A 61957-nucleotide genomic window follows, 5' to 3' on the forward strand; every position below is an offset into this window, starting at 1 on the left:
AGTCATACGATTAAGACTGAATCACGAACTAGCATTTTGTAATATCTATGGTAATCACATTTACTTTGAAAACTGACAACCAAAATTGAAAACTACTTTTTGTGTTTTTCATATATTGGTTTTTTATTTTACAAAAAATAAAAAACTGGAATGGGCCATAAGAAATACGTGCATTGCATGAGATTAAAGATATGAACACCTTGTTTCAGCTTTTCAGGGAAGAAACGGGTAAATTTTGTAGTGTTGTAAAGAAGTGATCCGACCCAAAAAATCGACCGAAACCAACCGACATTCGAACCGAATATATATGAGAAATAGTCAGACCAAAGCCGACCCGAACCGATCCGTTGTTGACCCGAAGTTTGATTTAACCCGTGAATTGAATATCCGGACTAGAACAGTTAGCAACCCGGAAGACCCAACCCGATTTGCTTCTGATAAATTTAGTCGAACTGAACCCGCATCCGATTCGATATCAATCCGAAAACCGATTTTACTCGTTAACAACCGCATTCAACCTGACTCGATTCAACCCGATATCCGATTTAAACCGAACCGGGTCTATCCGAATCCGAATTCAACCGAATTGTTGCCAATCCGATCCGTTAAACGAAAGTTCGGCCTAGCTAAAAAAATAATTACATGATTTAACTCGAATTCTAATCAATTACTCGTCATTGATCTAGAATAAGTTAACCGAATTGAAATATCATCTATATATGTAAATTCAACTCGATACATGAACATTAATTCTATGTTCTATTAATATTAAATAATTTAGTAATAAAAGTCTAAAAAATCTTTATTTGACATGAAGTAATAGAATAATAAAGTAATTTGACTTTCTTGCAAACTCGAGTGTCACTCGATTAATAGAATACAAGATTACAAACTAACCTCTATCTAAACTCGAACCTCAAACCCTATCGGTAATTGACCCGAATTCGAGATACGTCTTATCCGAACTTGACCTGAATCCGAGATTTAGGCGACCCGGGCGTGACCCGTACATGAAGTAAACCGATCAAATATTACCCGAATCCTACACTCGAAACGAACTCAATCCGAACCAAATGGAACTGATAAAAAGACCATTATAAACAACCGAACCCGAGAATGATCGAGCCGAAGTTACCCGATCCGAAACCGAGTTCTATCCGAAATCGTTTATCACCCATTATCACCCGAATCAATCCGAATCGACCCGAATAGAAATAATGACACGACATTAACCGATATCAAAGTTACCCGAACCGTTTTTAACCGATCCGATAACCCGATTTGACCGCCCTAAAATTTTAGATAAATGGGTCCGCGATGAATTAATTTGTAGGCCATTAAACCAAGCCCACACCACCTAGCCCTTTGCCCCTCTTGCGAAAAAGAAATCCAAAAATAACGAAGAATCGAAAAGGTAAAACGAAAAAGGAAAATACAGGAAATTGAGAAATAGAAAAAAAAGAAGGAAGAAACGAAAAGAGAAGAACCCTAATTTTCGTAGCGAAATTGGCTCTCATCGATTATTCATTTATTTGACGATGCAGAGTTTTTCCAAGCAGTAGTTCCAGTGAGGGATTCATTCAATCGCTCCCCCCATTTCACATTTTCTCTCTCCTCTATCTCTCACTCAGGTAATACTTTATCACTTTGCCGCTTAAACCCTAATTTTTAATTTGGATTATGTATATTTTCGGTTGATTTGTTGTTTAATTATTGATTTAGTGTGTTAATTTCAAATGTTTTGTTGGTTATGTGAAAATCTGAAGCTCAATTTCATTTTCTTTGCTTAATTGTAAGTAAATGTGCGGATATCGGTTTAGTAAGCTGATATTTTTTACGTTATGCGATTGCATTATTACTACTTTTCAGCTGAAAGAAATCGTCCGTGTACTTGTATTAGTAATTAGTATCGTGAAGTGCTGTAGCAAAGAATATGATAATTTTTGATGTCATGGAAACTCTGTTAGTTAGAAATGTACTTAATGTTTGCGGCGATTGATGTGAAATTTGCAATGTAGGACTTTGGTATCTTGTTGTACTTTGAGCCGGGGGATGGAAGGGGACAGAAAGGGTGTTCTTAAAGGACGACAAGGCACCCCGTTCAAGAGAAGGGGTGCAAATAAGAAAGGGAAATGGAATAATTCTAGGCCTGAACATCATGAGAACACTCAGGTTCCTAACCCTACCGACACTGTTTACCGGATTCTCTGCCCAGCTAAAAAAATTGGTAGTGTTATTGGCAAAGGGGGTGGTATAATTAAAGTCTTGAGGGAAGAGACTAAGTCGAAGATTACTGTTTCCGACACAATTCCTGGATCAGATGAGCGGGTAATAATGATTTATAGTCCTCCTGACAAAAGCTCGAAGAAAGAGGTAGATGAGGGGAATGAGATCTCCATGCCATCACATTGTCCTGCTCAAGAAGCTCTCATGAGAGTTCATGATAGGATTATTGAGGAAGACTTGTTGGGTGGAAAGGAAGATGCTGAAAATGAAAACTGCATGGTCATTGCTCGTCTTCTCGTTCCGAATAATATGGTGGGATGCCTTCTTGGTAAAGGGGGAGATGTTATTCAGAAATTGAGGAGTGAGACTGGGGCCAGCATTCGGGTGCTTCCAGCTGAGCATCTTCCGTCATGTGCCCTACCTACCGATGAACTTGTGCAGGTATTACCTTTTTATTGTTAACCTCTAGGCTATCCCATATATTAAATGTCCCCGAGTTTGCTCATTGTTCCTTTTGAAATTTCCCTATAATTTTTATATACATTTCATAAACGGGTGTAAAAATAATATATTGACATTTGAGTTTGAGGAAAAGAAAGTGAAGATAGCCCATTTTTTCTAGTTTTCTGATTTCTTAGCAGGAATGTGAATCATTTGAAGACAGACTGAGAGCGTTTGATTATTTTTTTAAATTTGATTTCTTCTGAAGATAGGGTTGGTCCCTGTGTCTGTTTTTGTGCAATAAATTAGCTACAATGAAATCACGCGCCTGATTAAGTCATTGAGGATTTGAGGGTATTTAATGTTTGCTTGTGCGGCAGATTTATTTGACATTAGCCTTTCCCTTGCCTTATCTATAATAATAATATATAAAAAGCGTTGATAAGCAAGTCTACGTGCCATGTGGCACTGACAATAATATTACTCCAACGTTCCATGTCATACACATTTATTTAACAATGATAAATATGTGTTGTACAAGTCTCGAACCCGTGACCTTTAATTTGCAAACCAAATAATTTACCACTAAACCAAATCAAATTATATGTCATCTTTTCATAACAAAATATAATAAATGACAATTTAATAAATCTTGAATTTATTTGAAATTGCTATTCATGTATTATCCGGGGCATCGTCGGTCCCGAATACTAGTTTTCAGCTATTTTCTGTATCTTAATCCTCAGTTAGAGTTATTACTATGAATGATTTTGGAACTCGGAAATTGGAAGTGCCTCTTTTTCTGGCTTCTAAAATTTTGGAGTCTTGAAGCAAAACGCCTCCTGAATTCTCATGTCTATTAAAATTACATTGTAACCTTCAATGACATTAGGGAAGACCATTCATAGATCTGATCTCTTTCCAAGAATTTATCTTGTGGGGTGTTGAGAATATTGTATGACATCTGATTATATATTTGTATGAGATGTATGCAGGCAGTTTCCTATTCTTTTCTCTTAATTTGTAGTTTAATGCCGTGGCTATGTATGGCTTCTGGTGTACAGCAGGCTCTTTCTTGAATTGATAACTTGATCGTTTTCAGAATAATTTTAATGGTTTGGATTAACACATAATTGCATAAAAGGATCTTGTAAATTTCTTGAAGTCAAGTTGGTATTTTGAGCATAGGGGGAAATGGCTTTCTGTAATCAATTAGGAGTTCTAGAATACACATTCGTGCAAGCAACACAATTGTTTACGATTTATAATAACAGGTTTTAATTTGGCTTACTTCAATGGACCATTTTATGCTTGCTCTTAAAATCTCCCAATATTTGGGTTGCGTTCTAACTGAGAAGTTGCGGCATTTCTATGCTGACATCTGTGTCCTTTCCTTATGTATGACTATATGAAGTGTGGTTTTGGGTTTTTTTGAATTCAATAATTGGGAGTTTGTTAATTGAAGGACAGGCGGAAAATCATTTAGTGAATTTCTGGATTCCACAAATACTCATGGTCTGAGTGTTCACCTCTTCTCCAGTGTCCCTTAATACTTAAGTGTTATTGCGAGTACAGCAGGAATATGGTACAAGTATAGATTTTGGTTGTGACCTCATGTCATTTTTGTTTATGGATGTTTCCATACATTCTTTTGATTGGTGAATGAATTCTGAATATGGGAAGGTCCTGCTTTCAATTTGAGGGATCTATTTCTCCATATTGCTCCATTTGCATTATCTTTCATAAGTGATTAAGGGTTACTTTGGAGACAAATTACATACACTTTGTGACTTTTCTGTCAACTTTTCCAACATCATCAGATTCACCACTCAAAAGCCAAACTCTGCCTAACTGCAAAACTTGCAATTTCTTAGGCCACTCTGCATCGTATTTCCTCCTGCATCATATTTCCTCCTGTGAAGGGAAGCTAGTAATGAAATAAAGTATTACGAAACTAAATAGAGGGCCTTTTATTTCCAAGTGTTGATTTCCTTGTCTAATTAGCATGAACAAGTTGGAAGATAAATTTTTAGACATAGATTTATAATGGGCCCTGCTCTTTCCGTCCCCAAAAAAAGAATCTATAATGGGCTACCAAGTTGGTTTCGCAACTAAACATAAGTTCAGATAAGGGGTTTTTAGGTGAAAAGAACATGCCTTAATGTCATTCAACCTCCCAGCAATAGAACTCAGGGGGTGATTGGTGAACAGTATTTTTGTGTGTGAATTTTTGTTTTGGTCTACAGAGATGCTTTGTTGTTATTGCACGATTTTATTTTGTCAGCAATAAAATTAAGGGTGTTCATGTTTTCTTTTCTGGTGGCAATATGTTTCTATGCTAGATGTCTTTCTGCATATGAATTTGCTTCTGAGGAGGTCAATAAGTTATCAATTTATCATGCGCTGTTCATGCTCTTGATTTATGCTTTTCTTGACCTAAATAGATGCAAGGAAAACCTTCGATTCTGAAGAGAGCACTCTATGATGTTTCAACGTTGCTGCATCAGAATCCACGCAAGGAGAAAGCTTTAAATTTCCCCATGCCTTCCCGAGGCCCAGGTTTTCATGCTGCGGGTCCTCATTTGACAAATTTGCCTCCACCGCGTGGAGGTGACCCTATGTGGTCTCCACGAGATCCGTCTCGACACATGCCACCACCACCATGGATGGAGGACTATGGGCGCCATCCTGGACATAACCCAGGCGCTTTTGATGATGATCTGACCAGGCCTGGTCTTGAACCTTCTGGTGAATTTTCCTTAAAAATTTTATGTTTAGTCAGCAAGATTGGGGGGGTGATTGGCAAAGGAGGCATCAATGTGAGGCAGTTACAGCAGGAAACTGGTACAAGTATACATGTTGAAGATGCATCTACCCAGCCAGAGGAGCGTGTTATTCGTGTTTCTGCTTTTGAGGTAAGTTCCATTCTTATCTCTGCTGCTTTGCAATGAATAACTTGTAAGCTACACCACTTCTACCATTTGATCATCCTTAACATGGATGTGATTATGTGAATCATTTCTATCATTGTAGTTTTTGTTGAAGCTGTAAAACTTAGCTACTATTTTATTCCATTGATTGCTGTATTTTTGCTTTGTTTCAGACGTTACGAAACCAGAGATCACAGACCATTGATGCGATTCTTATGCTTCAAAATAAAGTTAGTGATGTTTCTGAGAAGGGCATAATCACTACAAGATTGCTGGTTCCCTCTAATAAGGTTGGATGCCTCCTCGGTCAAGGAGGCACAGTTATCAATGAAATGAGAAGGAGAACACAGGCAGACATACGCGTTTATTCTAAGGAAGAAAAGCCCGAGTGTGCTTCAGAAGATGAAGAGCTTGTGCAGGTAATAAGATATATGAACATATTATGTTAATTTTTCTCTGTTTAATTTATGCAGTTCACTTGTATTGCGATCATTAACTGGTAATATTGGAAGGTGCTCATGTCAACTGTAAAATCATCTTTCAGGTGTCTGGAAGTTTTGCAGTAGCCAAAGATGCTCTGGCAGAGGTAGCATCAAGGCTAAGGGCAAGATGCTTGAGGGATGCTGGTGCTGCTGCAGAACCAGCCCCACCTCCTTCAAGGCCTGTCCATGGATATGGTACAACTGGAGGTTTTCCACGAGGAGAACCCCAGGGTCCTGGTCCAGTTGGAATGGGATCCACTGGTAGCTACAGTGCTGTCAAGGTAAATTCCCTCCTAATATAAATTTGCTTGTTATGAATACTTTTATTGGTTTTTCTCTAGTGGTCTGCGCTATGCTGTAACGGAGACTAGCCAGTTTTCTCATGGTGTTAGGCCTAGAAAAGAACGATTTATCAAAGATTTGCATGTTAGAATAAATTTGCGTGTTCTTCTGTTATCTACTTATAAATGAAGAGGAATGATTTGTTTTACTACTATTCCTATTTCTTAGGCTTTCCACAACAATCTGACTCACTTATCTTTGCCTTTATATTACTTTATAAACTGATACCGAATGGATTATTGAGGGTAAGGCGGTGATTATATTGTTTATTCTGTTTTTTTTTTTTTTTACATATGCTCCATAAGTAGTCTTTTAGTCCGTTGTATGTTCTTATCCAGGTCACTTCAAATCAATTAAATTTCTAAAGGAGACGTTTACAGAAGTTAAGTCTATCATAGTTTTGTTGAAAATCTCTGTTGAGGCTGTCAATGGTGTCTTTTCCACAATGCTATTCCCGGCAGCGACTTATGTGGCATGTTTGTGCTACCACTTAAACTACTATGTGAAGTTCACCTCTGACATGACTTTTGCCCAATTAAATCTAAATAACTTCAAACGGTTCTGCAAAACACTGAAGAACACATTAACAAACAGTTCTCACCAAATAATAGTCGTACTAATTGCAACATCTTTTCATGATCTCCTACATCCTCTCTTCACACTCTGGCCTGACTGCCAAGGCTGCAGTGACTACGAATGAGCTTGCTAGTGGTTAGTAAACACATTGAATGTTCAATGGCTCATGTGGTTGCAGCAGCACATAAAGTAGTTATTTTTAACCTACCTTTCTTCTCGCCTTTTTATCTCTCCCAATCCTACTCCACAAGAAGGATCACAACCCCATCCCTCACCTCCTTCTGTAAAATATCTTTGAAGTTCCTAGCTTCTTCTTGCTCAATGTAGAGATGGCTTGCATCTGGAATCATGATAGTTCTGTTAGTTAAATGGTGACAAGTATAGAAATCTTAGTTTTATGAGAAAGAGAGAGAATTAACTTTGCACTGGAAACCTATATCATCTGAAACCTATCGATTTTGCATTGTTCTGATGTTGTCATGCATGCAATTTTTGATCAAATAGTTTAGGATGCTTGTAGGGTTTATTGCCTATAAAGTAAACTATAGGATACAACGACGACGTTGAAGGTGGTCTGGAGGGTGTGTGTGTGTGTGTGTGGGGGGGGGGGGGGGGGAGTAGGTGGGAGCTATGTTGCTCAGATTCTTATTCGGGTGTCGTGTTAGACAAGGTATCGGTCTGACACTCTAGATGTAATAAATTTCATACAAGACCACTATATACTTGGGATGTCATGTGGTGTCGAAAGATAGGAGGATCTGACACCCTCCGTCAACCAGAGTGTCGAAGTAACATAGGATGGAAGTCAAAATAAATGAGTAAGCATATGAATAAATGCAATGGAGTACCTAGGCCGCCTCAAGGTTCATTTGATGATTACCTCTTAGGCAACTTAAGGCCCTACAGATAAAGAGCCACAGCCACAGATTAGGAGCCTATTTCGTTAATGATCACTTGGATGTCAAGAAAATGATCAGGATTGTTATTAAATGTTAACAAGATGCCTTATTATTAACAACTTGGTTGTTTGGGCTAATTCATAAGTATCTATTTTTAATTGTTATTATTAGTCATGTGATGGACTAAATCAAAATGGCTCTTAATACCTCTTCATTTGCTCTAAATCAAAAGATTCATTTGTTCTTTTGGCTGTGGGATGTGATGGACTAAATCAAAATGGCTCTTAATACCTCTTCGCTTCCTTTCCATGAAGTAGAAGATGGTCGTCCCGTTGTTGTTCCGTTATCGCTTTTGGGTCAATTGGAAACAACCTCTCTGCAATTGCAGGGGTAAGGTTGCGTACGTCCGACCCTCCCTTACCCCGCTTCTTGCGGGAGCCTCTTTGAGGCAATGGGGTAATGATAATGATGATAATGATGATTATTAGTCATGTTATCAACTTTTGCACCGTTGCACTTCACCCTAATTCACCATGTGCCTCTAGGACCTTGTAGGCTAATTGTGCTCCGGTTTATAGAGACCGGAGAGTAGGTTTTATTTACTTTCTGGACCAATTTTCTTTTGGAAAAATTGATTAGAATAATCCTTACTTTGGGCTGTTAGCTTTAATAATCCCAACAATGAGTTGTTTTTAATAATCCCAACTTTTGTACCCACCTGCTTTTAGCAAGCCCACATGACCGGTAACCAGATGGAATTGACAATATTTCCAGTTATTGACTTGGGAAAGTTGGTTTCCCTCTTAAAATTTGTCCACACCAATTTTTCTAAAAAAATAAATAAATAAAATTCACGTCATGAGTCTTCACCATATCCATCTCAAATTAAACCATGCTCCTCTGTCACTTGCCCTCTCTCACCTTCTATCTCCTTGCCATTACACCACATCAAACCTTCACCCAAAATTGTACTCAATTCGTGATGGGTTGACAACATGTTTAGTTCATCAATTATCACAAATTAACCTACATAATTGTTAAAATTTTGAATTTTTTAATTGTACCAATTGAAATGAGTAATTGGGTATTTTTTGGCTTTTTGTAACTTATTATCAGTAACAACCTGTCATCTTAGGAAAATAAACTATTCTTATGTGTTTCAAGTTTTAATTCTTTTGTACAAAGCAAGGAGAATAACTTTTCCTTGGTGGTTAATGTAAACACATGCCTGAAATTTCCACGAAATCTAACCCTTCTCTCAATTTTCCCTAGGGTGGAATGCACAACTATGAGCCTCCTAGTTACTCAGTCCAGCCAAATGCATCTAGGTACTGTTAAATATGACTTGTACTTGTATGAAACTATTCGATTTTTGTATTTTCCCCTCATAGTTTTTGTGTGAGGCTTGTGTAGGTACTCGAATCCTAATAGTTCTATGGAGTCTCACTACCCAAATAGTTCTATGGAGTCTCACTACCGAAATAGTTCTACGGAGTCTCACTACCCAAATAGTGGGATAAGTTCAGCTCCTGGGGCAGGAGGATATGCAAATCATCCCGAGGTATGTTTCTGCTACATGCTTCATTATGTAGAATAGATTTGTATTTCTGGTTTAGGGCTAAATAGTTCTATTGGTGACTTGGTATAAGTGAGACCTAGGCTCCGTTTGGTAGGGCGTAAAACGTTTTCATGGAAAACAATTTTCCCCTTTTCAATCATTTTACGTTGTTTGGTTGGGTAAGGTATGTAAAACAATTTTCCATGACTCCCTCAAAGGTGGAAAACCCTTTTCCATTTGAAAGGGAGGGAAACCACTTTTCCTTCTTTTCTCCTTACCTCCCTCCCCTTTCTTCCCCTCAATCTTCACCATCTTCTCCCATTTTCCTTTAAGTTACCAAACAAAGGAAAACTAGTTTAGAATTGTGTTTTCCCTTGAAAAATGTTTTCCATGGAAAATCATTTTACAATGAAAACGTTTTACGCCTTACCAAATGAAGCCTTATAATTTGGGCTGGTTGTAAAGTACTTACAAAGCCAGCAAGCAGATATGAAGAACACAGCAGTTAAGAGAAGTGGAGAGCTTTGATTAATCGAAACACTCAAGAAAGTCAGTTACAAAATGGAGTAGCTTTAGGCTACCAGTCTCAATGGACTAAATAGTAAAGGTTATAATAGGTTAGATTTGAGGTGTTGTGGATTAGGTTAAATTGAGGCGTAGGTTGTGTGGTGCTCAACCCCAGTCCTAAACTTTTGAAGTCGGGCAAATCCAACTTTTTTGTTGGCTCTTGATTTTTAACCCATATCACCATGAATTTTGGCTCAGTGTTGTTGGTTCAAACTAGTTTTTAGTTGAGAAATATATATCTCTACTAAATATTTTTAAGCATGAACTTTGAATCCCCTTATGCCACGTGTCACACTATTAACTTTCCTTTTTATTTTCATTTAAGTTAAAAGCATATCTTTATGAAAATTCTAGTTACCTCTTCCCCTTCTCTTTTGCTATTCAATTTGAACTATACCCCACTTGGATTTTGAGCAAGCAAGCCACTCATCACATAAACAAACAAACAAACCAATCATCTCATAAACAAACAAGCTCTTGGATACTAATTTATTTGCAATTTGCAACATCACTTACTTTTCTCACAGGGCCACACAATCATTTTCTTAATATTTATGTTTTCCTAATTTTTATTTATACTGTCACAATAAAATATCTCATGCGCTGCAAAGCTATTTAGGTTCAAACCCAAAAAATTGTGACAGAGTTTGAGCCAAATCACTTTTTGACTAGTCTAAAATTTGGTCAGAAGTCAAGTATTTGGTTTATAAAAAAATGAAAAAGAAAACAATAGGTTAATTAATATTTTCCTAGAACTATACAGCAATACTCCATGGAAAGGTATGAAACAATCTTTCTACTATTGGTTAAGAACTCAAATATCTGGTTCATAAAAATGAAATGAAAAGTAAAAACATTAGTTGACAAATTGATTTCCTAGAACTAAACTCCATGGAATGTATGGAACAATCTTTCTACTAGTTTAAACCATTCAGGGTTAATTCTTGAAAATTTTAGACTCAGGTTATACCTTATGGTGTTGAGATCGGCTGGAGATGAGTGAGACTATTTTGCAGCTTGCAACTTTTCAGATGTCACACAATGTGCTTATCTAGACATTTTCTTTACACTCCGGAGTAGTAAATTACAATTTTTTTGCAAGAAACTGGACTTTCAAATAACATTTAGATTATGTGTTTGGTTCACTTCTTGCATTGTCAACTTCACTATTTGTAATTTTGTATTGGCGAGATATCAGGGTGATTCTTTTTGAGAGATCTGTGGAGAACAATGTTGAAAAAGAAAGAAAAATGATGAGAGTGCTAACAAGCAGAAATAGTTGAATTATTTTCATCAAGGGGTGGTTAAAGAGGGTTTATATTGGCGGGTACATACTGCACTAAATCAATGATTGACTTCTTTGCATACTATTAAGTCACAACCAGCCTAGTCTCACATTCTCACATAATGACTCACTTTCAGCTCTCAGGGGTAACTAAATCTGGATTAGATAAGGGTACTTCTGGTTAGTTTTGGCTTCAGGCCCGTTCTAGCTCGCACATTGAACTCTTGGACCATTTTGTGATTTAAGTAAAATTTGTGGTATCTGCTATTGACTACTGTGTTAGTGTAAAAACAACAGGGCTTAGCGAAACGAAAGGGCTTCCATTGATACTGGAATGGTCTAGTGTTTCTTTGGTTTGGCTGTTACTCCTTCAGTTGGCATAGAGCCATAGGGATGCGAAAGAAAAAACTCTATATCCCATATTTAATATTGTTCTTTTTCTAATTCAGGCTCCTGGAATGAGAATGAAGCTTCATGATCCTTACCTCAGTGCCTCAGATTCTCGGGTTGACATCCATGGTGGCTCTGATCGTTATCCTGCTGCCCCCCCAGTTAATTACAATAATTATAGTGGGCCCAACAACACTCATCAGGGTTCCTACCCAGATCCTAAAGGACAAAGCTCTTATCACAGCATGGCTCCACAACAAACTGCTTATCAAAGTCCTTATCAGAATCATCAAGTTCCTTATCAACAGAACAATGCTCAACAGAGCCCCTATAGAAACATGAATGCCCAGCATGGTGCTTATCAGAGTGTTCCAGCGCACAATTCCTACCAATACTAACTTCCCCTTTATGAGCATTTTTGTATCATATAGCTGAAATTAATTAGTTTTGGTGATATTATCAATGGCAAGTTAGAAATGCAACCATGGTGATTTAGAGTTGTTCTTTCATTTTTCTACTCTTTTTCCTGTAACGTTAGTTCTCTATCATTTTGCTGGGTCTGTTTTCTTGCATTGATCCGTTTGTGCTGGTTTCGTTGAAGGAAGCTGTAAGCATATTGTAATATTAGGTTCCCAAAATTAATGGTTTGCATACTTAGTTCAATTCTTTTATTTTGACCGATAATTAGAGATTTTTTTAGTACCAAGTCTAAAAGAAGTCTGATAAATGATAATAGCTTAATTTATTTAGGATTAATCCAACCTGAAATACGTACTTCCTCCGTCCATTAATACTCGCATCGGTTTGACAGGTGCGGAGTTTAAGACATTTGAATTGACTTATTAATTTAATGGGTGTTAGTTGATAGTGAGGTATTTTTTAATATAGTTAGTGGGAAATGTGTAAGAGGTGGAGAGTGGTGAGTGGGGGTGTGAATTTTTAAATGTTTTTTGTAGGGAATATGGGTGTAGGTGGGGTTAATAAGTAAGTGTGAGAAATAATATAATATTGGTATAAATTTCCATTTATAGAAGCGGTGCAAGTATTAAGGGACGATCCGAAAAGGAAAACGGTGCAAGTATTAAGGGGCGGATGGAGTAGTAGTTTGTAGAGCTGATGAATCCCAGCTACGGGCAGAGACGAGGATTTTACAAGATGGGACGTCAACTATAATTCCTTACATTTGGCGTGTTTTCTCATGAAAGTCCTTAAACTTCAAAACCGGTTTAACACGGTAAAGGGTTGAGATATCAAGCTCTAATTGATTATTTACTAGATTTTAGCCCGTGCGATGCACGAATTCTATTAAATTGTTAAGTTAAAATAAAACTCCTATATATACCAACTGCTATATTTATATATTAGAGTAGATTATTTTTGATTGTGGACTGAATTTCATTTTAGAATTATTTTTTAATTATTAGAGGTTTGATTTTGGATGAAATTGTATATGCGTAATATTAATAATTAATTAATAAAAATATCTACGTGACGCCTAATTATTTATCTATGTGGCACTCGACTTTTTTAATTCAAAAATAATTTCAAAATATTATTTTCATTGGCCGAAAGCATTAGATTTTCTACGTGTTGCTCTAATATTGGATTAGTGTTTGATTTTAGATTGAATTTTTTTAGATTAGGGTTTGATTTTGGATAAATTTTATTTTAGATTGGTGTTTGATTTTGGATGAATGTAATTTTAGATTTATTTTTTAATTGTTAAAGTGTTTGATTTTGGATGGAGTTGTATAAATTAGTAATTATTTAATTAAAATATGCACGTGGCACCTAATTAATTATATACATGGCACTTGATTTTTTTTTAATTCAAAAATAAATTAGAGATCTTATTTTTCATTGGCCGAAACCAATAGTAATCCTAGGTGGCTCTCTAATATGCTTCCTATATATATATATATATATATATATATATATAAAAATATATATATATATAGAGGAGGCTCTCGTGAGAACACTTTCCTACGGTGAGAACACTTCCTTACGGTGAGAACACTTTCTATAATGGCATTTTCGTGATTTTTATAAACAAATAAACCAATATAATTATTTTTTCACGTTTTTCTTTTCAATATTTTTGATTTTCACGTTCTCTCTCTTCAACTCCCCTCTCTCTTCAACTCCCCTCTCTCTCCTATTCGAACACCACCACCAATCGCCGCCGCCGCTAGCCACTGCCGCTACTTACCTCTCGCCGCCGATTGTGCTCTCCTCTCGCCGCCGCTTCTTCTCTCCTCTCGCCGCCGTTTCTTTCTCCTCTGGCCGCCGCTTTTTCTCTCCTCTACGCCGCCGCTTCTTCTCTCCTCTCGCTGCCGCTTCTACTCTCCTCACGCCGCTCGCCGCTGCTCGCGGAAATTTGTCACCGGTCGCGGTGGTTGTGGTTCGCGAATCGGAGTTCGAACTCTCAGGTTTCTTTGATTCTTCGATTTAGGTTTCTTTGATTCTTCGATTTCGATTTCGATTTTAAATCAATCGATTTCGTTTTTCTGAGATTCTAAATCAATTGCTTTCTTTGATTCTAATATCAGTCAATTTATCCGAATTCATGTTCTAAATTAATCCGAAATTTATCCAGTTTCATGTTCTAAATTGATTTCTTTGATTCTAATATCAGTCAATTGATTGTTAGGAGGTTTCAAAATCGAATTTTAATCGACATTCTCAATCGATTTTCGAAATCTAAATTCAACAATTAAAATTGATTTCAATTGATTTCTCAATTCCAAAAATTAAAATCGAGTTCAATTTGGTGGCTTCGAAATATAAATTTAGAACATGTTTGAATAAACTTAGAACATGCTTGAATAAATTTAGAACATGGTTGAACAAATTTAGAACATGCTTGAATAAGTTTAGAACATGCTTGAATAAATTTAGAACATGCTTGAATAAATTTAGAACATGAGCTTAAAAATTTAGAACATGATTGAATAATTTTAGAACATGAGCTTACAAATTTAGAACATGGTTGAACAAATTTAGAACATGGTTGAACAAACTTAGAACATCGTTGAATAAATTTAGAACATGATTGAATAAATTTAGAACATGCTTGAATAAATTTAGAACATGCTTGAATAAATTTAGAACATGAGCTTACAAATTTAGAACATGGTTGAACAAATTTAGGACATTGTTGAACAAATTTAGAACATCGTTGAATAAATTTAGAACATGCTTGAATAAATTTAGAACATGCTTGAATAAATTTAGAACATGAGCTTACAAATTTAGAACATGGTTGAATAATTTTAGAATATGCTTGAATTAATCTAGAACATGAGGGTAAATATTTAGAACATGGTTGAATAAAATTAAAACATGATTGAATAAATTTAGAACATGGCTGAACCAATTTAGAACATGGTTAAATAAGTCTAGAACATGGTTGAATAAATTTAGAACATGAGTTTGAAAATTTAGAACATCGTTGAATAAATTTAGAACATGTTTGAATAAAATTTAGAACATGCTTGAATAAATTTAGAACATGCTTAAATAAATTTAGAACATGAGCTTACAAATTTAGAACATGCTTGAATAAAATTAAACGTGTTTGAATAAATTTAGAATATGGCTGAACCAATTTAGAATATGGTTAAATAAGTTTAGAATATATATATATATATATATATATATATATATATATATATATATATATATATATATATATATATATATATATATATATATATATATATATATTAGATTATTAGAGGAATTCTTTTTTGTATTCTGAAGTTTTTATTTTTTTTATTTTTCTCTTTGGTAAAATGAAAACAATAATTTTCTCTATGATCGCCTTAAGTTTCTATACATAATTAAACAATAGCATTAGTGATTGTTTTATCTTATTTTTTGGTCAAAAAGTATATTATTAGACTAATTGTAGTTAACTACCAAGTAACATAATACCTTTAAAACTAGTATTTAGTCCTAGAGGAAAAAAGTATTTTTATCCAAATCATTTCCTCTTAACAACCGCTAAACCTTAGCACCCACCTCATTATTATGCAACCAACTTACAGTATCATAAATGTTACACTTGTAATGTTTTTAAATAATCATCTTCAGTTTCCAGGATTTCATTCGGATAATACATCTATAGATTTACAATGGTTTTTGTTTGAAACGCTTTAAACTAATGAGAATCAAATGCTAACAAAGTCAATCAAAGTACAAAAAATTAGTGGGAAGCCGAGATAGAATCAAGGCCCCCACTTCTCTAGCTATAGCAGCACGAGCCCCAATGTCTTGAGTCTTAGAGATCTTCTGAACCCAACAACGTAACAACATCCTTATCCAGTTGCACAGAGAAGAAAAAGAAAAAGGAAGAAAACCATAACCAATTGCCCGACGAAGAAAACCATAACCAATTGCCCGACAACTTGCTTCGTAATTGACCCGCTTTCGATTAGCGTATCAGTCACAACCCGTCTCGGAACAAAGCCAGACCACCCAGATTGTGTCAAAGGAGAAGATCATGTCAATTCAACATACACATCACGACCTTGATCCCATGAATAGAGTAACACGTCCGCGGGTTGGAGAGATTCGTCGTTCCCTTTAGACAGTTCAATATCAACCCCGACAATTCCCTCTTTTCTAAAATAACCTTTTTATATAAAACGTAGAGAATTATCAAGGCATTATCGCCCGTGTGAAAACGTATCGGCTTATTCAGAATTTTGCAGTGGAAAACATAATAACTAACTTTAATAATTTAAATAGGTCAACTACGGAATAAAATCTAAAACCAACCGACAAAAAAAGTCAACGTAATTAATTAAAACAAAGTTCGAGTCTCTTTAAAACAGGCCAAACAAATTCAACATCAAACTTAAAACAAAACAATTTAATAACTACACAGCTCTTCAATCCCGAACCCCATGATGCATCACCTTCAAACCTGTAATGGACGATGCTTATTGATCCCTAGAGACTGCTCACCAAGATTGGGTCATCACAGGATCAATAAGGCATAGCCATGATCAACATGCACAAACAAAGCACGTAATCAGCAAAGCTGAGTACTACATACTAAAACAATAATAATCCTAACATGATACTATTAACGAACAACCCTAACATGATACTAATGAACATAAACAAGGGTAGACAAAACATGATAATTTGACGACCATACTTAACTAGACTAGGCTAGACTGGACTTTAATAACAATAATATTATTTTAGTTGAAATAGACAATGGACCGAGTTTTCTAGCTAGAGGCTTCACTAAGGAAGACGAGGTACGGGCGCGACTCCGTAACCTCAGTGACCTGCGATATCGAGGAACGTTTGAATAAAAATAGGACACGGTGATCAATCCGGTCCGAATTAAAGGCCATGGGCTACCACCATGAACCCCAACTCCTGTTTGTCCGTCACTTTAGACGTGCACAGTCTAAAGCTATTGCTACTCAGTTTCACTTTACATGATTTACAAATTGACACCCTGTTATGACTCAACAATCACATAAGGCATACAATCCACATTTATTTACAACTGTTTTTATCTTGGAATTAAGTAAGTGATCACAAAGGCATCAAACAAGACTCATTCCAATTAACTCCAATCCTTCCTTTAATACTGATCAACCCTGTATATGGGTATAAGGTTTCAACTTACTAAATGAGGTCCTCGGCCCTCATAAAGTAGTGAAAAGCTAAAAGGGAACAACAATCCACTGATCTGAATTATATACAAAGTAATCTAGTGTTCCCAATCAAACATGTTTGTATCAATCATCCATACTAACATGCTATAATCCTCAAAATGCAATATAGGTTCAATATGTCTAACCAACAGTATTAAACATGCAATATTCAACCTGACTAAATTCATCAACGATATCAACATAACCAAGTTCATCAACAATTCAACATGGTTTCAACAATTAGCACACATTCCAAGCACACAGGTATGTACGTACCTTGTGTAAACAAACTGATAGGCCACTTTAACACTTTCAAAAGTCGCCTAAAGAGAATTCTCCGCCTAAACAATCCAACAAGTAATCTCAATCAATTTCTAATCATTGACAACCACAATAAAGCATTCTAAATGCATCCTAAACATATTTAGAACTTTCCTAAATATCAAAACTTGAACATTTGCTTTCCTAGCATCATAATTATTGAACTAGTGGTTGAAATTCGTTGAAAACTTTTTGCAATCATCGTATTTTAAATTTTCAGCAATATAAACTCATTTGAAAACTTCACCAAGGTCCATCTACGTTCCTAGTACCTCAAAACAATGAATTTAATAATCCATACTCAACCTACCATGATTTACAATCATAAAAACCTTGAATTTCATACTTTAAACAATCAAAATTCATATTTCAAAGTAATTTGATAATCTGAAAATTAGTAACTTTATTATATAATTTGCATAATCTGAAATTTATAATTTAAATTACAAAAATCATCACTTTAATTCAAGAAACATAGTTCAAATTAATGAAACATAATTCAAATTAATAAATCATAAATAAGCCCCAACTTATAATTCAATCAATCAAAACTTGAAATTAATTCGTTTATAAACTCAACCAACATCTGAAAATCATGTTCAAACCATAAAAATTATGAATTTAATATCAAGAACATAATTTAAATTAACAATTATAATTAATTAAAATAATTAGTTACTTAGGGTTTAAGAAATAACCAAAGAGAGAGGAAGAGGAAGTGCTGGCCGGCGGCAAACAACACACGGCAACGGGCCTGGCGGCGGCAGGGCTGGGCGACGCGGTGGTCGGCAATGGTGGTTGCGTGTTCGAGCAAGAAACACAGAAGAGAGGCAAGGCTGCTTGCGTGCGTGGAGGAGAAGGAGGGAGGCCGACTGGGCAGGGCAGCAGCGGCTATGCGGGTGGTGCGGCGCAGCGTGCAGGGGAACGACGAAGGTGGCTGATGGTCCTCGGTGGTGGCTGTGCGAAAATAGAAGACCCGATTAAGGAGAGAGGAGGAGTGATAAACGGAAAGGGAACGAAGGAGAAGAGAAGGTTGGCTTACCAGACGAACGGTGGAGGAACAGGGATGCCGACGGCGGCGACTCGAGCTCGACGGCTACGGCGCAACAAGAACTTAGTGAGAGGTTTTGGGGTTCTGAGGGTGAGAGTTTCACGAGAGGAGTTTCATGAGAGGAGTGAGTTATGGGTATGAGAGTTTTTTTGTTTTTTTTTTGTTTTACGTGAAAAGCAATGAGAGGGAAGTATGGGTTTATTTATTTGGGCTTCACCAATTTGGGCCAAGATTAGGATTTAGTTTAGTACTTGAATCTAAAATCGATTAAGATTGCTTTCAAATTTCAAACGTGTTTTTGTAATTCAAATTCTTTTCAACATAAATTCTAAAATTATTTTTGATTGCCCAAACCGTTAAAATATTTAGAATATATTTAAATAGAATTAAATATGCATTAAATATATAAATATAATAACGTTCAAAAATCGTTTAATATTTAGAACGTACTTAAAATAAAATAAATATACGTTAATTATATATTTATTACTAAAATTCATAAATTCTATTTAATTATAGATAATATACGTTAAAATATATTAATAAAATTTATAAATTTACGGGGGATTACACTTATATTAGATAGACCTATACATGATCTAGATAGATCGGTTATGATCTAGACATATAAGTTCTGATCTGGATATGATATGTACAGATCGGTTCTGATCTATACATGATTTGTACATATAAGTTATGAACTGGACATGATCAGTTCTAATCTGGACATGATCTGTACAGATTAGTTCTGATCTGTACATGATATGTGCAGTTTAGTTATGATCTGGACATGATTTGTACAAATCAGTTCTGATCTGGACATGATATGTACAGTTCACTTCTGATCTAGACATGATATGTACAGATCAGTTCTGATCTGGACATGATCTGTACAGATCAGTTCTGATCAGGACATGATATGTACAGTACAGTTATGATCTAGACATGATTTGGACATGATCTGTATAGATCATTTCTGACTAGGACATGATCTGTACAGATCAGTTCTGACTAGGACATGATCTGTACAGATCAGTTCTGATCTGGTCATGATCTGTACAGATTAGTTCTGATCTGGTCATGATCTGTACAGATCAGTTCTGATCGGGTCATGATCTCTACAGACTAGTTTTGATCTGGAATGATCTTTGCAGATCAATTCCGATCTGAACATAATCTGTATAGAGTCGATATCTAGACAAGTTATAATTTGGACATATCGATTTTGATCTGGACATGATCTGTACAAATCGGTTTTGATCTGAACATATTGGTTCTGTAAGGATCTGTTCTGATGTAGATAAGATCTTTGCAGATTTGAACATGATCTGTACAGATCAGTTATGGTATGGATATTATCTGATCCTATCAGTTCTAGTCTGGATATATAATGGTTATGATCTATAAAAATCAGTTCAGATATGGACATGACCTGATCATATCGTTTCTAACCTGGACTTAATGGTTTTAATTTGGACATGATCAATTTGAATGTTTTGTTAATGTTTTTTTATGCCTTAAATGATAGATTTTAATTGCACCAACAACAACATTATTTTTTATTAAAGCAATAATAGTAATAAAATATTAAATATAATAACAATGATATAAACAAATACCAATAATAATAATAATAATAATAATAATAATAATAATAATAATAATAAAATAATAAAAATAATAATAATAACAATAATAATAATAATAATAATAATAATAATAATAATAATAATAATAATAATAATAATAATAATAATAATAATAATAAACAGAGGCGATTAGGGCACGATGGTGTTCTTCGCCATCTTCACCGGCGACGTGTAGGGGTACCCGGCGTATCCAGTGGTGGTTCCACGGCGGTTCAGTGCTACCACGAAGGTAATCGGCGGTTATAGGTGCAGTTCCTAGGAGAATTATCAGCGGTTTTTGGGTGCAGTTTCACGGTGCAATTCTCAGCGGTTATAGGTGCAGTTTCAGCGTTTAGGCTGTCCATTTCCGGCGACATCGATACCATATCGGCGAGTTCGAAGGCAGTTCAGGAGTTTGTTGTGCAGTTTATTGTTGAGTGTGAAATTGCGACTTGGTTGCGGTTTGAAATAAGCGACGGTGTTGTGGCTATAGGTGCAGTTTATTGTTGTGGTTCGACGACAGTTTCCGGCAGCAGTGAACCTTGTTCCGGTGTAGTTGGGATTTTCAGTTTGAATTAATACGGTGGTGTTGTTCGTTCGGTTGCGGTGGTTTATTCGTTCTCTGTGTGGTATTGTTCTGTTTCGATCGACGGGTGTTTCAGTGTTTGTTGTGTTGGTGTGCGGTTGTCTTGCGGTTACAGTTGCTGTGTTGGTGCAGAGTGGTTGTTGTGTTGGTGGAGGTTGCATTTTTGGGTAGCCCGATTGTTGTGGCGCAGCCAACCTCAGGGTCTCATTGGTTGTGCATTGTCGTTGTGTGGTCCTTGCTAGTTTGGGCATACCGAATTGCCAATTTGGTGTGTTCTTCAGCCATCACCACGGCATACCCGTGGTAAAATTAAAGAAACAAAGTGGTTTGTGTTGCGAAGTGACGGTGGTTTTGTGGCGAAATCAGTTTCAGTTTTGGGCGTTGAGTTTCTTGCAGTTTGGTGCTGTCGATTTCAGTTTCGGTGTTCAGATTTTGGTAATTCGGTGTGTTCAGTTTCAGTTTCCGGTGCAGTGACGTTGGAGTTACTTTTTGGTTGAAGGGCTTTGATATGGCGGCTTCCGTGGAGAAGTTTCATTGCCCTTTTGTGGGTCTTAGCGGGTGCCAGGATGGTGGTGGGCGTGGTTTGGTGAGGAGTTCTCTGCTCACTCACTTACGGGATCGTCATTGTTGCTTTGGTGTGCGGGATGTTACCCGTCATTCCCTTACTACCAATTTGCAGGTTTTTACTTCGGCTGAAGTGACCTTTCGTCGTATGGGAATTTGGCTATGTGGAGATTGTTTCAAGACTCATACTCATCGTACTAGGTGTCGACATGGCAGTGGTTCTAGTACTGTTTTTGTGGACCCTCCTGATTCTGGGGATGGTATTCTTCGTTTTATTCTCTATGGTATTCAAAAACCCCTAGCTCCTACTTCCGAGCTGCCTTCTACTGATGCGCCTCGGGAACATCATTTTTATTTTGATGTTGCTCTTCTAGACTCTTTGTTGTCTAAGCGGTTGCGTTCTGTGAAATCCATCCCTCCCAAATGTCGTTTGGGTTTTTCGCGAGTTCTGAAAGGGGCGCTTGATAAGGTGATTTGCAGATCAGATGACATCGCTTGTTGGGTTCAGTTGCTCGTGTTACCTCTTTGTGTCCTCACGACTTTTTCTCCGCGGAGTAATCGTGAGTGTTCATCCGGTGTTAGGCGTCGTCGTCAGGAAGAGAGTATCACCGCTGCTATTCGTTCTTGGGGTGTGCCTGGTGGTTCTGAGCAGCTTGTTATGGACACATTGGCTAGCGTGTCTCCCCCTCTATTGGATGTTGACGACGACCATGATTTGGCGGAGCGTAATATTAAGCAATGCAAGAGAAAAATTTATGACGGTCACTACACGGCTGCCGTTAGAGTTCTTTCGTCCTCAGGTCTTGCCCCTTACAATGATGCTACTCTTGCAGATTTGCAAGCAAAGCACCCTTCAGTTCCGGAACCTACCTTACCGGATATCCCAGTTGATCATCACCTTACTGCTTCCTCCGTTGTTGTGTTGGAGCAGATTAGGGGCTTTCCGCGTGGTACTTCGTGCGGTAGAGATGGCTTGCGTGCTCAACACCTTTTGGATTGCTTGGGTGGTGCTGCTGCAGCTGTTTCTGATGAGTTGGTGGACTCTATCACTCAGGTAGTTAATCTCTTTCTTGCTGGAAAGTGTCCTGCTGAGCTTGGTGGATATATTGCTAGTGCTCCTCTTACGCCACTTGTTAAGCCGGGTGGTGGTATTCGGCCTATTGCTGTGGGCACTATTTGGAGGCGTCTTGTTTCTAAGGTTGGGGCTGCTATGATTGGTCCGCGTTTAGGAAACTACTTTGGGGGGCTTCAGTTTGGGGTTGGGGTTCCAGCAGGTGGTGAGGCTATTCTCCATGCTGTCAATCGTTTGGTTGAGGCTCGTGGGGCCGATGTTGGCCTCTCTATGTTATTGGTGGATTTTCAGAATGCATTCAATTTGGTTGATCGTTCGGCTTTGTTGCGTGAGGTTCGGCTACATTGTCCTGCTCTTTCGCGTTGGGTTGAATTCTGCTACTCTTCTCCAGCACGGTTGTATTATGGGGAGCATACCTTGTGGTCTTGTCAAGGTGTGCAGCAAGGGGATCCTCTCGGCCCTTTGCTATTTTCTTTGGTTCTACATCCATTGGTGTGTCGAATCAGGGACTCTTTTGATCTATCTCTGCAGGCGTGGTACTTGGATGATGGCACTATCGTTGGTGACACTTTGGTGGTTGGAAAGGTCTTGGAGTTGATTTTGGAGGAGGGTCCTCATTTAGGTCTCCATGTTAATGTTTAGAAGACAGAGGTTTTCTGGCCTTCGGAGGACCCACGCAGTCGTCTAGAGGGTGTCTTTCCTACGGATATTGCTCGTCCTGCGCTTGGTGTTAAGTTGCTTGGTGGTCCAGTCAGTACGGATTCCTCTTTTTGTAAGGAGTTGGTTTCGCGGCGGGTGTCGAAGACTGTTGTGTTGATGGATGCTGTAGCTATGATTAATGATCCCCAGTGTGAGTTGTTGCTTCTTCGTGCGTGCACTGGAGTTTCTAAACTCTACTTTGCTATGCGCACTTGTCCACCTCATCTTTTTGAAGCGGCCCAAGTATCTTTTGATGTGGCTCTTCGGGCTTCTTTAGAGCGCATCGTGACTGCTTCGGGACCTGGGTTCGGTGACTGGCAATGGCGTCTTGCTACCTTGCCTTATTCGTATGGAGGATTGGGTGTTTATTCAGCTGGTGATGTTCGGCATTATGCTTTTCTTGCATCCCGTTTGCAGTCTTCTGGTTTGCAGGATTCGCTTCTTCGGCTTTCAGGTGTTGATGGTCCGGGGTCGGCCTTTGATGATGCTCTTGGTCTTTTCAATAGGACCGTGGAGAGCGACCTTATGAGTAGCCCTAGTGAAATCGCTGCCCCCACTCTCATGAAGAAATTGGCAGACATATATTTCACGAAGGTTACTGCTGATGCGGTATCCGCCTACTCCTTATCTTCGCGTCATGTTGCCCTTTGGAAATCCCAGCAGGGGGATCACTCCTCAGCTTGGTTGCGGGCAGTCCCCATCTCGGGTTTAGGCCAGACTATGAACGGTAAGACTTATCGTTCGGTTCTTTGCTATCGGTTGGGTATTCCGTTGTTCTCTGATTCGATGCCGTGTTCTGCTTGCTCTCGGGTTTTCGATGGGGATATTTATGGGGATCATGCCGTGTCTTGTGCTGGGATCGTGGGTATCAAACATCGACATAATGTTGTTCGTGATACCCTTTTGGATATTTGCTATCGGTCGGGGATTTCTGCTCGTAAGGAGGTTGATGTTGGGCTGACTAGTGAGAGTGATGGAGCTCTTCGTCCTGCAGATATATTGCTTTATTCTTGGGATGGCGGTGTAGATGTGTGTGTTGACTTGACTGGGTCCTCACCTATGACGCAATCTGGGTTGTCAGACTTCGTTCCGGGTCGGGTTGTGGCGGTTGCTGCGCAGCGGAAGCAGGTTAAGTATGCGGCACGTTGTAGGGCTTTGGGTTACGGTTTCTTTCCTTTTTCCTTCTCTTCTTTTGGGGAGTTAGAGAAAGGGGCTGTTTCGTTGCTGAAGCGGGTCCAGTCGTACTCCAGGGCTCAAGACATAGGGGCACGGGCAGCTGCCCACATTTTCAGCAGGATCGGGTTCGCCATAGCTAGAGGAGTGGGGGCCCAGATTGTATCTCGGCTCCCCACCAACTTCTTGTAGTTTACTTGATCTTTGTAGCTTGTTAAGCTTGTTACGTTTTGGTGGTTTCCCATAATAATAATAATAATAATAATAATAATAATTTGGCCTGATCTGATCTGAACTTATTTTTTCTGATCTGATCTGATCTGAACTTATTTTTTCTGATTTAATCTGATCTGATCTGGTTTGATCTGATCTGATTAGATCTGAAATAAGTAATAAGGTCCTGAAATAAGGTGAACTAAACAGGGCCTAAGACTCACAAAATATTTTAGATAGCATTTGGTTATACATTAGAATATTTTATCTACTTTTCTGAAATTGATATTGTATACTTTCATATCATTAAAGGGTGGATAATCTAGACTTATAAAACGCATAAGATATTTTAGATAACATTTTGTTAGTACGTAATCCCTCCGTCTCTTTTTGTTTTTTACGTTTTCCTTTTTGGGTATTTCAAAATGTTATTTACATTTCCTTTTATATTATCACATAAATAACTTAGTATTCTATCAAAATTTGTGTCCAATCATTATTTTAACCAATCAAATTCATTGGTTTATTTAATCTCTCACACTTTTTCATTGTGACATTAATTTTTTCTCATTTTCCAATATCAAAATTTTGATAAAAGTGAAAACATTATAAATAAACGTAATTTATCTCGTTTAAACCAAAAAATTGAGGGATTTCAATGCAAATTAATTATTCGTTAAAACGCGTGAAAAATACCAAACGTAAAAAATAAAAAAGAGACGGAGGGAGTAGTATTTTTCTTGTGACTTAAAAAAAAAAGCAAGGAATAATACATTTTTATGGTGGATAATCTAGACAACGGACTTGTGATGCATACATATTTGTCTTAGATATTTAATTTACAAAGTATATGTATAGTTAATAAGTACGAATTTTTATCTAATACTTAGCACAGAGCCCCCAAAATGTTCAAGAAGGCCCTGGATAAAAGCATAGTTAGGTGCATGTCAAGTACCTTAGTTGGTAAAGTTTTGATCGAGGGGTGGTACCAAAGACCTAATATCGAATTCTGTCTACACCATTTGTCGTCTTGTCCTTTGTGGCTTGAAAAATCGAAGAGCAACACATTAGACCGTACCAAACCAAGTTAGATTGTTATTGTAAAATTGGTAATGCTTGTGTACGATGAATAATTCATTTGTAGTAGGTAACACATGAAACGTCTTGTTAGTTGTTACTGACTGCAAAAAAGGAGTTGATGGTATCTGTAATTAAGTCTGAAACTTTCACTCTTTGTGGCTGTCTTTCTTCAACAGTTGAACGTACGTACGTACTATCAAGATCGACAACAAAACCCAACCCGACCCAGTAATTGTGTGTTATGTCTCACACTCATACTCATTACTCACTACTCACCAATCCACCATGTGAGTAGACATCGACCGAGCTTTGATTCGAGTCTTTACACGGGAAGCTGATACATATATCCTCTGGGTATGGAATAGTGCCATACCCTGGCTCCCATTGGTTGTTTTCACAAAAGCAACCCCACATGTGATTTAAATTTAAATCTAAAATAGCAACCCCACATAGAATTGTTCAATGTAAACCAATCACAGCCCAGGGTATGACACTATTCCATACACAAGGAGTATATATAGCCTTTTCGCTCTATGCGCGCACTTGAATTTAACAAGATTGATCGACCATGTACGTTAAAAGGAAGCTAGGAAGCTGATAGATCGAGATGACAAAAAATCTTTTGAAAAGAAAAGTCAAATTCAGTGGTCGTACTACACCTGAAAATCAACAGTAAGAAGGGCATTATTAAGATTTGATGTTTAAGATTCGAAACTGTACAAAATCAATCAAGTTGTACTGTTGGTTTCATTTGAGTACGGGATAGAATATATAGCTGTTTAGTTTCTTACAAGGGAAACTTGAAAGTGGTTCATGGTCGGAGTTCCACTTTGTGTGTGTTCATTTTGTGGTTAGGGATATATTGTTCTTTTGAGTAAGATCACACCAAATTAAGTCCATCCCTTTCGTCGTAAGTAAATACTCTTTGAATTGAAGAGAGTTAACCTAACTCATACTTCCGGATGATATCCTTTTCTCCTATTTTTTTTATTGATGTCGGCTAAAATTTAGAGGAAATGAAAAAAAGAATCAAAATAAAGCAAATCTAATCTGGCTCCTTAGAATGTTGCGCTACACGAATTCCCAGTGGAATTGCTGCTTGCGCCAAGTTATGAGCCTGCCGAACTTGATCTCGATCAAAAGTTGAATTCCTCTTTTATTAAAGGTACTAGGATGTCATATCTTTACTTTGATCTGAAGCATTATATAGATGAGATGAGGACAAATCAATGTTGATGTAGACCAGTAGATGTCAACTTGTACACACTCAATTTCACAGCACTTATAAACTCAAATAAAACACGAGGTTAGCTTTCGCATTGAGATGATTAAATAAAAGGGAGATCGGCGATGGTACATCACCAACGTAATAATGTTAAGATAATGTACGTACTATTACATACTAGTAATATTACTATATGAAGCATTATTTGAATTGGTTTACTATGATAAAAGGGCCGGGCTGCCGGGCTGGGTAAATCAATAGGGTTTTATGCGCATGCATTACCACTAGTAGTAGTGAACAACTGAACATGCATGCATCGTATATACACTCGGCACTGACACCTAATTTAACAAAAATGCATTTGGATTTTATTTGCACGGATAAAGACAAGGTTGGATCATTTTATCGTTTTATTTTTACTTTCGTCATTTGGTCCGCCATACTTATCAATGTATTATTTGACCATTAAATATCTCTAATTTAATTTGTATTTATAAAAATTATATAAAATTGATATTATGAAAATATGTGATAAACTCTCCGGGTCTAACATGAACCCGTACATGAGAAGAGATTGAACGCATGTAAGTGTGACGGGGTTCCATCATAAAACCAATTGGTGTTAGGTGGAGTAGCCCACCAATCTACGAAGTATATGTTAGTCAATCTCTCTCTATTTCTCCAATGTGAGATAATTAACTAGTCTAATATCCACATGTGTATTATACTCTTAACACTCCCCCTCACCGTGAGGCACCTTTAAGCTTGTAGACTGTATAGGTCACACAATATCCTTACTGGACCCTCTTAACTTGAGGTTAAGCCCCTACTTGGAATATTCACTTATGTTGGGCTACTTGCTCCAAACAGATCTCCAACTCTTCTCCGTAATGCAAATCTTCAACATCGATGGGCCCTCCCTTTATGGGACAAACAATGGGCCAAGATTGTTGGTTATGATACCATGAAAAACTAGGCTCAAAACTCATCTATTCTCATTCATTAACTTTGTATATATATATATATATATATATATATATATATATATATATATATATATATATATATATATATATATATATATATATATATATATATATATATATATATATATATATATATATATTACACATGAAGGGAATTCTAGGTAACTCCGTATATCTAGAATATTAAAATATTAACATAATATATACTACCGTATACTCCGTATTACTCTGTATGTACTATCGTAACATCCCACTAAAGGTGGAGCATGAAGATCTCGAATGCCCATCTTGTTTAGAAATAACACAAATTGCGCCTTCCCCAACGTTTTGGTGAAAATATCCACTAACTGAACTTTCGTTGATACATACGAAGGACATATGATCCCCTCCTTGATTGCATCACGAATTTTCCGCTCATGAAACACTGAATTTTGTGCAATATGCAACGCAAACTGACTATCACGGAACATGCTCATACCTTGCTTGTGTGATACTCCCAAATCCCGTAGTTATTGCTTCAATCACTCTAATTCACACGTCAATGCGGCCATCGAATGATATTTTGCCTCTGCATACGAATGAGAAACGATATGTTGTTTCTTGGTCTTCCAAGATACTGGTTACAGACCAAGTAACACAAACCATCCAATCAACGATCGATGAGTCAACGAGTAACTTGCCCAATCCGAGTCGCACCAACCTTCTAACTGTAGTGCACTATCAGACCAGAGAAGTATCCCTTGAACCCTAACATTTCTTTAAATATCGTATCACTCTCAACGTTTCTTCCCAATGCTCCACCTTCGGTACTTGCATAAATTGTGACAGAATATGCCGAGTATGCTAAATCTGTCTTGGTAACTGCCAATTAAATCAAACGTCCAATCAGGTGCCTATACTTCTCTTCATATGATAATCTACCCCCCCCCCCCCCTTCTGCCAACCCTCATGTTGCATAGCATATTTAAATATTTCAGGTGTCTTTTCTTCATGCAGCGTTGCAATAAAATTTATGTGTTTTGACGGTAAAACGTTCATAATTAACAAAATACGTGATAGGATAGAGAGTACCCGAGGAGGGTGATATTGCAGATGAACTTTCAGAAGGACCATATTTTTTCCGTATTGTATGCATCACACAATCTCGTAATTTTATCGACGGAAATTTCTCACGTTTCCCCCTTCCTAACTCACTTTCATATTCCCTCGTCTCCCTCGTATCACACCTCACACCCTGTTGCCCGTCGTTACTCGGCAAAGTCACATGTTGCCCATGTGCTACATTATCACTCACATACTACCTAGCAGCTGCAGCACCCGCAGAACCTTTCCTAATACTCGCACTGCACACAACATCACTTGCACACTGCACACATCATAATCGCCTCGGCCATAGCGCCATGTGCGCCACGCCCTGCGCCCATGTGCCTCGCCTAGTTCTCCTTCCTGCACGCCAATATGCACACCCGCAGGAATGTCCTGCTGCAACTGCTGTTGCAACTGCCCATCCACAGCATCCATCTCCCCCCTATGCACACCCTTAGTACTCCTAACCAACATATATTGAACCTCCCACACCCTCATCTGATGTTATAGGAAGCTAACCCTAGCTCCAAACTCGAATGACCATACGAGCCATCTACGACCTTCACAATGTCGGGCACCACACTATTTGATGAACTCAATGCCTCACTCGATGTATCCATTTACGGAAACACTCTCATAAAATTTCACATCACGAGACACGAAGAACTCACGAGTCTTTAGATCATACAACTTCCACCCTTTTTGTCCGAAATGGTAGCCAAGAAACACACAATCCCAACTTTGTGACTCAAATTTATCTTCCTTACTGCATTGATTATATGCGTAAGACAAACAACCAAACACACGAATCAGAACATGAGATGGGGGTTTACCAAACAATATATAATAGGGCGTCTTTTTATCAAGAAGCGGTGTATGAGTACAATTAATCAAGTACACGATGCCAAAATATATTCTCCCCATAATTTCTTAGGCAAATTTCCTTGAAATCTTCACGCCCTACCCACATTTAAAATACGTTGATGTTTACTCTATACTCTCTCATTCTGTTGTGGAGTCCCAACGCACGATGATTCAGAAAAATGTGATGCTTAAAAAAATAACCTTGTAAACTGTTGAATTATGCACCATTATCACTCCGAACAACCTTGATGGCTTGATTGAATTGACGCTTAACAATAGCAATAAAATTAAGAAACATATACTCAACTTCAGTTTTATTGCTTAATGAATAAATACACACACCTCTGGAAAAACCATCAAAAATTGTCAAAATATATTTAGCCCCACAAGATGAAGGTGTCTCGTAAGGATCCCACAAATTAATATGAACTAGTTCAAACAACCGACTAGCTTTAGAATCACTAATTGAAAAACTTTCCCTACATTGTTTCCCCCGCGGACACAAATGTGTTTCTTCAAATAAAATTACTCACATCAGGAATTTACTTCAATTTTTTTTCCGACAGATGTCCCACATTGGTGCCGCAAACCCACCACATAATCCACAACTAGCACCCTCACTCGCGGGACGCCACAAAAAAAATATAGTCCTTCATACCGTTCACCCACACCAATCACCGCCCTCATCAACTGGTCCTGAATCACACAAATTTTGTTAGTAAATGCACACTTGTCCCTAAGGACAAGTGGGAGAGTGAAGGAAATAATGCCCTTGGTCCAAGTATGCATTCTATGTTAAAGTCTAATAAGTGCGGTTCAGTATTAATTAACAAGTTAATAATTCAGTGAGATCAAGTGAGCTGAATGCCTAGCTAGAGGCCGCTTCAGTTCAAGTGGGATTAATGATATTAATCCACAGCTTACTCTTGATTGAACCCGTAGGGTCACACAAATAGTACGTAAACGGATCAAGTGTAATCCCCCGTAAATTTATAAATTTTATTAAATATATTTTAACGTATATTATTTATAATTAAATAGAATTTATGAAGTTTAGTAATAAATATATATTTAACGTAATTTATTTTTATACGTTCTAAATATTTCAACGATTTATGAAATCAAAAAAATAATTTTAGAATTTTATGTTGAAAAGAATTTGAATTGCGAAAACACGTTCGATTGAATTTGGAAAACAATATTAACTGGTTTTGGATTCAAACAAACTCAATTCTAATCCTAGCCCAAATTGACAAAGCCCAAAACAAGAAAACCCATATTATCAACCCATAATTCAACTTCACGTAAAATCAAGAAAGCCAAAAACCCTCTTCTCTCCTCTCCTCCAATTCACGTGAAAAGCAAGCAAACTCTCTCTCTGCTTCAGCCACCGCCGCCCTCCTTGCTGTTGTCCCTCACGCCGCCGGCCAACCACCTCAGACGCTCCTCCTCCGTCGCGTGCAACCTTCCTCGCCGGTAACTTCTTCTTCCTCCTTTTCTCCTTCGGTTTTCCTTCTCCCTTTCGTTCTCTCCTCCTTAATGCTTGTGTTCATTTGTTGCGACAGCCACCTGCACCCCGTCGCTGCCGCCAACCAACCAGCACCGGTCGTTGGCCCCTTCCCTTCTCCTTCGCGAAGCATCAACACTCCTCCTTTTCTTTCTCCTCTGCGTGCGTTTCCTCCTGCTTGCACCACCAGCCACCTTCGGTCACCCTGCTGCGCCACCACCCATCGCCGCGCTGCCACTGTGGCATCGCCGTGCTGCTGCACCAACCGCCGTCAGCTCTTCCTCCCTTCACTTTTTGGTTTACTCCTAACCCTAAGCTAATTTAATGTTTTAATTATGTTTAATTAATTTAATTTATGTTTTCTTGAATTAAATTTTATAGTTTTATAATTTAATTATGAATTTCAGATTATATGTTTTGCATAATCAAATTATTAATTTTCAGATTATGTAATTGAATTGGAATTTGAATTTTAATTATTTAAAGCATGAAATTTTAAGGTTTTAAAGGTTTAATAGTTTTGAAATCATGGTAGAATGATTATAAATTATTAAAGTTATTGTTTTTATGATTTCAAAGTTTTGGGAGTAGTTTGAAATTAGTTATATTGCTGAAAATTTAAAGTATGATGTTTGCGAAGAGTTTTCAACGAATTTCAATCAGTAATTTAATAATTATGATGTTAGGAAATCAAACATTCAAGTTTGGATATTGGGGAAGGTTCTAAATATGTTTAGGATGTATTTAGAATGCTTTATTATAGTTGTGAATGATTAGAAATTGATTGGGAATCCTTGTTGGTTGTTTTAGGCGGAGAATTCTCTTTAGGCGACTTTTGAAAGTGTTAAAGTGGCCTATTAGTTGTTTATGCAAGGTACGTACATACCTGTGTGCTTGGAATGTGTGCTAATTGATGAAACCATGTTGAATCTTGTTGTTGAACTTGGTTATGTTGATATTATTGTTGAACTTGGTGATGTTGATATTATGGACGAACTGGGTTATATTGAATGTGCATGTTTAATACTGTTGGACAAACTTATTGAACTTATTTTGCACTATAAGAACTGTAACATGTTAGTATGGATGTTTGATACAAACATGTTGGTTGGGAACACTAGATTATTCTATATGATTGGGTTGGATCAATTGGTTGTTGTTCCCTTTCTATCTTTTCACTACTTTATAAGGGCGGAGGACCTTGTTTAGTAAGTTGAAACTTTATGCCCATATACAGGGTTGCTCATGGTTAAAGGAAAGGTTGGTTAAGTTGGAATGAGTCTTGATTGATGCTTTTATGATCACTTACTTAATTCCAAGATAAAAACAGTTGTGAACAAATGTGAATTGTCTGTCTTATGTAATGGTTGAGTCATAACGGAATCTCAATTTGTAAATCATGTAAAGTGAAACTGAATAGCAATAGCTTTAGACTGTGCACGTCTGAAGTGACGGACAAACAGGAGTTGGGGTTCATGGTGGTAGCCCATGGCCTTTTCTGGGACCGGATTGATCACCGTGTCCTATTTTTATTTAAACGTTCCTCGATATCGCAGGTCACTGAGGTTACGGAGTCGCGCCCGTACCTCGTCTTCCTTAGTGAAGACTTCTGGATGGTCAACTCGGTCCATTGTCTATTTCAACTAAAATAATATTATGGTTATTAAGCCTAGCTTAGTCTAGTCAAGTATAATCGTCAAATTATTATGTTTTGTCTGTCCTTACTTATATTTATTAGTATCATGTTAGGGTTGTTGGTTTGATAGTATCATGCTAGGATTGTTGTTGTTTTAGTATGTAGTACTCAGCTTTGCTGATTACGTGCTTTGTTTGTGTGTGTTGATCATGGCTATGCCTTATTGATCCTGTGATGACCCATCTTTGGTGAGCAGTCTCTAAGGATCAATAAGCGTTGCCCATCTACAGGTTTGAAGATGATGCACCATTGGGATCGGGATTAGAGAGCTTGTTGTTCTATTTGTTTACTTGAGTGATTTAATTTGTTAACTTGGATTTGAAATTTGTCGTACTATTCGTATTTCCTTATTTCAGTTAATTGGTTTGGACCTAATATGTAATAGATTATTTATGAACCTAAAAGTTAGTTTTATGTTTTCCGCTGCAAAATTCTGAATAAGCCGTTACGTTTTTACACGGGCGATAATGCCTTGATAATTCTCTACGTTTTATATTAAAAGATTATTTTAGAAAAGAGAGAATTGTCGGGGTGTTACAAAGTGGTATCTAGAAGCTAAGGTTTTACTTTAATAAATTTTAGGCGCCTAACTATCTAGTTATTTAAAATAAATTTCTTAAAAATCGAGATTCTACGTATTATAGTGTTCAAAAATTGGTACTTTTTTTTGGGGGACCGATTTCCTTTTATCCTGTTTGAAAGTATATAATATTTCTTATTTAAGTTCGAAATCAAATTATTATTAAAGTTAAAGTGATACTTTCGACATTTTTATTTTTCTTATTATTTATTATTCAAAAAAAAAAAATGAGTACATTTTTTTAAGTTGTTTCAAGAGTTAGAATTCGTTATTAGAAAATATAAATCTTTTTCGAATTAATAACTTTATTTTCTAATTTATTCGCTACGCATTTCCTTAATTTATTTTACTTTATTTATTTTATATTTTTATTTATATTAATATTCTATGTTATAATTTTATTATATTAGCGTCCTTTTACCTTGTTATTTAAATTATTCCAATGCTTTAGTTTATGAGAGATGGGTAGTATAAGAAGGGCATATAAGGTAGAATTATATGTGCATTAGTAGCTAGTCAACGCTAACTTTAGAAATTGATTGTTATGTACGTGCGTGTGCTAATTGTTTAAGTGTTACATTTACATGTGCATAAAGAATTGTTTGCTTCCACCAAACTTATTGCGTTATTGAACTTTGTTTATGATTTGGTTGGAAAATCGTTAGTGAGACATGGAATTGTTTATTTCAGGAATAAAATATTTCTTTCCAAGTATACCAACATAGGATCCTTCGAGAAACTTGATATAGAAACCCCTGATATTTACGTGAAGAAAATCATGTTTGGATGTGAATATTATGCTAAAGTTCAAGGGCAACCTATCTTAATGAGAAAGGATATCATACCAGCCACTATCATTAATTGCTTACCTAACAAATTTCCATACCTAGAACTCAAGGAAAAGTTTAAAGACATGCATTCTGATGATGGAACACCAAAGTTGATTAAGTATGAGACTAGGGATGGTAGGTAGAGATATGACGTAGAAATTCTGACCACCATTATTGAAGCAGCAGAAAGTGGGTTTAGAGACGATAAAATCGTAGGAAGTCATGTTGGGGATTCAGTTACAGAAGAACCTATGGGAATAAGTGTAAATAATGACCTAGAGGAAAATGATGTAGCTGTGGAGAATGAGAATGTAGGTGTTGAGGCAGAGAAACCCTAACCCAGGGGCCCATGAGCCTACCATTGAGATCTCTAGTGATTCAGATAGGGAGCTAGAGGAAGAGTTCGACGAATCTTGAAGATCTAGATTTCACTCCGCAAGTTTCCTAGGAAAGAACAGATAGGCAAGATGCCACAAGTATTTGAAGTTGTAAAGTTAGTTAGTTCTTTTATGTTTTAAAGAATAAGTAGCAAAGCTAAAACAGTTTAAAGTTAAAGCAATAGGAGTTTGAGTTATTCTTTATTCTTTTCAAGGATGTAATAGCCCCTTTATGGTATTTTGAGGACAAATGCGTTATTACGGTTTAGAAATTATTCTTCACACTCTTTTGAGGAATAAAAGTTAGATTATTGATTATTCAAAGGATCAAGAGTTCATTTTGGGACACGATGAAGAATGTTTTCTTCCTTTATTCTACCTTATTATTCGTGATGATTGAATTTCGTTCCTTGTTCCTCAATTGAATGTCTCCTATGTGAATATCGTTCAGGAATGTTCAAGGAGATTACCTTGAAATAATTGTTGCATATTCGTAAATGATTGTTTGATTTACGTGAATTATGTCTGTTGAGGCGATATTACGTGGTACAGGATACTATTAAGTGATGTTTATACCTAAAGTAGAGTATATTAATCTCAGGTCGCGCTCTAGGATGACCAACAATAATGACCTAGTTGTTGCTATTCGCCTATTGGCGGAAAAGCTAACCCAGGAGAGAATTGAGCGTCCCGATCCTGCTGGGGACATGTTTGAGAGACTAGCCAAAGTTAAGCCACCATGAATTAAGGGGCAAGTTGATCCTACTTTTTTAGAGAACTAGGTTAGAGAGTTTGAGAAACTGTTTGGGGATGTAAAATGTCTTGAGAACATGAGAGTGGGTCAAGTTGTCATGTACTTGAAAGATGAAGCTGATTTATGGTGGAGAGAAAATAGAGCTAGGCTTAGCGCTGCTGAGAGATTCAATTGGGATTCATTCATAGTTGCCTTGAGGGGGAAGTTTTATCCTCCTTTTATGAGAAAGCAGAAAGCGCAGGAGTTTATCAACCTTAGGATGGGGAATATGACTATTGCTGAATACTATAGCAAGTTTATAGCTTTATCGAGGTTTGCACCTGAGGTGGTAGCTACTGAGGAGCTAAAGGCTCAAAGGTTTGAGCAAGGGCTGACTGATGAAATTCAATTGGGATTAGGTGGAGAAACCTTTACTTCCTTAGACATAGTGTATGGGAGAGCTGCTCATATTTATGGGCTACAGTCTAGAAGGGAAAAGAAAACTGTGGTAATTGGGGAAAAGAGAAAAGATTTTAATGCTGGGGGTAACCAAGAAAACTTTAAAAGGAATAGAAACGGAAATGGGAATGGAAATGGAAATTTCCAAGGAGGAAACAATCAGGGGCACCACAACAACTCGAACCCAACCTGAAAGAGTGTATCACTGTAAGATGTGCAATAACAATCACCCTGGCAAGAACTGCAAAGGAGAATTAGTGACCTGCAACTATTGTCAGAAAAAGGGGCATAGGAAGTATGAGTGCTTCACTAAGCACAGAAAGGAACAAAATAGTAATAAAGCTGGAAACCAAGTGAGGTTTAACCAGTCTGGAGGTCAAAATTCAAAGCCTGGAGGGGCACAAAACAATCAAGAGAACTATAATAAGCCTGCAAATGATAACAACAACCCGAATAAGGCTCCAGGAAAGTTGTACATGATGAATCAGAATGAGGATGAACGATCTGCCGATATAGATTCTGGTACTTTTCTATTAACTCCGCGCAAGTTAAGCGTTATTTAATTCGTGGTGACTTGTTCTTTTGTTTCGTCATCTGTTGTGAAAAGTCTAAAGTTAGTAGTTTTAATGAAATGGGAATTTTGAAAGGGAATTCGTCGAAAGAGAATTCGTCGAAAGAGAATTTTGAATTAGCTATTCCCTGAGGTGAGTTACGAGGGCGTAACTCGTTTTCTTTAAGGGGGTAGAATGCGATAGAAATTCGCGCTTTTTACCTATTTTATGGAATTTTTATGCATTTTATTGCTTATTTTAGCAAATTTTACAAGTTAATGCAAAGCAAATAGATTCTCCGCATAAGAAAAGGTGTTCATGAGTAACACAAATAGCTTTGAGTTGGCAAAAGAGTGCACATCGGTGGCACAAGTACTTCTCTAGTAAGAATAAGTTAAAAGCTTTTGGGAAAAATGCGGGAAATTTCGTGTCAAGTTTCGGGACGAAACTTCTTTTAAGAGGGGTAGATTGTAATCCCCCGTAAATTTATAAATTTTATTAAATATATTTTAACGTATATTATTTATAATTAAATAGAATTTATGAAGTTTAGTAATAAATATATATTTAACGTAATTTATTTTTATACGTTCTAAATATTTCAACGATTTATGAAATCAAAAAAATAATTTTAGAATTTTATGTTGAAAAGAATTTGAATTGCGAAAACACGTTCGATTGAATTTGGAAAACAATATTAACTGGTTTTGGATTCAAACAAACTCAATTCTAATCCTAGCCCAAATTGACAAAGCCCAAAACAAGAAAACCCATATTATCAACCCATAATTCAACTTCACGTAAAATCAAGAAAGCCAAAAACCCTCTTCTCTCCTCTCCTCCAATTCACGTGAAAAGCAAGCAAACTCTCTCTCTGCTTCAGCCACCGCCGCCCTCCTTGCTGTTGTCCCTCACGCCGCCGGCCAACCACCTCAGACGCTCCTCCTCCGTCGCGTGCAACCTTCCTCGCCGGTAACTTCTTCTTCCTCCTTTTCTCCTTCGGTTTTCCTTCTCCCTTTCGTTCTCTCCTCCTTAATGCTTGTGTTCATTTGTTGCGACAGCCACCTGCACCCCGTCGCTGCCGCCAACCAACCAGCACCGGTCGTTGGCCCCTTCCCTTCTCCTTCGCGAAGCATCAACACTCCTCCTTTTCTTTCTCCTCTGCGTGCGTTTCCTCCTGCTTGCACCACCAGCCACCTTCGGTCACCCTGCTGCGCCACCACCCATCGCCGCGCTGCCACTGTGGCATCGCCGTGCTGCTGCACCAACCGCCGTCAGCTCTTCCTCCCTTCACTTTTTGGTTTACTCCTAACCCTAAGCTAATTTAATGTTTTAATTATGTTTAATTAATTTAATTTATGTTTTCTTGAATTAAATTTTATAGTTTTATAATTTAATTATGAATTTCAGATTATATGTTTTGCATAATCAAATTATTAATTTTCAGATTATGTAATTGAATTGGAATTTGAATTTTAATTATTTAAAGCATGAAATTTTAAGGTTTTAAAGGTTTAATAGTTTTGAAATCATGGTAGAATGATTATAAATTATTAAAGTTATTGTTTTTATGATTTCAAAGTTTTGGGAGTAGTTTGAAATTAGTTATATTGCTGAAAATTTAAAGTATGATGTTTGCGAAGAGTTTTCAACGAATTTCAATCAGTAATTTAATAATTATGATGTTAGGAAATCAAACATTCAAGTTTGGATATTGGGGAAGGTTCTAAATATGTTTAGGATGTATTTAGAATGCTTTATTATAGTTGTGAATGATTAGAAATTGATTGGGAATCCTTGTTGGTTGTTTTAGGCGGAGAATTCTCTTTAGGCGACTTTTGAAAGTGTTAAAGTGGCCTATTAGTTGTTTATGCAAGGTACGTACATACCTGTGTGCTTGGAATGTGTGCTAATTGATGAAACCATGTTGAATCTTGTTGTTGAACTTGGTTATGTTGATATTATTGTTGAACTTGGTGATGTTGATATTATGGACGAACTGGGTTATATTGAATGTGCATGTTTAATACTGTTGGACAAACTTATTGAACTTATTTTGCACTATAAGAACTGTAACATGTTAGTATGGATGTTTGATACAAACATGTTGGTTGGGAACACTAGATTATTCTATATGATTGGGTTGGATCAATTGGTTGTTGTTCCCTTTCTATCTTTTCACTACTTTATAAGGGCGGAGGACCTTGTTTAGTAAGTTGAAACTTTATGCCCATATACAGGGTTGCTCATGGTTAAAGGAAAGGTTGGTTAAGTTGGAATGAGTCTTGATTGATGCTTTTATGATCACTTACTTAATTCCAAGATAAAAACAGTTGTGAACAAATGTGAATTGTCTGTCTTATGTAATGGTTGAGTCATAACGGAATCTCAATTTGTAAATCATGTAAAGTGAAACTGAATAGCAATAGCTTTAGACTGTGCACGTCTGAAGTGACGGACAAACAGGAGTTGGGGTTCATGGTGGTAGCCCATGGCCTTTTCTGGGACCGGATTGATCACCGTGTCCTATTTTTATTTAAACGTTCCTCGATATCGCAGGTCACTGAGGTTACGGAGTCGCGCCCGTACCTCGTCTTCCTTAGTGAAGACTTCTGGATGGTCAACTCGGTCCATTGTCTATTTCAACTAAAATAATATTATGGTTATTAAGCCTAGCTTAGTCTAGTCAAGTATAATCGTCAAATTATTATGTTTTGTCTGTCCTTACTTATATTTATTAGTATCATGTTAGGGTTGTTGGTTTGATAGTATCATGCTAGGATTGTTGTTGTTTTAGTATGTAGTACTCAGCTTTGCTGATTACGTGCTTTGTTTGTGTGTGTTGATCATGGCTATGCCTTATTGATCCTGTGATGACCCATCTTTGGTGAGCAGTCTCTAAGGATCAATAAGCGTTGCCCATCTACAGGTTTGAAGATGATGCACCATTGGGATCGGGATTAGAGAGCTTGTTGTTCTATTTGTTTACTTGAGTGATTTAATTTGTTAACTTGGATTTGAAATTTGTCGTACTATTCGTATTTCCTTATTTCAGTTAATTGGTTTGGACCTAATATGTAATAGATTATTTATGAACCTAAAAGTTAGTTTTATGTTTTCCGCTGCAAAATTCTGAATAAGCCGTTACGTTTTTACACGGGCGATAATGCCTTGATAATTCTCTACGTTTTATATTAAAAGATTATTTTAGAAAAGAGAGAATTGTCGGGGTGTTACATCAAGTATTTAATGGCATTAAATACTCCATCTATGGATATTCAGAATCGACGGATCTTGGTTTCAGTGGGAGCTGAGATCGTCACAGACAAGAAATGAATGCTCCGGAAACGATGATATTGCCGGAAACGGAAATATGGATCGTATCGGAAATATAAATATTATCCAAGTCGTAGATGTTGCCGGAAACGGAAACATGGTACGTATCGGAAAATATTATCGGAAATGGAAATATTGTCGGAATCGGAAATATTGCCGGAAATGGAAATATTGTCAGAATCGGAAATATTATCGGAATCGGAAAATAATTCCGGAAACGGAAATATTAAATATTTGTTCGAAACGGATATTAATTCCGGAATCGGAAATATTAAATATTGTTCGTATCGGAAATGAATTCCGGAATCGGGAAATTAATCGGAAGCGTATCGTACGAATTAGCATCGGACGAGGCCTGCCAGACGAAGGCCCAGCACGAAGCCGGGCCATCGCCCAGCAAGCCAGCGCGCCACAACGCACCAGCCAAGGCTGCGCCAGGCCCACCGCAAGGCAGGCCCAGCGCGCGCCAACGCTGCGGCAGCGTGTGGGCCTCGTGGCAAGGGGCTGCGAGCTCGCGGGCTGCGCGCGCGCGCATGGCGCCCCTCGTGGGCTGCTGTGCGTGCGTGCGTGTGTTTGTGAGCTATATGAATCCTAAAGTTATCAGGTTTCGACATATGATTAAATTCCTAAACCTAAAAGGATGAATTAATTAAAATAAGAATTCTATTAGGATTCTAGTTTAATTAATTCGTATCCTAATAGGATAACGATTCCCTTTCCATACCTCTATAAATAAAGGCCTAGGGTCATTACTTTGTATAGAGTATTCAAGTATTCAAAGTGATTTTTGAGAGCAAAAATTCAGTCATACAATTGCCTATACTAGCCGAAAATTCTAAGTACCTTAAGGGCGATCCTAGTTGGTCAAGCTTAAGGCGGATCCGGACGTGCTGTGGACTATCTACGGAGGGACGACACTTGGAGTCCTAAAGACTTGTTCTTGTTCGGTTCGGGCGCAGCTAGGGAAGGCACGCAACAAAGTGTATGCATCTAAACTATGCTAAATGATTATGTGTAAATAATATGCTTTCCTGGCTTTATGGTTTTTCCGCATGATTTATGAATTGTCATATGTATCATAACCTAACAGTGGTATCACGAGCCTCTTATTATTTTCATAATCTAAATTGCATGAACATGGTTAAATATTACAAATTTGCAAGAATTAAAAGGGGTGATTAATTTTCGTAATTGCTAATTAATTGCAAATTGCGTTTATTTAATTATACGTACGCAGTTTTTCGGCAGTTTCTTCGTTACTCATCCAAATCGAGTGATTTTTGTGTCAATTCCGCATGTAAAAGGCATTCTAAAATTTTGACAAAAATAGTACTTTTCGGCCGAACCCAGAATTCTCAAATTCGAAGCCTAACTATGACTTTTCGGAGGTTTTAGTTTTTCGAATGCAAAATTTCGTAAATTTAAGATGTTAAATTAAATATTTGCGATTCTTGTTGAAAAATCTTGAATTTTTGATTGACCTACTGTATATGTTTAACAAGTTTGAATGCCTAGCCTTGTTAATTATGCAATCGAATTTGTAATTATGATTAATTTGTTGAAAATTGGAATAATTTAGAATTAATTTGATTTTCATAATTAGTTATAATTTAATTAGATACCTATGATTAAAAACCACCATAAAAATTGTAAATTTATGTTAAATTTTAAATTTTTATGACCTAGACTTGAATCCATGTTAATCGAAAATCAATTAAATAATAAATTTTCGATTTTTCGCCCTAAAATTATGAAATTAATATTATTTATTAATTTGTCATTAATTTTGAATATAAATTTTAAATTTTTATGCGATTCGCTCATATAACTTGCACGCACAAAGCAATGGACGCTACGTGTTACCCTTAAGGGGTGTTGTATAGTGCGGGCATGTGACGACGAGCAAGGGAGCTCGTCGCCCATGCGGTACGAATGCAATGAGCAAGGCCATGGTGCATGAGCACAAGGCAGCAGCCCTGCCTTGTGTCGTGGGCTGTGTGCGATGGGCGAATGGGCGAGGGCGAGAGCAAGGCACGAGCAGTCGCGTGTGGGCAGCAAGCGAGCTGCCACAGCGCGCACTGCCTCGCGCAAGCGTGCGGAGCCTCGCGCGCAGCGAGCGCAAGCTCGCGTGCCACGAGTGCTACGCCCAAGCATCGATCGCTCGCGCGCAGCGAGCGCTATTGTGCGTGCGACGAGCGCTGCGCCAAACGATGGCGTGCAGCGTGCTTGTTGCGACGTGTGACGAGCGCTGCGCCCAGCGATGGCAAGCAACTTGCTTGTTGCGACGTGCGACGAGCGTTGCGCCCAGCGATGGCGTGCAGCGTGCTTGTTGCGACGTGCGACGAGCGCTGCGCCCAGCGATGGGCTGCGGCAGCATGCTTGTTGCGTCGAGCGCTGGCGTGCGCAGCGAGCACCAGCTCGCGTGATGCCTTGCGATGGTGAGCAGCAGCGATGCGACGCAGCGCATGGGCTGCGCGCACATGGCCAGCGATGGCTGTGTGCGTGTGGCCCATGGGCGTGCGTTGCGTAGGATTGTTGCGTTACGATTAAATCGTTTTGAAATTTTAATTTGAAATTTTCAGTTTACGTAATTTTAATTAATTTTAAAATTAATAATTTAAATTATTTTCTTGGATTTTAATTTTGAATATTGTAATTATAATAAATTTTATTTATTCTAATTATTTTACTAAAATTAAAATCATGAATTAATTTAAATACGACTGAAATTAAATTAAATTTATGGATTCAATTATAAATTTATATGAGCTTTAAATTTTAATTAAATTTGTATGTTTCCGGTTAGACTAGAAATACATTTTTATGTTTAAAATTAGTAAAGCGTATGAATTTATTGGTTTAAGTGGGAGCCCTTTTAGTCATATACTCTTGATTAGGTCTACAAATCCTTAAGGTTAAAACAACTTGATTAGAATTAATAAGGACTGAATAATTGGTAGATTATTGGTGCCCTTGATTAATTGCTGCAAATGTTTACGTGATGCATAATGTGTTTTACTAACCAACTATGTGGGCCATTCATGTTAATGAATGGGTGAATGGTATATATTGTATATGTACTGTTTTGCAGGTTATGAAGTGACTAGTATGGCCCAAATAGGATAGAAAATATGGTCTGCGTACCATTAATTTGAATGTAATTGGTCTAAAGTACCAAAGTTGTTTTTCAATTCAAATATGGTCTGCGTACCATCAAATAGTTGTAATTAGTTTTAATTATAGCTTATCCTATTTGAAGAAAATGGTGCCTCCCACGGAGATTTTCAAGACGGACTTTGAAGTTAAAGCTTCAAGATGAAGTCGGGCCATACTAGATCACATTTATCTTATGCATGTTTTAAGTTATTTATTGCTTTTAAATATGTCTTAAAATGCATAAGATCAAAGCTTGATTATGTTGCATGATTAAGAATTTTAGTTCACTTAAAATCTAACCAACATAGTAAGAGCCTTAAGTTCCAAACTTAAAAATTGAGTTAAAAGGTGCCATGCCAAAATATACACTTGCTTGGATATCCTTTACATCAATCTAGTAATAGTTTTCGCTCAGCGAGGTGTTACTTATTGGTCCTAAAGGGGCAAGGTACACAAATAATTGTGAGTACATGTTAGTTTTGGTGAAACTCAACGATATAAGTAAGGAGTCCTTTTATGTCGTGGCAAAATCGATAGGTTTACCTAATAAGTTCTTAAACGTACCTATCAACCAAGAATAGTTTCTAGACTATTAGCAAAAGGCTTTTTCTTACCTAAGATGTTTTAGGATTAAGTCGACAAACTGTGCTTAGTTCTTCAATGATTTTAGGATCTTGGAATCATTTTATTCACACCTGCCGGAACACATAACTTGAATAAAATGCTTAATGAACATTGAATTATGCATGTATGCTAGAATTTAAGTTTATTAAGAGAAACTGTGAATGGTTATTTATTTGTTTATTCTTTTCAATTGTAGTTTTAAATATGGCAAACAACAATCAAAACATCATCATGGGTTCTGAGCTTATGGTCAAGCTGAACCTGGCAAATTTTCTTGAATGGGAAGCTAAGCTAGTTGAAATAGTCAAACTCAATGGACTTGAGTATGTACTATCACATCCCATGCCAAGCTACTATGCCAGAGACATGACCCCTGAGAGATTTTACGCCTGGGATGCGGATCTCAAAAAGGTTATGAGTCTCATGCTGAACAATATCCCTGATGATTGGGCTAGAAGGTTTGTAGCCTATGAACCTTTTACGCTCATCAAGAATCTGAGGGATATCTGTCGTGGAAGCACGGAGGATAGGGACCTGAACGTCCATGAGTTGATTGAATCAATGTCTGGTCTAAAGGTTAGTTCTCCCAACAGGTGTTATAGGATGGAAGTCCAAGAAACACATGTTCAGCTCCTTCGCACTAAACAGAGGGTAGGCGTCCCACTAAGGTTCCATGTGGATCTTATGCGTTCATACTTTGATCGCCTAAGTCTACTAGGAACACCAATAAGCGAAAGGATGGCAGTCTCTATCTTGCTCAATTCACTACACAGTGGGTTTGGTCGCTTCAAGCAACTATACCTAAGTGAACCAAGAGAAGAAACAGTTGCAGAATTTGTTCACCTTGTCAGAAAGGCTGAAATAATACTGGACTGTGAAGCCAAAGATTTACTCAAGGCTAGAAAGAGACCGTTCAAGAAAAGTGGAAAGTCCAAGGGCGATGCTAAATCAAAGCAGGACAAGTCCACATCAAGCTGTCTTTATTGTGATGGAATAGGCCATTACAAAAGAGAATGTCCAAAGCTAAAGGAAGATCAGAAGAACGGAACAGTCGTTCCATCTTCAGGTATTTTCGTTATAGACTGTATACTTGCTAATTCAACTTCTTGGGTATTAGATACAGGTTGTGGCTCACACTTTTGTTCCAATCCACAGGGACTAAGAAGAAGTAGAAAGTTAAGCAAGGGAGAAGTCGACCTACGAGTGGAAAATGGAGCACGGATTGCTGCATTAGCTGTAGGAACTTATTATTTGTCGTTGCCCTCCGGGCTAGTTTTGGAACTGGAAGAGTGTTTCCATGTTCCAAGTCCTACTAAAAACATCATTTCAGTTTCTTGCTTAGATGCTAAGGGATTTTCCTTTTTAATAAAAGACAATAGTTGTTCGTTTTATTTTAAAGAGATGTTTTATGGATCTGCTAGATTAGTCAATGGACTTTATTTATTAGATCACGACAAACAAGTATATAACATAAATACCAAAAAGGCCAAAAAGGATGATTCAGATCTCACCTATCTGTGGCATTGTCGATTAGGCCATATAAACTTGAAACGCTTAGAAAGACTTCAAAAGGAAGGAATTCTAGAACCATTTGACTTAGAGGATTATGGTAAATGCGAATCATGTTTACTTGGCAAAATGACAAAGCAACCTTTCTCTAAAGTTGGAGAAAGAGCAAATGAACTATTGGGTTTAATCCATACAGATGTATGTGGACCAATGAGTACAAATACTAGAGGTGGTTTCAGCTACTTTATCACTTTCACTGATGACTTCAGTAGATATGGTTATGTCTACCTAATGAAGCATAAGTCTGAATCCTTTGACAAATTCAAGGAATTTCAGAGTGAAGTAGAGAATCAATTAGGCAAGAAGATTAAGGCACTGCGGTCTGACAGAGGCGGTGAATATCTGAGCTATGAATTTGATGACCATCTGAAAGAATGTGGAATTCTATCAGAATTGACTCCTCCTGGAACACCACAATGGAACGGTGTATCGGAACGGAGGAACAGAACCTTGCTAGACATGGTCAGGTCAATGATGGGTCAGGCCAAACTTCCATTAGAATTTTGGGGACATGCACTAAATACAACTGCACTCACTATAAATAGAGCTCCGTCTAAAGCTGTCGAAAAGACTCCATATGAATTATGGTTTGGAAAGCCTCCAAATGTGTCTTTTCTTAAGATTTGGGGATGTGAAGTATACGTCAAACGATTAATTTCAGACAAACTTCATCCAAAATCTGACAAATGTATCCTTGTGGGCTATCCAAAGGAAACAAAGGGGTATTACTTCTACAATACATCTGAGAACAAGGTGTTCGTTGCTCGAGATGGTGTCTTTTTGGAGAAAGATCACATTTCCAAAATGACAAGTGGGAGAAAAGTAGACCTCGAAGAAATTCGAGTCGAACAACAAACTCTAGAGAATGCTCAAGATGACATTCAGGATGAAACTCAAAGATCTTTAGAAGAATCTGGTGAGAATCATGGTCAATCTAGAAATGTTACCCCGCGTAGATCGCAAAGATATAGATCTCAACCGGAAAGGTACTTAGGTATTTTGACGAACGAGAGCTATGACGTTCTATTACTTGAAAGTGATGAACCTGCGACTTACAAACAAGCTATGACGAGCCCTAGCTCCAAGCAATGGCAAGAAGACATGCAATCTGAATTAGACTCCATGTCTGAAAACCAAGTATGGGATTTGGTCGATTTGCCAGATGGCTACCAAGCCATTGGAAGCAAATGGGTTTTCAAGCTGAAAAAGGACAAGGATGGGAAACTTGAAGTTTTCAAAGCTAGATTGGTTGCAAAAGGTTACAGGCAAGTCCATGGTGTGGATTACGATGAAACCTTTTCACCAGTTGCAATGCTAAAGTCTATTCGGATAATGTTAGCAATCGCTGCATATTACGATTACGAAATATGGCAGATGGATGTCAAAACTGCTTTCTTAAACGGCGTTTTAACAGAAACTGTGTTTATGACACAGCCTGAAGGTTTTGAGGATCCAAAGAATGCTAAAAAGGTATGCAAGCTAAAGAAGTCAATCTACGGATTGAAGCAGGCATCCAGGAGCTGGAATATACGTTTTGATGAAGCAGTCAGTGACTTTGGTTTCATCAAGAACGCAGGCGAATCTTGTGTATACAAGAAGGTCAGTGGGAGCAAAATTGCTTTCCTAGTATTATATGTCGACGACATATTACTTATCGGAAATGACATTCCTATGTTGAACTCTGTCAAGATTTGGCTTGGGAAATGTTTTTCGATGAAAGATCTAGGAGAAGCACAGTACATATTGGGCATCAAGATTTACAGAGATAGATCTAAAAAGATGATTGGACTTAGTCAAAGCACTTATATCAATAAGGTGCTTGATAGGTTCAAGATGGCAGACTCCAAGCGAGGCTACCTACCCATGTCTCATGGAATAACTCTAAGCAAGACTCAGTGCCCAAAAACACTTGATGAGCGTAGACGAATGAATGGGATTCCATATGCATCATTGATTGGTTCAATAATGTATGCTATGATATGTACACGCCCGGATGTTGCGTACGCACTCAGTGCTACGAGCAGATACCAGTCAGACCCAGGAGAGGCGCATTGGACTGCTGCCAAGAATATTCTGAAGTACCTGAAAAGGCACAAAGATGACTTCCTGGTCTATGGTGGAGATGATGAATTAATTGTTAAAGGCTATACGGACGCAAGTTTCCAAACTGACAAAGATGATTTCAGATCACAGTCTGGGTTTGTCTTCTGCCTCAACGGAGGTGCAGTAAGCTGGAAAAGTGCTAAGCAAAGCACCATTGCGGATTCTACAACTGAAGCGGAGTACATTGCTGCACATGAAGCAGCAAAGGAAGCTATATGGCTAAGGAAGTTCATAGGTGAACTTGGTGTAGTCCCCTCCATTAAAGGACCAATAGCCCTGTATTGTGATAATAACGGAGCTATTGCACAGGCAAAGGAGCCTAGACACCACCAGAGAGTCAAGCATGTACTTCGTAGATTTCACCTTCTACGAGAGTTCGTTGAAAGAAAAGAAGTCGAGATAAACAAGATTGGAACTGATGACAACATATCAGATCCATTGACTAAACCTCTGCCGCAGGCGAAGCACAACTCGCACACTGCAGCTATGGGAATCAAGCATATTGGAGAATGGCTTTGATATCCCTGTTTAATGTTTTAAAGTTTTAGAGTTTAAATCTTTGTAAAAAATTATTGGTTAATCATTCACAACAAATGAAAAGAATTCATTTTTCCATTTAATTTGTGGTTTATTAAATGATGAGTCCCTTCAATTTGACGATATATTCAAGATAGACTGTCAGGACCAGTCCTGTGACTAAGAAATGTCTATCAAGTGAACTTGAATGTCAAAGGTTGAAAATGGTCCCTAGTCGGAGTTTTCTATAAAATTGGACGCATAGAAAACGTAAGACGATTAGAATGCAAGATGACTAGTAGTTCTGTTTCTTGAACTATGTGGACATGGCAATGTCATAATCATTTGCATAGATACTTACTTTGGGAAGACTAGTATCGGACAAGACCTATGAAACTTTACTGTAAGAGATGAAAATCTGTCATAAGTAAATTTCATTAAAATTATTAGACACTAAATCCTCAATACCTGAGTGATTTGAGATTACTTGTTTGAGAACTGGTTGCTTTGACGTTGACCAACCGTCGCACCGTAAAAGGAGGCTATAAAGGCAACGCTCAGGTAATCACCTATCAAACGAAGTCTAATCTCAAGATCGCAAGATTGGGATTGTCCTCCCATAAATCGGGATGAGATGCTTAAAAGTTGTACAAGGCCACTCGGAGAGCTAGAAACTGTGAAATGCATGGCCGTGCTCGGATGAATCATAGGCTATGATTATCTTTTTATTTGATCAGTTGAACTCTGAAACCGAGAAACACCTCTGGACATAATAAGGATGACAACTCTTACCTTATGTTCAAGAGCAAGCATCGAGCGACAAAGGAATTAGGAAATGCACACTTGTCCCTAAGGACAAGTGGGAGACTGAAGGAAATAATGCCCTTGGTCCAAGTATGCATTCTATGTTAAAGTCTAATAAGTGCGGTTCAGTATTAATTAACAAGTTAATAATTAAGTGAGATCAAGTGAGCTGAATGCCTAGCTAGAGGCCGCTTCAGTTCAAGTGGAATTAATGATATTAATCCACAGCTTACTCTTGACTGAACCCGTAGGGTCACACAAATAGTACGTAAACGGATCAAGTATTTAATGGCATTAAATACTCCATTTATGGATATTCCGAATCGACGGATCTTGGTTTCAGTGGGAGCTGAGATCGTCACAGGCAAGAAATGAATGCTCCGGAAACGATGATATTGCCGGAAACGGAAATATGGATCGTATCGGAAATATAAATATTATCCAAGTCGTAGATGTTGCCGGAAACGGAAACATGGTACGTATCGGAAAATATTATCGGAAATGGAAATATTGCCGGAATCGGAAATATTGCCGGAAACGGAAATATTGTCAGAATCGAAAATATTATCGGAATCGAAAAATAATTCCGGAAACGGAAATATTAAATATTTGTTCGAAACGGATATTAATTCCGGAATCGGAAATATTAAATATTGTTCGTATCGGAAATGAATTCCGAAATCGGGAAATTAATCGGAAGCGTATCGTACGAATTAGCATCGGACGAGGCCTGCCAGACGAAGGCCCAGCACGAAGCCGGGCCATCGCCCAGCAAGCCAGCGCGCCACAACGCACCAGCCAAGGCTGCGCCAGGCCCACCGCAAGGCAGGCCCAGCGCGCGCCAACTCTGCGGCAGCGTGTGGGCCTCGTGGCAAGGGGCTGCGAGCTCGCGGGCTGCGCGCGCGCGCATGGCGCCCCTCGTGGGCTGCTGTGCGTGCGTGTGTGTGTTTGTGAGCTATACGAATCCTAAAGTTATCAGGTTTTGACATATGAATAAATTCCTAAACCTAAAAGGATGAATTAATTAAAATAAGAATTCTATTAGGATTCTAGTTTAATTAATTCGTATCCTAATAGGATAACGATTCCCTTTCCATACCTCTATAAATAAAGGCCTAGGGTCATTATTTTGTATAGAGTATTCAAGTATTCAAAGTGATTTTTAAGAGCAAAAATTCAGTCATACAATTGCCTATACTAGCCGAAAATTCTAAGTACCTTAAGGGCGATCCTAGTTGGTCAAGCTTAAGGCGGATCCGGACGTGCTGTGGACTATCTACGGAGGGACGACACTTGGAGTCCTAAAGACTTGTTCTTGTTCGGTTCGGGCGCAGCTAGGGAAGGCACGCAACAAAGTGTATGCATCTAAACTATGCTAAATGATTATGTGTAAATAATATGCTTTCCTGGCTTTATGGTTTTTTCGCATGATTTATGAATTGTCATATGTATCATAACCTAACACATGATACCATGATAAACTCTCCTGGCCTAACATGAGCCCGTAAATGAGAAGAGATTGAAGGCATAAAATTCTTACGAAGTTCCATCCTAAAACCAATTGGTGATAGGTGGAGTAGCCCACCGATCTTATATGTTAGTCAATCTCTCTCTATTTCTCCAATGTGGGATAACTAGTCTAACCCTCACATGTGTATTATACACTTAACAATATGTATTGTGATAATCCAACAATATTTTATATAATAACTTTTGATTGTTATAAATTGACTAAAAAAATTACGTCAAACTTAGTATATTAATAGTGTCAAATTCTAAGTGATGCAAGTGAAAAAAAAAGAGGGAATAGTACTCTATCCTTTTCTAAATACTTGCAGCAGTATGCCTGACACACTTGTCAATGCACTAGTTTGACCGTGAATATATGCAATTATATATTAGTAAAAATTACGAAGTATAAAAGATGATATTTAGAAAATTTGCATTAACACTAATCTAATAACATATTACACAACAACATTTGATTTTTATATATTGGTAAGAAAACAAAATTACAGTTTATGTATGAATATTGCAAACATCAAATTGTTGCAAGTATTTAGAAATTAAGGGGTAACTGATTGGAATGCAAAGATAAGGATAATAATATATTACATGAGTGACGATAATGTCTAATATCTACTGAGGACTAATACGATCATGCGTACTATACTCATTTCATGCTACTCCGTTGTTCGGGATTAATTTTAACACTAATATAAATCTGGTCCACGCTAATTGGAGTAATAACCTATGGTGGGAGTGTCACTTGCCTTTATTCAATTATATAAACCATTTTAAAAAAATTCATCAGTTTTTGTGGTTTTATTTTCTGTAATTTCTCTCTCCTCTTTCAACACTCAACTTCTTTCTCCTCTGCTCTCTCAACTGCTCCCTTAATTTCACTCTTCATTTTAGTTTCAACAATAATTTTTAGGTTTTGCGTCAAAAGCAAGTCAACAAATTACTCGAAATTCAATGTGTAGTTCGAATTTGTGTTACAATGGTGAAAAAATGGTAAAACGACGATGTTGTCGGTGCGACGATAGATCCGTCGACAATCAATCCTCCACCTGGCTTTGAAGGTATCTTAAGATCTCATTTACATTGCCTGATCTATTTTTTTACAACAATTTAGTTGTTGTGCCTACTTCTGGTATGTTTTAGAACTTATTTTATTGTTTATTTGTTGAGTGATTTGAAATGTTTGTTGTTTTGTTTAAATTAGGGTTAGTGTTTCACATGGTTAGCATATAAATGATATAGTTACCTTTAATTTATATTGTGAAATAGTGTTTTTAATAGTCATTGGAGTGTTCGTTGGGTTTATGTTAGTAGTAGTTCTTAGAGTAACTATATTTTTTTTTTAAAAGTTACTATAACTTTAAAACAGTAACTATGTGTTTAAAATAGTTACTATATTTTTTAGAAAGTTATTATAAGTTTAAAACAGTAACTATGTGTTTAAGATAGTTATTATGTTATGAACAGTTTATAGTGACTTTTTGATAAATAATAGTTACTATACGATTACATTATGTACTATGTTATTTAGAATATGTTTTTGTCCACTTCTTAGATAGTGACTATATGGTTATAATGGTTACTATATGTGAACAATAGTTACTATATTATAATAATAGTCACTATATATTTTATATAGTTACTATAAGTTTTATATAGTTACTATGTATTTGAAATAGGTACTATGTTTTTTTTATCATGATTTGTTACCATATGCTTATTTTCTTCAATAGTTACTATATTATATGATTACTATATGTTTGAAATAGGTATTGTGTTTATTTTATCATGATTTGTTACCATATGTTTATTTTCTTCAATAGTTATTGTATGATTTATATAGTTACTATATGTTTAAAATAGGTATTATGTTAGTTTATTATGTTATGTGCATGTTTTTTATGTTTATTCTATATTTTTAGTGATCTAGTTACTATATTATGGATCGAGTTACTATATTATTATCACACCAACTATGTCTGCAACTCTGTGACTCCATCAATAATATTTATAGGTACTATATCTTGTATTATAGTAACTATATGTTTGGTATAGCTTTTTATGTATAATATAATGTTATTTTTATGTTCTTTATTGTCCTCTATATTATTAGTAATAAGAGTTACTATGTTATGATACAATAAGTCAATAACTATATGATCATAACAATAACTATATCTGCAACCCTGCTCGTTATGACTATCATTAATATTAAGAGATACTATATCATGTATAATAGTAACTATATGTTTTTAATAGTTACTATGTTATCATTATGTTCTTTCTTTGTACTCTATGTTATTAATAATAAAAGTGACTATATTATTATGACAGTAATTATATGACTATAACAATAACAATAACAATAACAATAACAATTAACTATATTTGCAATTCTGCGAGTATCTTATCATCGTTAATTCTAAGAGTTACTATATGATGCATAATAGAAACTATATGTTTTACATAGTTACTATGTTATTTTTTCATATTTAATACTTGTTTAAATATTATTGATTTAGAAATACAAAGATGATGCACTCAGAATTGAAGTCGTGCAAAGAATAAATTCTGCAAGGAAAACAAAAGCAGGAGAAGAAGAAAATCATGACAACAATGGAAACCAAGAACGTGGTAGAGGAAGGAGAGGACGTGCTGGTGGAAAAAAGAGACGTGGACGTGTCGATTCGTATTTTTTAGTTCAAAAAATATTTGAGTTTAACATGGTTTATTTAATAGATGCAAATAGTTAGAATGTCGTAGCTAAAACAACTAACCAAGTAGTTAATGTTATCTTTATTACTGTTCAAGAGTTATAATTATTAATTAATGTTACTTTTGATATAGTTACTCTTTTTTATTTCAGTAATAATGTGATATACAATAGTAACTATATAATAGAAAAAGTTACTACATGACCTCTAAGGCATCTATATCATATTGTTTATTTTATAATATAGTAATTGTTCTACAACTAAAGTTACTTTTCTATATGATATAGTTACTCTTTGGATAGTATAATTATTCTTATCGAAATGACTATATTATTATTATTTTTTCATAGTTACTTTTTAGAAGATATAGTTACTTTACATAACCTATAGTTTCTACAATATAAGACGTCGATTACCCAATTCACGTTGATTTACAAAAACACCCTGGTCCGCACTAATAAATACTTGGTATGATTTCGGACAAACAAAATAACTCAAAATTGAATTTAATTTTAAGTATAAAGTTAAAACAATTATTTTAATTTCCTACTTATAAAATTTGATTTTTTTTTTTGGTGCAAATGAACCACAAGAGCGGGGATGAGAATCGTTCCCAGGTCATCTGAAACCGGGATAGAAGGTCTAATCAACTGAGCTATCCATCATTATGTGGTATTAGCGTGATTAATGTGATAGTCTTCGAAGTGAGTGGTAATAATGGTAGGCACAAATGACAGGCAATAATCTATCACATATCTAAAATATAAGGCAAATTTGCCAAAAAGGACCTTTTATAACTCAAATTTTGCAAGAAAGGACCTTATATAATTTTTTTTGTGAAAACACACCTTAAAGTAATTTTTTTTGCGAGAAAGGACCTAAGGAAAGTTTCTAGCATTGACTGAGCTTTTCCGGCCATTAACTTGCACGTGAGCAGCACGTGTGGCTTACATTAACTAAAGACAATGATTTTCCCGACTCTTGAATTTTCAAACTTGATTTTATTTCGGTTTTTTTTTTTCAACTTTAGGTTTTAAAGCTTAGAATTTTGGAGGAAAATTGGGTGTGATAAGCAAAATAATGCCACACGTGCTTCTCACGTGCAAGTCAATGGCCGGAAAAGCTCAGTCAATGCCGGAAATTTACTTTTGGTTGTCTTTCGCAAAAAAAAATTACATTAACGTGTGATTTCACAAAAAATAAATTATATAAGGTCCTTTCTCGCAAAAAAATTTACATTAAGGTGTTATTTCACAAAAAAAATTATATAAGGTCCTTTCTCGCAAAATTTGGGTTATAAAAGGTCCTTTTTAACAAATTTGCCATAATATAATGCAATAATATTTTCTTTTAACTAAGATATCTAGATATGCAATCTAAAACTCCTGTTTTCCCCTTTAACGAGTTTGAAAACTATGGGACAATCCATTATTATACTCCTTTGAGGTGTCCAATAACATTTGTGTTCTTTTATTTCTACAGAAGTTGAAATAGCATTCTCTTAAAACTGTATCCTATGACCTAATTTATCTAAAAATTTAGATATAGTAAAACTAGTGTGTTATAACGGAGAAACAAGTAAGATCCAAGAATGCAAATAAAGCACACCAAGATTTAACGTGGTTGATTGATCTTAATGAGTACATATTACAAAGCATAATTAGGCTATGAGTCTATGACATATAGAGTTTATATAGTACTCCTTATACGGAAACGAAAAAGACCTCACAAAATACACTCAAACAGATAACCATAGTCCAGAATAACCGATACAATAACTCGTGATGGGTCGCTCGAATGGATCGGACTTGATCGACTCAAGAGGTGTCCTAACATAGCATGTATACGATTTACTCGAATAATAACTAAAACCAAATCCATCCCCTCAAAAAAATAAAATAATAGAACCAAATTCAATTCATGGCCGACTTAATAGAAATTATGGAGCAGTAAATTAACCAAATCCGAACCAACTCGACTAGTAAATTAGTGAAATAATGAAGTATTGACTTTGGAGAAATTTATGACATTACGTATCCGGCCAATAAGAGTCAGTTCTATTTGTCGGATGAAATTTAAACTCCTCTGAAGTTATTGAACCGAATATTTTGGACCTGTTATAAATCTCATTGATCTTATAAGACTTGATAGCAATTTATTAGATTTTGTCAGACTTGATTGCAGGAGAGTAAATTTATCGTGAATTTTTACTCATTTACAATAAAAACGGATGTTTAGCCAATGAATAATCTGGTAGACGTTCCGTGGAAGATTCAAGCGCCGGTGAAAAATATGTCAAACAACTTTGAATCATTTTGATAGTTTTTCTTCTCGCCACATCTAACAAGAAATTAATCGTGCAGCAGATTATGTGTCGGTTTAGGTCATCAGTGATCACATCCATACCTATTTAGACATTGCTCAATACATAGATGAGAATTTTTTTATTTTTTTTATTTAGATAAGTTAGGATAGAGATTTGAGAGTAGACTATCCTAACTTTTATTGTATCTTTTTATTTAAGAAAAACAAAATCCCGCAGACATGAACACTCCGCTAGATTACAGTAGAATCGACTCGAGCAATTGGTCCCCAACCATTTTAATTAATTTATTGTTTCTAACATTGCGGCTTGCATAGGATCTTTTACCAAATTAGTTACTTTTAAAATTTTATTTACCAAAACGGCTAGTTATAAATTGTATTTCCCAAAATAGCTACTCTTTAGTTTCAAAAAAAAAAACAGCTACTCTTTTGACTTTAGATTAAAAACCAATAAATCGGTTTGGGCTTTTTTTATAACTAATGAACCGGTTTAATTATTTTTTTACATAGTGAACCGGTGTGATTTTTTTTAATAGTGAGCCGATTGACGAATTACTTATACTTTTAGCCTCTTAGGAACTTCAAAAGTTTTTTATAGGGACTTGCTCGCAAATATTACAAATATAAAGAAATTAGCTGAACCGTTCTTGCGGATATGTTAATTCGATCGCTTAGATACGCGAATCGTTGTGTTAAACGAATTTGCTTGGCAAACTCGATCAACCAAGAATTTAATATACTCGATCTAAAACCGTGTGCGTAAAAGTGACGTGAAGGAGAAGATGTGCAATAAAGGCGCCTAACAGTGAAATTTTTTGCGTCTATTTATTACTACAAGTCGGACCACTATCTTACTATAGCCAATTGTATTTTTATATTTCTTTAAATTACTGTAATTTCTCATTATGAAACTATGAATTGGATTAAAATTAATTAAAATAATTAATAATTAACTTATCATTGGAGCAAGAAATAGGTAATAATGGTGTAACTCGAGAAGATGATTCGATCAATTAGCAACTAATACAAAAAGGGTTTGAACCCTACAACCAGCAACTAATACAAAAACTAAATGCTATTCTAACAACCAAGGGTGCATTGTCTTCGCCTTGAAAAAATAAGTTTAAATAGCTTCAGGTAAGTTCCGATCATGTCATATTTGGTTAATAAGTTTTAGTTAGGTCCTTTAAGTTCTATTAGATCTTGTAAGTGGACTCTCTTAAGATTATTCTCTTGCAATCAGGTTTTCAATTTCAAAAAATTTCAACAAAATTCAGTCAATTAAGTTTAATCAGTTCCAATAAATTTAGATAAATTACGTTCAAATTTATTTCATCTGGCGAATAAGACGCCCCTAATACTACTATATCATATCAACTACCTAACGCTTTGTTAATGCTAAAATATGAAGATTGAATCCATTATTTTTCTTTATCTATGCGTGCCCGTGGAGGTGAAAATTATTAGGTATATCCGGATGCACCGTGCACCCAATGATATTTTTATGCCCATTGATGATTCCTACCATATTTATCCTTACATGAAAAAATGTGAGAAGGTGCCACCATACACCCAAATACATGTAATATGGTCTACATGTGAAGGGTGTGATTAATTAGTACGTGAAGGTCGGGCAGCAAAGATCGGGGTTAGATTAATCATTAATGGTTTGTAATTAGTGAAGTAATCTCATAAATAAAATTAAAAAATGCAACCTCTCGTAACATGAGTCGACAAGTGTCTCAAAGACATAAGGTAGAGTCGTAGCTAGAGACATGCTGTTTTCTATTTAAATAAACATATCATCACAATACGGTTGCACGAGGTATTCTTAAACACACTTTAACAACTAATTAAGATTACTTAATTATTTGCAACCTACAATCTTAATTATTGTGCGGGCCATCTTACTATCATTGTTTTGGTGATACTTCCTATTAACACTCGAAAGATTTTTAATTTTATATAACTCCACTCGCACTTAAGATTGTAACAAAATGAGTTTTTTTTTATGATGTATGAAAATGATACATATCTTTTTCTTTTTATTATTATTATTTATCATTCAATTTACCCTTTGGGTTAATCCGAATTCGAGACGAGTTCTGGGTAGATATGTTTTAGTCCCCTCCCAATTGTTGTTGTGGGAGATCAACACGCGGTCCGCCCTACCAAATTCAGTCTCAATCACCAATAAACCAACATGCAATTGGTAAATGATAAGCATCTGTTTTTTAATACTTCTTTTAATATGTACAAATCACACTTTTCAAATTTACTCCTTTTGTTGTCCAATGTCTACCATTTTTGTCAAAAGGTCGGCACAAGGTGTACAATAAATTTTACACATTTTTTTTTAAACTTTTTACTTAATTTTGTAACTTTTTATATGTTTTGATTAACTATTACATTATTAAAAAAAAATTAATATATATTTAAAGGGTTAAATAATTAATTTTATAATTATTAATTATTTTTAAGAAATAAATTTTCCCTCAAAAAAAAAATTAATTTTATACATTATTAATTATTTTTATGAAATTATTTTTATTATAATGAAATTTTTTATCACTAAAAATTAGATAACTTTTACATATATAAGGGTAACTTTTAAGCATTTTTATTTAAATTTTACACTTATGTATAATATTTGTTATACACTATTTGTAAATAAGAATTTGTGTGATTTCACGTAATTAAGCATAATTCAATTCATTTTATTCTAGTCGATCACTAATTAACATTTATTTTATTTTAGTTGTAAATGAATACTCTAGCTAGGTATATCATGAATATGAGTATCCACGAGTACTTGTTTTGTGATGGATAAAGCATGTTGTTGTTATAATCATGTTTAAGAGTCGAGTGGTGGTGGGGAGGTTGTGATTGTATTGGTACATATTTGAGTTTGGGGGGAATAGTTTAAAGTCTTAATTAATGTTATCAAGAAGAAATAATAAATGATTAGTTAGTGGAAGATCCTTACTTATATTATAGTGATATGGAAGGTACCCACCGTGACCATAGAAGAAGCCAAGGGGCTTGAAATAGATCTTAAAAACTTCAATTAAAAACCACTCGTGCAATATCATCGGAGTAAAAGGAATAATAGGCACCACGATCATGCTTACTTAATTAGTACTTTCGTATATAAATATATACTTAATTATAGTTTAATTAAGTAAGATCTTATCTAGGATAATGTTTTTTATACGAACGGGGGCTCTCCAAAAAGTACCATGCATGTGCATGACGTTAGTACTATTGTAACTATTTACTATTGTTGTTTGATTTCGTGTAATTAGATTTTGAACCATGAGTTAACTGTTGGATGTTAAAATATTAATCTAGAACTAGATAATATATACTACCTCCGTTTCAGAAAGTTTTTTACGCTTTGGAAAATGTGTCCAAAGTATAAAAACTTTAACCGTAAATTCTCACCAATATATACATCAAAACGTTACAGGTAAGATCTTGTACGTTAGATTGGTCTCGGATTGTATTTTCAGAATATCAAATTTTTATAATTTTTTAACATATGAAATTGCATATATTAGTATTTAAATATTGCATTGAGAGTCCGTGCAAATAGTAACTGTAAAGATCTTTTTGAAACGGAGGTAGTATGCTTGTAAATATCTAGCTAGTAGCCAAATGTATTAATGTAAAAAAAAATCTAGAAATATATAATTGTAAATTATAATCTAGAATAATCTTAGGAAATATATAGAATTATCCTAAGAAAAATCTAGTAAAGAAAATATAGATAAATGAGAGGAGTAGAAGAATCTAGAGATGCATTGCCATAAAATGAGAAAGAAAATACAATATAATTTTTATCTCATGCTCACCCTTACTCTCTATATTAAAAACATAAGTCCAAATACCCACCAAATCTAGCTTTCACATCCAAATTTCTAACATTTGGTATCCGAGCCAAAACTCCTAAAGCCTTCACTACCTTAGCCAAAACAAATTCAACCCAATACAAAAGAAATTACAATGGCCAACAACCCAACATTTCCGATTCCATTTTTTTTGGAGAAAACTCTGATTTTTGGAAAATTAAAATGAAGACATTACTAAAATCTCATGGGTTGTGGAATTATGGCGATAAAGGATATACATAATATGAAGATGAAAGTATCATAACCGAAGCACAAAAGAAGCAATTAACTCGGTGGTGAAAGAATAAAGGATGCTAAGGAATTGTATACCTCATACAAAATGCGGTGAAGGATACGATATTTCCCACAATTTTGAGGGCTAATACGGCAAAGGATGCGTGGGAGATCCTAGAACAAAAATTTCAAGGAGATAGCAAGGTGAGATCGAAGTATTAAACTTCAATCTTTTAGAAGATATTTTGAAATTAAAAAAAATGAAAGAATGTGAATTTATTAAAGATTATGTTTCAAAAGTTATAGATATTGTGAATCAAATGAAATCATATGGGAAAGAAATTTTGGATGAAAATTTGTGAAGAATTTTTTTGTAGTTTTAACGGATAAATTTGATAATATTGTCACTATAATTGAAGAAATAAAATATTTATCCAAAATTACGGTTGAACACTTATGGATCCTTGGAGTCTCATGAACAAAGGAAAAATCGTCATATTAATGAAGAAGCGGTTGAGATTGCTCTTGCAGCAAAATTCAAGAATATTGAGAAGGTTGGGGATCATGAAGAAGAGAATTCACGTACCAAAGTACAAAGGTACAAATGCTAAACTTTCCTGGAAAACCACAATGCTGAGAGTGCAAAAGGTTTGGTCATGTGGGAAAGAATTACAGAAGAAAAATAATGTTACCAATTTTGCCTAATACGAAATGTAGATCTAAATTTTGATATTCTAGAGTGATCTAAAAAAGAGTGATTTCTTTTTTAAACCTTCACTCAAATTAGAAAAAATAAAAATAATTAAGCATGAAAAAAAGAATCAATTTAACTAGTAAAACACAAACCAGAAAAACCCTAGAGAATTAAAAAAAAAAAAGTTTGAATAAAAGAAAATCAATTATAATTGTTTATATGAAGAAACTAATTAGTGTCCCGGGAGAATTCCGGGGTGTTTCATATAGTTCGAGTTTTTTTTTTAGTCATTTCAAATTCACTTGTACATTTCTTTATACACGCAGTTTGGCAATAATATGAATTTCATTACGTATGCAGTTTAAGAATAAAATTGGTTAACCAACAACCGGTCAACTAATTTTTTGAGTAATTTTGCATTATTTGTGTAAATTTTTATTTTTTGTACCTATGTTACTTATGGCTTGTATTTTTAAGTTATAATTGTATATTGAGTAACAAAGTTGAAATACATTTTGGAGGAAAAAAATACATTTTATTAGCTAAAAGAAAGCTCAATATTATTTTTTCCTATTCTTTTCTCTATTAATTTCATGGTTTTCTGTTTGATCTAAATACATTTCAAGAAAAGATAAATGATTCAATTGTTAAAGGATTAAAATTTAAGAATTTTTTTGTTACGATAACTTATTATTTAAATACATAAATTTAGGCATTAAAGGTTTATGCATTCATAAGTACGGATTTTTTCTTTTTTAATTGTTTTAGAGTCATAAGTTGTGTCATTGGAGTGATGGTTAAGACTTTGCATTAACATTTAAGAGGTCATGAGTTTAAGGATGGATAACAATATTTTTTTATGAGGACGCAATAAATGATGTGTGCGTATGAGATGGCACGGCTACGCCATGTCACTTGTCAAGTCTTCGCGACACGTGAAGAGATGTAATGGAATTTCTTGGAGTTTTAATATATATATATATATATATATATATATATATATATAGACATTCTAAGTAGTGAATTGAGTGGGGAGTTTGTCGCAGTGTCTGACGTCCTATACATGTAACCTACAAAATCAACAAAGTGAGCTTGTCGGAGTGGATGACCAGCGTCCTATACTTAGGCAACCCGTTACCTACAAAATCAACAAAGCGAACTGTTTCGGGGGAGTTCCCAAGAATTCCTCTCCGACGCTCAAATCAGTTGCATATTACAAGTAGAGAGGGAGTATATGTGAAAACAATTGAATACCTGAAAAGTCACATGATTAAGTATTTATATGAACACATGATGACATTGTTGGTAAAATATACTTCGTATATACCACTGTTGAGATGTAAAATCGATGGTTGCCCTTAATTAGGGGACCTACCTGTAACACCCTAATAATTACTTACTTTTATAAGATCATATTTCAACTTTAAAATAAGGATTTATCAAAGCATTACCGCCACCGTGATAACGGATAAGGCTTGTACCAGAATTACGCATCGGATTAACTTTCAAAACAATAAACAATAGTTAATGGACTCCATACAAGGTGGAACCATAACGGCCTAAACCAAAATACGTAAAAAAAACCATTAACTAATTGAAATGTTATAGTCTAGACTAATTAAATAAATAGAGTTTAAAACAATGCAAGAGAAAACAACTCGCTCAACCAATCACTTTGCTAGATAACTTCTCTTGCGAGTCATCTCTACCAACTTGTTTATTAAGATTCTACTCCTCAACAAGGCAAGTGCAAATGATGGATCATCATATGGTCATTAAGGCAAATGTCATGACCAAAACATAAAGCACT

At 36.1% G+C, this 61957-nt stretch overlaps 1 protein-coding gene and 2 long non-coding RNA genes across 3 annotated transcripts; all 3 read left to right on the forward strand.

Annotated features, from left to right (window-relative positions):
* The first annotated feature begins 1372 nt into the window (after positions 1-1372).
* On the forward strand, positions 1373-12359 carry LOC110778209 (KH domain-containing protein HEN4). The gene is made up of 8 exons (XM_021982775.2): positions 1373-1631; positions 2019-2667; positions 5112-5582; positions 5771-6016; positions 6142-6360; positions 9169-9224; positions 9310-9457; positions 11756-12359. Exons 2-8 carry the CDS (start codon positions 2053-2055, stop codon positions 12092-12094), a joined length of 2094 nt encoding a protein of 697 aa, XP_021838467.2. The 5' UTR covers positions 1373-1631; positions 2019-2052; the 3' UTR covers positions 12095-12359.
* Positions 12360-30964: 18605 nt separating this feature from the next.
* LOC130466144 (uncharacterized) lies at positions 30965-33586 on the forward strand. The gene is made up of 4 exons (XR_008926164.1): positions 30965-31401; positions 31491-31729; positions 32243-32306; positions 33325-33586. It is a non-coding gene; the product is annotated as an uncharacterized lncRNA (long non-coding RNA).
* A 3346-nt stretch (positions 33587-36932) lies between these two features.
* Positions 36933-39815, forward strand: LOC130466145 (uncharacterized). The gene is made up of 4 exons (XR_008926165.1): positions 36933-37630; positions 37720-37958; positions 38472-38535; positions 39554-39815. It is a non-coding gene; the product is annotated as an uncharacterized lncRNA (long non-coding RNA).
* Positions 39816-61957: the final 22142 nt, after the last annotated feature.

This window comes from Spinacia oleracea, chromosome 1 (genome assembly GCF_020520425.1).
Source record: "Spinacia oleracea cultivar Varoflay chromosome 1, BTI_SOV_V1, whole genome shotgun sequence".
NCBI classification, from domain to species: domain Eukaryota; kingdom Viridiplantae; phylum Streptophyta; class Magnoliopsida; order Caryophyllales; family Amaranthaceae; genus Spinacia; species Spinacia oleracea.

Excerpts from the sequence above, each read along its gene's own strand:
- LOC110778209 (XM_021982775.2), top strand. The coding sequence starts at position 2,053 with ATGGAAGGGGACAGAAAGGGTGTTCTTAAAGGACGACAAGGCACCCCG. Across the intron at positions 5,583-5,770 it reads TTCGTGTTTCTGCTTTTGAG|ACGTTACGAAACCAGAGATC; the intron begins GTAAGTTCCATT and ends GCTTTGTTTCAG. Across the intron at positions 6,017-6,141 it reads AAGATGAAGAGCTTGTGCAG|GTGTCTGGAAGTTTTGCAGT; the intron begins GTAATAAGATAT and ends ATCATCTTTCAG.